This window comes from Triticum aestivum, chromosome 2B, assembly GCF_018294505.1.
Source record: "Triticum aestivum cultivar Chinese Spring chromosome 2B, IWGSC CS RefSeq v2.1, whole genome shotgun sequence".
Taxonomy (NCBI): Eukaryota; Viridiplantae; Streptophyta; class Magnoliopsida; order Poales; family Poaceae; genus Triticum; species Triticum aestivum.
The window spans coordinates 713,340,873-713,412,961 of NC_057798.1; the positions used below are offsets into that span (position 1 = coordinate 713,340,873).

At 46.5% G+C, this 72,089-nt stretch overlaps 1 long non-coding RNA gene and 1 pseudogene across 9 annotated transcripts; both read left to right on the top strand.

Moving 5' to 3' along the window:
• The first annotated feature begins 10,249 nt into the window (after window positions 1–10,249).
• Window positions 10,250–28,567, top strand: LOC123039468 (patatin-like protein 3; annotated as a pseudogene).
• A 1,717-nt stretch (window positions 28,568–30,284) lies between these two features.
• Window positions 30,285–53,743, top strand: LOC123046893 (uncharacterized). 9 transcript variants are annotated; one of them, XR_006422665.1, is made up of 8 exons: window positions 30,285–32,020; window positions 32,205–32,408; window positions 35,487–35,630; window positions 35,710–35,874; window positions 36,208–36,267; window positions 52,979–53,019; window positions 53,106–53,261; window positions 53,372–53,743. It is a non-coding gene; the product is annotated as an uncharacterized lncRNA (long non-coding RNA). The 9 variants fall into 9 exon arrangements; XR_006422668.1 differs by having other exon boundaries at window positions 35,487–35,625; XR_006422667.1 differs by having other exon boundaries at window positions 30,285–30,828; window positions 31,923–32,020; window positions 32,205–35,630.
• Window positions 53,744–72,089: the final 18,346 nt, after the last annotated feature.

The following is a 72,089-nucleotide window of genomic DNA, read 5'->3' on the forward strand; positions in this document are numbered from 1 at the left end:
TGAGCTCTGTTGGGGTAGCCAACTAATACAAAGCTCAGATTTTAGCTGGGTTTCTTCAATTCCTCTATTGGAAACGATGAAGTCCAGTAGTTTTCCGGCGGGAATGCCGGAAACACATTTTTCCGGATTGAGTTTAATGTCATATGTTCGGAGGTTATCGAATGTGAGCTTTAGATCGTCTATCAAAGATTCGACGTGTCTAGTTTTAATGACCATGTCGTCTACATATGCTTCAACTATTATGCCGATTTGTTTCTCCAGGCATGTTTGGATCATGCGTTGGTAGGTGGCACCAGCGTTTTCTAGCCCGAAAGGCATAGTGTTGAAGCAGAAAGGCCCATATGGGTAATGAATTCCGTTGCGGCTTGATCGGACTCCTTGATCTTGATTTGATGGTATTCGGAGTATGCGTCGAGGAAACACAATGAGTCGTGTCCTGTGGTAGCATCGATAATCTGATCAAAGCAGGGCAGAGGGAAGGGATCTTTAGGGCAAGCCTTGTTGAGGTCTTTGAAATCGACACGTGAGAGCCAGTGGATCCCAAAAGGCTGCGTGAGTTTTCCAGGCGCTTTCCATCACGTAGTACTTTTGTACTATGGCCGCCAAGTCAGCGAAGTGTGATACGTGACACCGATTTATGGTGTTAAGGATTCCTTTGTCCGTGCAATTTTTGCAAAATAATGAGATTGCATCTTTATCGTGACCGTCCTTGACCTTGTTCTTCACAAGAAGGAATCTAGCCCAAAAGTGGTGTACCGTCTCTTGGGGTTGTTGTCTGAGTGGGAAAGATTGCTTGTATTTGGGTGGGTGTGTGGATTTAAGTCCGAAACCTGACCCGATCTGGGACCCAGAGCTTCAGGAGCTTCCGAGCTTAATAGTTCGGGTTCCGGGATGTCAACCAATTTTTCTGGCCCATAGTCTGATTCTAAGTTCAGAGTTCAGGGCATGTCTTCCCGCGAGCGGGTATCCGGCTCAGTGAGCTCGGTAATCCGGACATAGTTCGTCCTTACTATAGGGGAAGAGTTGTTGCATTGCTCCTCCACCACCTCTATCTGATGGGTGATCGGCGGAGAGTTAATCTCTCTCTGATCGGGTTGAAGCCCAATCCGATCATAGTCCCTAGCGACTCCCAAGGAGGCGATACGATCCAGGAGCCCATTCGAGGACGATAATTCCGTCGAATCCATCTGCTCGGCATATTCCGAGCTGGTGTGGAGGCGATTCTCAATGACCAAAGAAGTCATCATCGGCCCGACGACCGAACGGGCGGTCATAATGAAGCCGCCCAGCCAGAGGGTTTGGTCTGAGGCCAGGGCTCCCCCGGAGGTGATGTTATCCTTGATAACAAGGCGAATCATCAACCCTATCTTCAATGTCATAGTGGAACTCTCAATGAAAGCACCAATGTTGGTGTCAAAACTGGCGGATCTCGGGTAGGGGGTACCGAACTGTGCGTCTAAGGCTAATGGTAACAGGAGGCGGGGGACATGATGTTTACCCAGGTTCGAGCCCTCTCTATGGAGGTAATACCCTACTTCATGCTTGATTGATCTTAATGATATGAGTATTACAAGAGTTGATCTATCACGAGATCGTAGATGCTAACCCTAGAAGATAGCCTATGATTATGATTGTTGTTCTTGTCCTACGGACTAAACCCTCCAGTTTATATAGACACCGGAGGGGGCTAGGGTTACATCAGGTCGGTTACAGAGAAGGGAATCTGCATATCCAAAGCACCAAGCTTGCCTTCCACGCAAACGAGAGTCCCACCCGGACATGGGACAAAGTCTCCTATCTTGTATCTTCATAGCCCAACAGTCCGGCCAATGTATATAGTCCAGCTGTCCGAGGAACCCTTAATCTAGGACTCCCTCAGCTGTAGCCGCCGCCGCAGCCGCCTTGTTGCGAGCCTTCTTGGCGTTGAGCCTGTTCCGCCGGTCGATAGTGACAACCTCCCGGCGATGAACCTCGGCCTTCCAGTCAGTGTTTGTCATGCCCGAGGGTTTGGACGGCGGCGTCCTCGGCTTCCTCTGCTTCGGCTGGGTGGTGTCAGCATCGGTAGCTCGGTGAGAGGCGATGTACTTCTTTGGCGGCATGGTGGACGGATGGAGGGGAGATGGAGGAGAATGGAGGGAGAAGGGGGAATGGAGGGGAATGGAGGGAAATGGAGGGGAAAAGAATGGGATCGGTGGGAAAAAGGGCCTTCTCTCGCTGACAGAGCGGTTCCACGTGCCTTTTTGCTTCGGCCGGTGCCCCCAGGCAATCCCTAGGGGATTGGGTTCGGATTGGGTTTGCCGGCTGTTATTTCGGCCCAAACTGGAGAAAAACTAGACCCCGGGGGCGCGGTTGGGCCATTTTTTGGGCGCCAGCACCGAAAAGTCGCCTTGGGGCCTGTTGGGGGCGCGGCTGGAGATGCTCTAAGCTATAACTCTTCATTTGTTTCCTTGGCGTGGCTTGATCTGCTGTATTTTAACATTTTTTGCAATATCCTCCGGGATGATGAAATACAAGCAGATTTGTAGCTTTATTACTTCTTTTCCCATGCATTACTCCTTCTACTGTGTATTCATATAGCAATTTTGTAGAGACAATATGCTATTGTCAAATATAAAGATCCATGATTGAAGTATTAATAGAGCTTCTCTTTAAGAGCATGTTTACATATGATGTTGTTAATTCTGGGATTATTACTTTGGGCATTTTCTACATGGTTATCTTTTATGAGGATCACTTGTTGGGACAGATTCTTGTGAATGGGAGGAAATATATATTTTCTTGGTAGTGTATTGTGCAGTTGACACAATTATAATATGGTAGTTCACTATAGAATGGCCAATAAATAACTCCAAACCATGTAGAAAACGGCTCTCCCTTATACAGTATTGTTATCTTCGATTTCTATTAATGTTGTTGTTGTGATGTTGCTATGTATCATTTTTATTATTTCTTCGAAATGTTGACTTCTAATTTTTTTAATAAAATGGAGCATATATAGTGAATAATACCTATGATTAAGATCACTAATATAATGTTGTGCATGCTTTCAGCAGTTGTATGGAGATGGAGTACAAACTGGGAAAGTTTCATTTCCTGGGTCATCCTTTTGCTGGTTCAAGAATGCCCCCAAAAAACTTACTCGTAGAAAAATATCCCTCTCTGCTTTTAACTGAGGTAAATGACTAGAAGATTGAAAGACTGTTACAAGGTTGACAAGAAATAGCTCCTTTTATACTTGCTGATGATTATTCATTTCCCAAGTTAACAATACAGTGTGCCAGAGGCGGCAACCACACATTTCTTGGGTTGGATTAGCACTGACATTTGATTGATATTTTTGGTGCGTTCTCTTGTGTGAGATTAGCACATCTACCAGTACTTTCTATTAACTCCAAATTTGGATCATACACTCGCAGTTCCGTTTGGGTTCATACAGTGTGTGTTCTCCAATTACTCTTGATGCTTGATGTGATTCAACATGGATATTTTGTTCCTATTGATTTACAGGTTATGCTAATGAAACTTTAGTCATCAAGGGTGTATCATATCTTGGCAGCTTAGTGTTGTAACTGAATGTTCTTCTGCATTCAAGCTAACAAATGTTCATCTGCATTTATTTATGTTAGTTCAGTGCGAACGAGCAAAGACCTTCATAATTGATATTCTTTAGTATCCACGTGACTTAATTTTGACCTTGGTTTGTATGCTGAAAGCTACTGAAATTTATCCATTATTGTCTATTGTTGTGTTGCGTGAGTCAATTCTTTGCTGTTGGCTGATTTTGATCTTGAGGCTTAGCTATTATTTCAGGGCAACTCCCTTCGGCATGTCATGAGAATGCCTTATGTTCAACCACCTAATGGAATGTATGCTTTTCCATGATGTTCCAGTCCTAAAAAATTGCATGAAGGTGGTGTCTGGTAAGTGATCTGTCCTCGACCATGGAGCCTTTCTTTCCTTGATGCCTTATCTATTATTTGGTCTATAAATTATAAGATAATGTCTGTTTAGCTTAGGAGTTGAGTCAGGTAAGGAGTTCACCTTGAGTGTATCAGAATATATATATATATATATATATATATATATATATAGAGAGAGAGAGAGAGAGAGAGAGTATCAGAATTGAATATATATAAACATATAAACACTATTTTGATCACGAGATCAGAATATTATTCTGATCACAACATGAACTTCCTGAGTTACACGCCTGAACTTCCATCTATAGGAACCCAACCTTCAGGATATCTTCGCAACTGTGTCTCCCCGCGCGAACTATTCTGGTTAGTCGTGTTCTATGTGATTTAAGAGTAATCTAGAAATGATTTTTAGCAACTAAATGCCCATTTTAAATAGGAATCTTGCTTGTTGGCGGATTTTGCTCTCGGGTCGTGATGAACTTGCATTTTTTTCCAATTTTACTGCCTGAGTTGTTCGACCTGAATTTCCCCCGGTGCTTGCTTGAACTTTCACCAATATTTCCCAAATGGGGCTTGCGATAAACCATTGGAAAGCTATGGACACGAGTATCATGACCCAAGTTAAGTTTTTTAGCAAAATATAAGCGGTTTAAGAGCAGTTTTGAAAACCGTTTTTTCTTCATACAAAATGTGAATTGTATTTTTGATCGCATTTCTAAACCGCTTATCAGAATGAGGAAAATAATACGACATTGAAAAACTGCTGCAAAACCGCTCCTTCCACATGTTGATAGTTTTCTCTAATTCCCTATGGTTAAAGATTAATTTGGAAAATCGTAAAGTTTCGCAAATCGAACAACCGTGTTCGTATTTTCAATGTCACTTCTAAATGGCTAATCCAATTAAGGCAAATGATATGGCGTTGGAAAGCTTACGAAAATGCGCTAATTTTTCATGTTGAAAGTGTTTTCTAATTTTGAATGGTTTAAAAGTAATCAAGAAAAAGGTACAAGTTCCACTAAGTTCGTCTTTTCAAGCTAAGTTTTTAACTGTAAGTCCGAATGCAGCAAATGATAAAGCGTTGGAAAGCCTGAACAAATGCAGAACTTTTTAGTATATATTTGTTCTCCCAATTCGGTTTTAAGTCAATTTAAAAAATGGCTACAAATGTATTTTCGCCGTAATTTCTACAAACTTTATCGGAATGGGGCAAATAATATACCATTGAAATGCTATGGAAAATGTTAAACTTTTTCATGTTAATGGTTTTCTCTGATTCCTAGCCGTTTTAAGTAATTTCAAAAATGGCAAGACCATTCATTCTTCCTTTATCGCGAAACAGATATTTCGAGAATGCATCCCATGAAGAACTTGAACTTCTCGGCATGTCTACTTGAACTTCACTCTGTTTTTCACGTGCTTTTTTTGCTCGTAGCTCTTCATCCACTGCTCGTATCTCTCCACCCACTCATCGGAACTGAGCAAGTGATATACCAATGGAAAGCTGTCGTAAACACACAACTTTCCCGTGTTGATCATTTTTTCATACTCGCGACGATTTTAAAAGTTTTTCATCTGAAATTCATTCAGCGTAGTAGTTGAACTTCCTGCTGTTTTCACGTTGAACTTCTGTGACGTATTTTCATTTGTAATTTTCTCATCCATTCGTCAGTGTTACACAAATGATATTCTTTTGTATAAACCTCTCTCACAATATATTTTTTAGCTTTTTCCGATCGAGGACTTCACCTTACACAAATGATATTCCTACCGTTTTTAAGTAAATTAGAAAATAGTGAGATCATGATTTTTGCGTTCATCACAAATGGAAATGCACTGTGTGAAGTAGTTGAACTTCTCGGGCATGTCTGTTTGAACTTCACTCTGTTTCTGACGTGTTGTTTTTTGCCCATAACTCCCAAACCACTTACAGGAATTGAGCAAATGATATACCAATGGAAAGCTGTTGAAAATTCGCAACTTTCCTGTGTTGATCAGTTTTTCGTGCTCGTGACGGTTCAAAAGAATTTTTTGAATATATAAAAATGTGTTTTAAACGGTATACATTAAAATTTTAAACCGCTCATCAGAATGAAGTATATAATATACGGTTGAAAAGCTTATGAACAACAACAAGTTTTCCATGTAGACAGACGTTACAAATTCGTTATCCTTCGAGAGCAGTTTTAAAATGGCAAAAACAACATTGTTTTTGCCTATTTTTTACATGTAATTGAAGGTCGGACGTCTCGCATTAGTGTTCCTGAACTTATCTGGGAGAAGCACGTGAACTTCTTGCGACAAACGTTTTAGGCTTTTAGTTTTACATTCTTTTATTCTCACCTGAAACGCATTTCGTGTAGTAGTTGAACTTCCCGTTGTTTTCCCCTTGAACTTATGTCACATATTTTTGTTCAACCTCCCTCACAAGAATTTTTGAACTTCATCGGGCCAGGCACTTGAACTTCTAGCTACAAAACTTTAGCCTTTGCTTTTACATTATTTTTTCCATACAAAATGCACTTAGTGTACGTGAACTTCTGGCTGTTATCAATCTGAACTTCTGGGATCATGCGTTATGCCTTCATCGGAAAAATAGAGTCTTCGAAAATGCAATTCGTGAAGAGGTTGAACTTTTGGAGCAGTTCTTTTTGAACTTCACTCTACTTTTCACGTGTTGTTTTTTACCCATAACTCCCCAACCACTTACCGAAATTGAGCAAAGGATATACTGATGGAAAGCTGTTGAAAACACACAACTTCTTGCAACAAACATTTTAGGCTTTTAATTTTGTATTATTTTATTCTCATCCGAAACGCATTCCGTATAGTAGTTGAACTGCTCGCTATTTTTGCGTTGAACTTCGGCCATGTATTTTTTTGTTTGGAATTCCACACCCATTCCTCGGAGTTCCACTAATGATAAACCATTAGAAACTTGTTGAAAAGATGCAACTTTTTTAATACGGTTAAACTTTTTTCGAACAACATACACCAATTTGTGTTTAACCGTTTATTTTTTTGGAATAAGAATATTATATGCCCTTGGAAATTTGTTGAATAGAAAGAACATTTTTCATGCAAAGCATTCTTGTTTCAAATTTGTAATGGATTGATAGGATTATTTTGAAGACACAAAAAAAAACATTTTTTGTCTGTGTTTCTGAACATGTAAATACACGGTGAACCTATCTCATAAGAATTTGAACTTCTCCCGGCAGGTCAGTTGAACTTCAAGCAACAAAAATCTGAGTTTTTTATAAACATTGAACCGCTCTAACTTGTTTATTTGAACTTCTTTGTGTTATTTTAGAAATGTGAAAATTGAAGTTTTCCTAGAAACATTGAACTTCTTCATTATTTTGACTAGAACTAATTGGTCTTATTCTATAGTAACCGAAAAAACTGAGTGTTTGAAAAAATATCAAACTGCTCCGCTTTTGGAAATTGAACTTCTTGGTTTTATTCTTCAGCAACGAGAAAAAAAGTCGTTTTTCTATATGCATTGAACTACTCTGATTTTTAAAATTGAACTTCTTGGTTTTAATCTTTAGTGTGAGGGGAAAATCTGAGATTTTTATAAACGTTAAAGAACTTCATTTTTTAATTAGGACTTCTTGGTGTTATTCATTACTAATGGGAAAAGTCCTAGTTATGTAATTAACATCGAACCGCTCATTTATTTAAATTTGAACTTCTAGATCTTTCTACAAAACAAGGGAAAATCCATGTCTACAAACTTTTTGAAGTGCTCCGCTTTTTTAAGTTGACCTTCTTGGTTGGAGTAAATAGTCTATGTTATTTAAATCTGAACTTCTCCAGTTGTTTAGTAAATGTAGAAACACCATTTTTTAAAAACTTTTTGAACTGCTCCTTATAAGTATCAGGAACAATATATGTGTCTTTTTTGTAAAAGCTGAACTTCTCGTTTTCTTATTTTTGAACTTCGTTCTTTAAAAAACAAGAAGTAGATGGGAACAAAATGCTCATCATCCAGAAACTACAGGGTGCATCACGTAGGAATAAAAAGTTATTCACTACAAAAATCCTCTTTGAACCCTTGTCCCCAATCTCTCTGGACTTTCTATATTTTTTGCCATGATTTTCTTTGGGCTTTTGGATCTGTTATATGCTGAAAAGACACTTTTTGAAAGAGGAAAAAATAGTGGTACATCTTGTGAAGACTTCAACCTACGTGGCAATAATGTTTTAACTTGACCCTCAAACTTGAACTTCTCGAACACAACTTCTTGACCTTCAGAAAATAAATAAAAAATAGAAAAACACATACTTGTACAATAGATGAATTTCTTTCTATTTTTTATATGAAATCTCATCCCCACATGATAAGTAGTGCCTCGACTTAGATTCTATTTTCAACAAATGATAAATTATGTCCTGTTTTTTTGTGAAATTTGAATAAACAAATGGTGGACGTCAAAGTATTCACACACACACGTCGTTTGAACTCTCTCAGAATCAATATATAGACTTCCATAATTTCTTTACTCTAAAACAACATCACGCATAGTTCAATCACAACTCAATTTTTATATTTTTGTACATTTGCAGTTTGTAGAAAAATACCATTTGTTTACAACATAGAAAAAGGACACCTAGTTGAAAAAACTAGTGGTCAATTCTTAATTGAAAACGTGGTGCTTTCTCCCCCACATGTTTCTATCCTATCCTCTCATCACTAATGTTGTGTGCTCTCATTCTCTATCTCTCTGACTTTGCTTTCCTCTTTCACTGTACTATGAAATCCATAGCAGAAAACAACAGCAGTTTGATCCGAATAAAAAGGTTCCAACGAGATTTCATGCTGCTGCTCGATCCTCTGTATATGAAGCATAAGAGCATCTCCAGCCGTTCGGCCCCTCAGGGCGCCGAAAAAGAGCGTCCTGGGGGTGAACCAGCGGTATACTTGGTGCTGGGGGCGGTTGCGCACCCAGCCGTCGCCCCCAGGCGCCGATTTAGGCCTAGTTTTCGGCCCAATTGTGTCCAAAATGGCCCGATATATGCGGAACCGGCCCATGTTCGGCGCGGTTCGGCGTGAATTTTTGCATACAAATAGAATCAATTAGTTCGTCACATAGTTCGGCATGGTTTGGCGTGTTTCATCACATAAATCAAATAGTTCAATATAAATTATATAGTTTAACAAATAAAAACTCAAATTTCATCACACGTCATTCCAGCGTCGCCCCGGCCTCGCCTTTCAGCCTCCATAGGTGCTCCACCAGATCATGTTGCAGTTCTTGATGCACCTATGGGTCTTGGATCTCCTGACGCATATTGAGGTAGTCAGTCTAGGTTGCCGGTAGCTGGTGATCAACTTGGGTAAGAGGACCCTGCCTGTAATATGGTTCAGTGTCAAACACTGGCTCTTCCTACTCTCTCTCAATGATCATGTTATGCAAGATGACACAACAAGTCATGATCTCCCACATTTGATCTTTCGACCAGGTCTAAGCAGGGAACCAGACAACAACAAATCAAGATTGGAGCATACCAAATGCCCACTCGACATCCTTCCTGCAAGCCTCCTGAACCTTCGCAAACCAGACATTCTGGCCTCCTGGCATAGGGTTTGAGATGGTCTTCACAAATGTCGACCATCACGGATAGATGCCATCAGCTAGATATTACCCCTTGTTGTACTGCCGCCCATTGACCTCAAAGTTCACCGGAGGAGAATGGCCTTCAAGAAGCTTGGCAAAGACAGGGGAGCACTGCAGGACGTTGATGTCATTGTGAGTTCCTGGCATCCCAAAGAAAGAGTGCCAAATCTAGAGGTCCTGTGTCGCCACTTCCTCAAGTACCACACTGCATCCACCTTTGGCGCCTTTGTACAACCCCTGCCAAGCAAATGGATAGTTCTTCCATTTCCAATGCATGCAGTCGATGCTTCCAAGCATCCTAGGAAATTATCTTGTTGCATTCTGTGCTAGGATCCGAGCAGTGTCTTCCGCATTAGGTGTTCGCAAGTATTGCGGTCCAAACACTGCCACCACTGCCCTGCAGAACTTGTAGAAACACTCAATGGTGGTGGACTCGTCCATGCGCCCATAGTCGTCGAGTGAATCACCGGGAGCTCCGTATGCAAGCATCCTCATAGCTGTCATGCACTTCGGATTGAGGTGAATCCAAGTATGCCGGTGCAATCCATCTTGCACTTGAAGTAGCTGTCGAACTCCCGGATGGAATTCACAATCCTGAGGAAAAGCTTTCGGCTCATCCGATAACGGCGCCGAAACTTTTTTCTCACCATGCAATGGAGCGTCGGTGAAGTAGTCCGAGTAGAGCATGCAGTAACCTTCCAGACAATGCCGATTCTTTGCTTTCACCCGCCCAGGTGCCGAGCCACCTTGCCACGGCTTTTCACTGCTCGTGAGCAGGCCGGAGAGGGCAGTGAGCACCATGAGATGCTCCTGGTCCTAGATGTCGGCTTTGGCTTCCTCCTCCAGCAATGCTGCGAGCGCCTCCTCATCATCGGAGTCCATCGCTGGGCTGGGCAAATCACCGAGGACCTTGCGGGCGAGGTGGGCGCAAACCTGCCGGTGTACAGGCCCTGCGCGGCCGGAACGCCAGAAAAGTTGTCCGGACGGCGGCGGAGGTGTTGCCTCAGTGAAATCTCTTCTTTTTTCCCGGCGGGAAATGATTTATCTAGCTGCGGTGGGCGGTGGACGGTGCTGGGATCGGTAGGCTGGTGCAGGGTGGCGGCCGAGCGCAGGGGGGTCGGAGGCGAATTTGAGTGGGTGTCTTGACTTTTCACCTGTCAATGTGGCCCCAAGAGCACTTTTCTCTTGCGCCGGAGCCCCCGAGTGCCCCCCCCCAGTGCGCCGGGTTCGGCCTGCGATCACCGGGCGCAAAAACAGCCTGATTCGGCGGAATTCGGCGTCCTGGTGCGCGACTAGGGCGTTTTTTTGGCACCGACGCAGGAAAATCGCCTGGGGAGGGCCTATTGAGGGCGAGACTGGAGATGCTCTAAGAAGTAGCATGCTAGTGGGGGAGGCCATTCACTATCCTCAAGCAGTAGCACAATTTGACAGCAACAAAGCCAGCAGCAACTCGGTGCCATAGCCTCACACACGGGGAAGGTGCCAGGAAAACACCACACACGGCAGCAGGGATAGCTGCCAGGAAACCGCGGAGCGCTGTGTGCGACAACAACGAGAAACGCCAGGGAAGGTCGACGCCATGCATTATGGAAGGTCGGTGAGAGATGCCAGAGCAGGTCACACGTGAGGGATGTGAACATATGTCAGAGGAAATGTCAGAGAAGCTGCACTGCATCCTAGTCATCAATCACTCATCAGTCCAGATCAAAATTTCCATGCAATTCAAATAAATAATGTTACTGCTTCTGAAGATGAACAAGAATAGGGGTCGACTACTACCGCTTGAAGAACAAGAACGAAGGCTGCAAGGGCTATTGGGAGTGGCCGAGATGGTCGGGAAGCAGGCAAGCGGCCTTGCCGTGGGGAGGTGCTGGCATCGACCTTCTCTGCCCTCCAGCGTGACCTGCCCACCCTTCCTATGTGACCTGCCATGTGTCACGCGTTGTGCTCCGACGCGCTTAGGTTTGCGTGCAAGCTCTCCTCCAACAACCGCAGCCAGGGCCTCGAATCACCGGATCCCGCTGCCATATCGTGCCTACAGCGCAGCCGCACCGGGTCTCTACCGTTGATTCACCATTCATCCTCCTCCATGCTTCTTACCCCGCCACCATAGCGGCCACGACTTCCCTGGCCACGGTGGACAGAGGGCGGCGGTGGAGATGGTCGGGTCATAGGGCAGTGACGGAGGTGTTCGGGGTGGAGGGCGGTGAGGGACGGCGGCAGCGCGATCCGCGATGAGGGATGGTGACGGTCGTGCGATCTTCCGTGAGTGCGGCGGTAGCGGCGCAATCTGTGACGAGGGATGGTGACTGACGGTGTCCTGGACTAGGAGGTACTCACCATGTCGTCTCCCAATCAGCTAGATTGGGCCGAGAACCCCCATGGCCGTATACTCATGGGACAGTTCAGACAACCCCTGCCGCATACAAGGAAGACTCCACAAGACTTGGTGCCCAAGATAAGGACTCTCCTAAACCCTAGGCCTCCGGTGTCTTATATAAACCGAGGCCAAGCTAGTCAATAGACAATCACATATTCATTACTACAATCTCGTGGTAGATACGTGTACTCTATGCTACACCCATATGAATACAATCAAAAGCAGCATGTAGGGTATTATCTCATCAAGAGAGCCCGAAGCTCGGTAAAACCTTGTGTCCATGTTACCATCGCTCCAAGACGCCTACCTTAGGACCCCTACTACGAGATACACCGGATATTGAATCGACATTGGTGCTTTTATTGAGAGCCTGCTGGGTGTTCGTCGTGGATCGATGGGATGATCAGGTGATGTATTTTCAGTAAGATTGGTTTCATCTAGATGATGTTTTTTGCAAAATCATTGCAGCCGTGCCGTACTACTTTGCCTGCAGTTAGATCCAGATCAAAAAATTAGCGGCGGCCATGTCCGCGTCTGGCATTACGGATCCGAGTTCGGCGCCGTGGCCGCGGAGATCACGGGCGCCTATGCCTGATACACCAAGGCCGACAGGAACACACCTATGCGGCAACCACAGGGAGATTGATCCTTCCCTTTTTCCTTTATATTTTATTAAGTGTGGAGGTCAGCTACACATCTAACCTTTGGTGTCTCCCGATGCATCTTTTTCATGGAGGATTGATTTGATCCCTGTGAAAAGTAGTACTATAGTAGCACTTGAAGCCGTACTACTACTTTACTAATACTTTCTTATGAAGACCAAGCTACGCACACGCCAAAATAAAAATAGTCGCAGTCCGGCCAACGTGATGGTCCAACCTATTTTTTGTTCGCGGTCTGATGAACACCGTGTTTGGAATCTGCACTGCTATACGAGTCGGGACTTCATCGTGCCTTCATTATCCCGCGCCGATGGTCCGCGTTGAACCAACCTCGGCGGCGCCACTTTACCGCCTTGCCAAGCGCCAACGCCAAGTTTTATTTTTCCTAACTATTCGGTTAGCTCCCAAAATTATTGCACACAAAATTTTTCTGTTGTTTTGCAATGCATTATTTTTGCAGGGGTATTTTGTCGACACTTGTGCACGATGTCGGTCTAGCCATCGTCTGGCCGTCACTGAGGTTGGCTGACCTGTGTCGACATCGCCGCGCCACAACACCGTCACGCCATCGAGCCGACCCCGGCGTTCAGGCCATATTTCTTTAAATTATCTACTTTACTTAAGTTAATTAAGTAGAGGATATTTTTTATAAAGAAAACATATATATTGTCATCCCTGGACTCGCACTATTTTGTCTATGCATGCAATTAACTTACACCGTGCATTACCTAGCGCAACAACGCCCATTGGGTCCGAAGAGAGTTCGGCTCAGCGCAACCATAGGGAGATTTGACCTCCTTTTTTCCTTTCTCCCTTTATATTATTTAATTAAGCAGGTAATGGATTTCGACTGCATCACGTGGTCTCTTCGGCAAGACGACACCGTCATTCCAATCGGCATAAATCAGCTCGCATGATCAACTTGTTGGTCGCGTTGCCATACCGACGTGTTCGGTTGCCTCGGGGACTTCAACATCGCCGAGAAAGCTCTACCTCATCGAGTGTTCGGCGCACAGGCCATATTTCTTTTATTACTCACTTTGCATAAATCATTTATTCTGCAACAATTTTTTTAAAATTTATTATTACTATTATCTCCGATTTGCACTATTTTCTATGCACAGGAAAGCGATCCGGGTCGGGCAGTGTTGCCACCTCGGCGTACTGACATACTACGTCATCTCGGCTGCACGGGGGGCATCATCAACACTTCGTTACCCCACGCCGGGGACTTAGGCGTCACTCTGTCGGCCTGCATTGGCCGTACTATGTCACCACTTCGGATTGTCGAGCTCTTTGCTCCGCCACCTCGGGACCGGCTTGGGGGCTGGGACCTTGCCCCACCGTAAGCTCGGACCGCGTCATCAATGCCGAACACATTAACCAGCTAAGTCGCTTTCGTACTCAAAGTTTTAAAATTTTAAATTTTGTTCGGTCCGACCAAGTGTTATACTTTTTTTTAGCAAAAGTGGTTTGTGAACGACTTCCTTGTCCAAACTTTGTTTGTGACACACAAATTCAAATACCCCGTTTACTCGGGGGCTTCCTTTATAAAGCATTTCCTCTTGCATATGATTATACTTGTACGGCTTCGTTCCTTGTTCGTGTATTACGCCACAATATGCAACATATTGACTTAAGTTGTTCCACAAGCTGGGTTGCCTGGCTCCTGTGCTTACCCCTACGTTCCCGATTGTTCGGCTAGGGAGTAAAGGGAGCACCTCTGCGATTGTCATGACCGGTTCTTCCGAGCTCTGACCTCAGACTGGGTGAAGCCAAAAGCTAGCGCTCTTATTGTTTTCAATCATGGTCAGCACACAACGGAACTCATGAGTACAAAAAATCTATTGCACAAGTCTCATAATGACAGTGAGCACCGAAGAAAGGTATCGGTGGGGGTACTATTTTCTTCGAAGATGCTTCTTACAATTTGTTAGTAATATAGCATAAGTTCCCTGAGCGCGCTTTGTCTGTTACAGCCTTATGGCATGATTGCCTAGTTATCGGAAACACTGTCGATATTCTCGATAGGTGGAGTTCATAACACTTTTCGGTCCTCGACCGAAGAGGGAGAAGCCGACGGTCGGTTAAGACGCGTATAAAGTTCGGGTGAACACAGATGTGATACAAGTACTTCGGTACATACAATCATTTTACATAAAATTCTTTTACCCAAGTCACTCGGGGCTCTTAAATTTATGTGAGCTGTTTTATAATAAGTGTTCTTCTTCTTAGTCGTTGCAAAATCTTTTTTCTATCACTCCTTTTTTCGACATGACTGTGCGGTCAATAGCCGGGGAGCCTAATTTCTCTCTCAAAGCCGCTAAAGTTTGCTAAACTGGCCTAACGAGAAGTACTCCGCCTTCGGGATAGGAGATTGAATCCGTAGGCTGACCCGCTTGAAGTCTTGAGATAGGACGTGTCATGTTAAAGCACGACAGAAGCACAATTTTTTTTTCTAAGACCAATTTTCTGATTGGCACCGAACAATTCATCTAGTTCGGATGTCGAGTTTTTACTGACGTTTTTTTGGTTTTCCAATCCTATGGCACTTTTCAACTATTTGTGTGTTTTCCGCATAAGTCTCGTAGTGCAACGCCGGACACCTTTAGAGATTCGGCAAAAATTCTCAGATATTGCTATATATGCATCAGTTTCGAATTGTGTCTTCGGTAAATAGTTGGGTTGCCTGGCTCCTGTGTTTGCCTCCTATGTTCCGCTTTGTTCGGCTAGGTGTGCAAAGGGAGAACCACTGCGATTGTGCTTCCAGCTCGCATGGTTAAGCACCGTAGTGGAGAAAGCCGAAAACTGACTATCACAATAAGCATAAACTGGTCAGCAGTCTGATGATTGTATTAAATGATGGGCCGTTCATAACATTGGCCGAAGTGTTTACGGCTTGACCTTGGCTGTCGTCGAACACTAAGCGGTGGGCTACTTGCTGGCCTCCCAACTTTAAGATCCTATGACTAAGTGAAAGTTATAAAGCCTGCATATCTGATTGCCTCCTTTCCGCCAACACAACCGCCTTCGGGCACCGAGACATCAGCTAATGGTTGTTTTGTTATTTTGGAAACACCCTGTGTAGCATCTACAAGGGGGTAGAAGCCGACGATGGGCCACTTTCAGATTATAAACGGTCGCAACGGAAGTGAAAATTTGGGTTCATCTAGACCACTGAGTTCGGAAGCTTTTCCCGAACTAAATCCTCAGTATTTTCCTCCCACATTGATCGGAGCTGAGGTTTCATGATCATGCTTAGCATGACAACCAAAGAAAGGAACCGATAGTGGGATTATTTTCTTTGAACGATGTTTCTTATAAAACAATAATATAACATGTCTCTCCGCGTACCTTTGTTTATAAAACCATATGGCGGGATTGCCTTGTTTGCCATAAATCTTTGCCTTCATAAAGGCTTTATAAAGCGGGATAAACACTCCCCGGCTACAGGCCGAGGATGTTGAAACCGATGGCCGGTCAACAAAGTTTTGTACAATGCGGATCTGAGCATTGATGATGTAAAGTGCTTAGATACATAGAATCATTGCACATAATTTGTGATTTTACTTTGGATATCGATCCTTAATTCGGCCACCCGTGCCCACATTAAGGCTCGGGGGCTACTGGGCTTCGTGCTTATTATTTACAAAGATTAAAGGGGTACATCGATCCCCTGATCTGGTGTCGCCACCCGACCAGTGTCTCGGGGGCTACTGCATTGCCTATCCAATGCAGAAAATTTAAAGTGCAATATAGTTTTCGAGGATATTATTATCCTCAGGTTGGTTGGCCGCACCCAACCTGAGTCTCGAGGACTTTGCACACCACGTTTCTATTCCTATGTATGCTGCCGAGCTAGGAGTTGATCCTCAGGCCGATTTCGCGCATCGACCTGAGTCTCAGGGGCAACTAGGATCAACGGTTTCATGTTTTCCTTCAGGTGCATCTTGGGTTTTAGACCTACGCGCACACCTTGAGGGTTACTGGCTATATATTTTGGCAGAGAATAAATTGCACCAATCAAAAAATCAGCCCGCAGTCAGGGGTGGTGCACCACCTCGGAAGCAGTCCGGCATTAAGCTCGGGCGCCAGTGGCTGGCTCCATAGAGGGCATTTCCGGCATTAAGCTCGGCTAAACTCCTTCAACTTTTTGAACCCAGATGATCTATGACATCTCGGATATAGTCCGACGTTGGAGCTCGGATATAGTACGGCGTTGGAGCTCGGATATAGTCCGGCGTTGGAGCTCGGATACAGTCCGGTGTTAGAGCTTGGATACATTCCGACGTTGGAGCTCGGAAGCAGTCTGGCGTTGGTGCTTGGCTGCAAAAGATACCTCGAATGCAATCCAGCATTGGAGCTCGGATGCAAGAGGACACTGCCGCCCGGGAATAACTTCAAACCTGAGGTGTGGCATAATAATAACAAGGCATTGATAAAGGCCGGAAACTTAAAGGGGCTCCTCGGATACCCGACATATAAACTCTTCGGATTTACTTCGCGATCCTCAAGGTCGAAGATGAGAAGATTTGTTGAACCATTTTTCAAGACCGACGACCGAAGATGAAGAACAGTTCGGAAGAATCAGGAGTGTCCCCAACTTGAAGACCGGTTCAGGGGGCTACTGACGGTGTCCTGGACTAGAGGGTACTCACCACGTCGTCTCCCAATCAGCTAGATTGGGCCGAGGACCCCCATGGCCGTATACTCATGGGCCAGTTGGGACAACCCCTGCCGCATACAAGGAAGGCTCCACAAGACTTGGCGCCCAAGACAAGGACTCTCCTAAACCCTAGGCCTCCAATGTCTTATATAAACCGAGGTCAGGCTAGTCAATAGACAATCTCATATTCATTACTACAATCTCGTGGTAGGTACGTGTACTCTGTACTACACCCATATGAATACAACCAAAAGCAACATGTAGGGTATTATCTCATCAAGAGAGCCCAAAGCTGGGTAAAACCCCGTGTCCATGTTACCATCGCTCCAAGATGCCTAGCTTAGGACCCCTACTACGAGATACGCCGGATATTGAACCGACAGTGACGGCTGCGGTTGGGAGCGGTGGCGCGTTCTGGGCGGTGAGCCGGTGACAGTGGCGCTAGTTGGGGATGAGGGCGATGGGGGGTCGTGGGGATCGGGTAGGTTAGGGAAGTTTGATGGGTGGGTCGTGGGGATGGTACAAGTCGTGGGCTTTTTTTTGATTCAGTACCAGTTCTGGAGGACCTCATCGCAGCTCTATATAGGGAGCACTGTGATCAGTATAACTATTCTAATCCCAGGATCAGAATAGTGCTACCCTATATCAAGTGAGTAAATTGAAACTAGATTGTGATCTATATCAGGTGAGTAAATCATGCTCGGTAATATAGTTATGTTGTAAACTAGAGAAAGATGGTGATGTTTTAATTATTGAGGTTGTACACCTGTATAGCTGTCAGGACCCCGACTCAATGCCACATCGATCTAGCATGTAACACCTCATATCACTTTGCGGCCTCACGCACGGTATTCCCACGGGTGTCGCCTTACCTTTGCCCGGGACCGTTTGCGCCTTCTGGGACACGTATATGATAGTGTCGCTAGCATCCATTTGATAAGGAGCCCGGGCTGACATGGCTAGTCATACACCCAAAGTGGCACAGACTTATAGGGACAGGCATCCATGACCCAGCATCGAACGTGTCGGTCATCAGCGAGTGAATCCAGGCTGTAGCACTGGGCTAGTAGGACTCCGGTGAACCGGGCTGTAGCAGGCTAACAGGACTCCGGTATTCATCGCGTGACATTTCCCCGAAGGGACAGACACATGAACGAAGAAGGACACATGCCGGCCAGCCTAAGTGCTCCGGAGCAGTAGCAAGCTACCATGGCTCGGTGGAAACACTAGGAGACATTTCCCGGTAAGAGAGGCTACTAAAGATAAACAACTAGATAGTCAGATCCCACACATACCAAGCATTTCAATAACATACACACAATATGCTCGATATGTGCAAACACAACATGGCATCACAACATGACTCTACGACTCAAGTATTTATCCAATAGGCTCCGAGGAGCGAGATATTACAAACATGGGTCTGATGACCCAACAATCAGAGCATACAATTCAAAGCACATGCGGAAGCTTAACATGTGTGAGTACAGACAACTATAAATGAAAAAGGCTGAAAAGCCTGACTATCTACCAGATCCTGCCGAGGGCACAAGATCGTAGCTGAGGTAACAAGCTAAACGTCGAAGTCCACGTGGAACTACTAGCGAGACCGAAGTCTCTTTGCAAAAACATAAATTAAGCAACGTGAGTACAAATGTACCCAGCAAGACTTACATCAGAACTAACTACATATGCATCATTATCAACAAAGGGGTGGTGGAGTTTAACTGCAGCAAGCCAGCTTTGACTCGGTGGCTATCCTGAACTACGACTGCAAGCGACTCTTTGAGGTGGCGCACACGAGTCCACATATTCACCATATCAATACACCACTATGGATCCGCTCCCGTCTCCCTACGAGAACGCCATCCATAGCACTCACGCTTATCTTGCGTATTTTAGAGTATCCACTTTCACTTGTCTATGAACTGATATAAGCAACCCAGAAGTCCTTTACCGCGGACACGGCTATTCGAATAGATGATATTAACCCCGCAGGGGCGTACTTCTTCACACACGCTCTCACCACTTACCGCCGTTTACACGACATGTACTCGGCAACCTTCAAGCGGAAGCCCAACGTGGGTGTCGGCCACGGCCTGCCTAAACACTCAAGTCTCTAGTCCAGGTTTATCGCCTATTCGGGTTCCATCCATGAGGAGATCCGGCCGGAGTTTCGCTCACAGCCCCAAACGATGTGAACAGGGTTCCGTGACACCAAACGGGCGCCCGGTTTACTCGGCCACGTGCCTACCGCATCACAGCCCACCCCTACGGTCAGCGCTGCGCACGGCCTCCAGCATACTACAAACACCAGAAACTACTTGCAACTCCTGGACAGAGGACAAGGGTGATTAAGAAGCCGAGAGGGTCCATTGGTTTCGGGCCCAATGCGTGGTAGTAGCTGAATCATGGATCACAAACATAGAACTCAGTTCCTGAGGATGGCTGCAATGAGACAGCCCACCATGTACTCCTACATGGCCTCTCACCGCTACCTTTACCAAATCGTGTTCACACACTTAGCTCACACACAGTAGGACATGTTCACACGCCTCTGATTCATCCCCGATGAATCAGACCTGACTCAACTCCAAGCAGTAGCAGGCATGACAAACAAGCAAGAATGAGTAGGCACAACAGGGCTCAAACAACTCCTACTCATGCTAGTGGGTTTCATCTATTTACTGTGGCAATGACAGGTCATGCAAAGGATAAAGGGGTTCAGCTACCGCAGCAAGTAACAGATGAATCGGTGTTGTCCTAATGCAGTAAAAGAGAGCAGGAGCGAGAGAGTGGGATTTTATCGGAATGAACAAGGGGTTTTTGCTTGCCTGGCACTTCTGAAGATAACATTGAGTCTTCATCAGTGTCAACGATCACATCATCGGTATCACGTCTATCGAGAGGGGACAAATACCGGCAACACAGAAGGGAACACAATCAATGCAATGCACAATATGATGCATGATCATGACATGGCAAAATGAATGTGTTTTGGGCTAATGCAACTAGCAACAGATTAAATGAAGTTGGTTTGAATACAAGATTCAAATTCAAACTCCATATGTGATTATTCAAATGCCATTTAATTGATTTGTGTTAAACAGCAGCTATAAGTTGTTCTAACATGCATGAAAATGGTACAGATGGATTCCTTGAATTTTTCTGATAATTTTTCATATATAAATTATTTAATTTGGAGTTACGGTTAATTTTCTATGATTTATTGAAGTTTAGGGCATTTTCTGAAATTTCCTGAATAATAATAAATCCAGAAATGAATTATGGCGTCAGCACCACGTCACTGTGACGTCAGCAGGGTCAACTGGGCTGGCTCGGGTCAAACCTGACGTGTGGGGGCCACACGTCAGTGACACAGGACCTAATCCCGGTCAAACCCAGCGCTGACTGGGGTTTGACCAGGGGTGGGGCCCACAGTCAGTGGCCTAGGGGGTTGGTTAGTGCGTCATTAGTGGCTAATGACAGCGCCACGTCACTGGCCACCGGAGTTCGGCCGGCGGCGACCCGAAACGCGGCGGAAGTTCACCGGGGTTGCGCTACGGGCGGCGGCTGGACGCGCGAAGGCCACCAGAAGGTAGCCCGTACACGGCCGCACCTAGCTGGCTGCACGAGGGGCCGCGGGGTGGCCGGAGACGACAGCGGCGAGCACTTCCGCGGTGGCCGAAGTTCGGGCGCGAACGGTGGCGAAGCTACGGTGCACTAGAGGAGAAAACGAGGAGGGCTACGTGCTCCTGGGGGTTCACCGAGCACGGTGACGTGCTCAGGCGCAGGCTGCGGTGGCCCTGGCCACGGTGGCGCCATGGCCGGCGGCGATGGGGTTTCGGTCTTGGTGGATAACCTAGCTACGGCGCGCGAACGACAAAACAGAGAGGTGGAAACGGATGGAGAGCTCACGTAGACCCTGTAGAGGTGGACGGCGAGCTTGAGGGAGGCCGGACGGGGACGAATTTGACGGCGGCGATCCGCGGTGGCCGAGGAGGGGAACGGCGAAGCTGGCCCCATCCAGGGCTTCCTGCGCCTTCCGTCTTGGTGAGGAGGAAGAGGGAGGACCGGCGGAGCTTTGGGAGGCGTCGGGGAGACGAGGCGGTGGTTGTGGCCGCGGCGAACGGCGTCGGTGGCGACGGGGCTCCGCTCGGTGGAAGAGAGAGGGAGCCAGAGAAGGGGGGAGAAGGCACGGGGAGAGTGCGAGGCCTAGGAGGGTGCGTGGCGTCGCGGACGGGGTCCAGGGCGTCGAGAGGAAGCAGGAGGTGGCCAGGGGAAGCAGGAGGTGGCCGAGGCCTCTCGGGCGCGCGCCACACCTCGCCTCTGCCTACTGGCAGAGGAAGACGACAGGGGGGGGGAAGTGGAGATGGGCTGGGCCGTGCTGCTGGGCGAGGTGGGCTACCAGGTGAGCGCCAGGTAGTCCTTCTCTCTCTTTCTATTTCTGTTTTTATTTATCTATTTTGTTATGTGTTGTTTTAGTTTAGTAAAATACTAAACCATTTTATAAAATCCTGAAAATAGTTATGTGGCTAGAGTTAAAATATACCAAACCACATAAAATGTTCCAGTAATTATTGGACATATATTATTTATATATCAAATATATATCCAATGCAAATAGCTATTTATTTAATTCAAAGGCCTAAAATAATTAACTCTGAGATACCAAAAATATTGTTTTGAGTTTTACCTCTTTGCAATATTTTCAGAGACTAAGAGGAACATTTTCTTGGACTTCTTTGAGGAGATTTTAATGTTGATCATTTTAGAAGGTTTCTGAGGCTTTGAGAATTCCTCAATTCAAATTTCATTTGAATTAAAACATGATGCTCACATGAGGTCTAGCCTAGTGCATAAAAGGACCAGGGATGTGACAATAGCTAATGATGGTGTTATCTTTCCCTAATAATAAAGCGATTATCGTTTCTGCCAGCCCGCTCACAGTCGTCGCGCTTTTTACTAAAACCTCCCTCTGTTTTTCAGTCATCCAACCCGCAGTCCTTTTTTAACTGAGAAAACGTTTCATTCAGGAAAGAGATGAAGAAAAGAGAAGGAGAAGGGGGAACAAGTTGAGGGAGGCAGTCCCGGCGGTGGCGGTGGCTCGGACCGGCTCAGCAAGGAGATCTTCTCCATCCTCAAGTCCAACTTCCAGATTGACGCGCGGGCGCTGGAGCCGGCAGGGGCGTGTTCGGCGGGGCATGTGCTCTCCATCGACTGAGGCGCGTGCTCTCCATCGACTGGGGTGCGGACGGCGGCGTGCTCGGCGTGGCCGCGCTGGTCAAGCTCGTACGCCAGCTGCAGGAGCTGTCCGGGAAGCCCAAGGCCCGCATCTTGGACTACTTCGACATGGTGGCAGGGTCCGACGCCGACGGCTTCATAGCGGGTGTGTTGTTCGCGCGCCGGCGCCGGATGCCGGTGGATGTAGCATGAAACGTCGTGGCCAAGAACCGCAAGGTATTGAGATATGTATTTAGCACATGTATTCTTGTACTCCAAGTCTCCTCCTTGTGTATAGTTGAGGATATGACTTGCCCTTTGTACTATATATACTTGTGCATATGCACCCATCAATACATTGAGAGTTGCATCCTATTCCTCTACATTGTATCAGCCTAACCATCGATCCCAGCCCTAGTCGTGCCGTCGTCGCCTCTCCTGGCCGTTGCAGCTCCCGCTGGTCCGCCCCACCGCCTCCCCAGCCGCCGCGCCGCCTGCCCCCCCCTCCACCCCTCCCACCCCGCCGCGCCTCCTCCCTCCTAACCTTCCCTGCTGCGCACCACTGCTCCACCCTGAGCCGTCCCCTTCCCAAAACCCTAAAACCCTAACCGAACCCATCCCGCGCCGCCATTTCCCTTGCTGCCATGTCGGCCCTCGGGACCTCCTCCTCCTCCTCCTCCGGCGCTCCCCCTAGCAACCCGTTTGATTCTTCCTACGGGTCCGAACCCGATGAGCCCCAAGCCACCGACATCCGCAACATCCACCTCACCGATCACGTCCCCATCATCCTCTCCCACACCTCCGCAAACTACTATGCCTGGAAAACCTACTTCAATCTCCTCTTCTGTGAGTATAACCTTCGTGATCATGTGGACGGTCTCGCCAACTTCTTCGCCGGCAACCACGGCGCCAACTGGCTCGCCATCGATGCCACCCTCATCCGGTGGTTCTTCCTCACTGTCTCTCCGGACATCTTCCACACCGTCGTTCGCGATGGGGGTGATGCCTACACGAGTGTGGACCAAGATCAATGGCCTCTTCACCAACTACAAGCTTCAACGGGTTGTTTTCTTGCAGCAGGAATTTTTTGGGTGTCATCAAAACGACTCCATCATCGACGCCTACTGTCTTCGGCTCAAGACCCTCTCCGATGAGCTCAACGACGTCGGGTTCAAGGTGGGCGATGAGCTTCTCCTCTCGATGCTCACCGCCAGCCTCAATGAGGACGTCGACAACGTCGCCTCCAACCTCACCCTCATGGCCAACCCTACTTACAAGTGGGCGGTGGCCTATCTTCGTCTTGAGGAGCGGAGGATGAAGCACCTCCGCACCCGTGCCATCCACACCGCTCTTGCTGTCGGCCTCTCCAACGGCGCCTCTACACCACCCTCGGCGCCTCGCCCTTCTGCCGTCCCGCAGCCCACGCCGGTGCCTCAGCCGCCCCAACCACCGCGCAACGGTGGGAACGGCGGCAACCGTCGCTGCGGTCGCAATGGTCAACGCCAAGGAGGCAGGAAAGGTGGCAGCGGTGGCCAACCTCCCCAGCAGCAGCCCCCGCCACCCTGGGTCGGCGGCTACAATCCCTGGACGGGGGTCATGCACGCATACAACATGCCGGTGCCGCGGCCCCCTGCCCCGGGTATCCTCGCCCCCCGCCCGAGCACGCACCAGGCGCTCTTGCCCGCGCCTCTCGGCGCCTACGGCGGCGCTCCTGCCCCTCCTGTCGCGCCTTCCTACGGCGCGTATGGCGCCCCCGGCGTGTACGACGCCTCCTACTACGACCCGACCCTCCTAGCGATGCTGCAGCAGCCGCCACCCTACTCTGGTGGTGGCGGCGATTGGATTATGGACTCCGGTGCCACCGCTCATATGTCCGCTCATCCGGGTAATCTCTCCTCCGTCCATCCCAGTTCCACTCCCTCCTGCATCATCATCGGCAACGGTGTTGGTCTTCCCATCTCTCATGTCGGTTCTGCACCTTTTCCCTCTAACTCTAGACCTCTCTCTCTCTTAATAATGTCATTGTTTCTCCTCATCTTATTCAGAACTTAGTTTCCGTTCGTAATCTTTCTCGTGATAACTCTACAACTATGGAATTTGACGAAGTTGGCTTTTCTGTTAAGTACACTCGCACCAGGATGATTCTTCACCGCTGTGACAGTCCCGGCGACCTCTACCCAGTTCAGTCGGCGTCATCTCCGGGTGGTCCTCAAGCTCTTTCCGCCAGCGTCGATGTTTGGCATGCTCGTCTTGGGCATCCTAGCACTTCTTCACTTCGTCAAAAAATGAGAGGATTTTCTTTTTCATGTAATAAAACGGCCGCTCACTCCTGTGAAGCCTGCCGGTTAGGCAAACATGTTCGCCTTCCTTTTACTTCCTCTTCCACAGTTGCTTCCTTTCCGTTTGAGTTAATTCACAGTGATGTATGGACATCTCCAGTACCCAGTAATTCTGGTTATCTTTACTATCTTGTTATACTGGATGATTACTCTCACTTTGTGTGGACATTTCCTCTTTGTAGGAAATCCGATGCTGCCGCCACCCTCATTGCATTTTATGCTTATGTCTCCACACAGTTCGGGCGACTCATACTCGCACTTCAGACCGACAACGGGAAAGAATTCGACAACCTCACCATTCGCCACCTTCTTTCCTCCCACGACACCGTGTTTCATCTCACGTGTCCATACACCTCCCAGCAGAATGGCCGTGCCGAGCGCATCCTTCGCACCCTTAATGAGTGTGTGCATACCCTTCTTTTCCATGCTTACATGCCCTCTCGGTTTTGGCCAGACGCCCTCGCCACCTCCACCCTACTCCTTAACCTCCGACCATGACGTCCGCACTGGAACTATGTGCCTCACCATCTCTTATATGGCACTCGTCCCTCCAACGATGGTCTCCGTATTTTTGGTTGCCGTTGTTACCCCAACACCACCGCCGCCACACCTCATAAACTCGCTCCTTGTTCCGTTCCATGTGTCTTCCTTGGTTACCCGGCCAACACTAAGGGTTATTGCTGCTATGACCCCGTGTCTCACCATGTCATCACCTCTCGGCACGTGTACTTTGATGAGTTTGTGTTTCCCTTTGCACAGGAACATGTGGCGCCATCTTCCCCTCTTGCGGCGGGTTCTCCTCCGCGCCGCCGCCCGCTGCCGGCCTTGGGTGCCCCGGCGCCCGCAGTGCCCTCCTCCGGATCAGGGACGTCCGCGGTTCCCTCCTTCGGCTCGACGCCCTTGTTGCCTGGAGCCGCGTCGATGTCTCGGACCCCCGCCATGCATTCTAGGCCGCATGCTGGGTTGGCCTCGCCTGGCGCTGCCCCGACCCTGCCTCGGTCGCCTGCCTCAACCTCGCCTCGGTCGCCCATTGGCGCGACCGCTGCTCCCGACGCTGCAGCCTTGCCTCCAGCTCGGTCCGCCTCTCCCGTGGACGTTGTGGATGCCACGGCGGCTTCTGGCGGTGCACCTACAGCCTCGCTGCCACCCGCGGCAGCTCCGATGGCCGGGCCTGTCACACGCTCGCGCACCGGTGTCTTCCGCCCGAGCTCGCGCTATCCTACGGATGACTACATCTGCACCACCTCGACGTCCGCTCCTTCTCCGCTGCCGTCCTCGGTTCAGGTCGCTCTTCGCGATCCTCTATGGATGGCCGCGATGCAGGAGGAGTTCGACGCTTTGCAGTGGAACCGGACTTGGCAGCTTGTTCCCCATCCCCGGCACGCCAACGTGATCACCGGGAAGTGGGTCTTCAAACACAAGCTTCGTCCCGATGGCACCCTTGACTGCTATAAGGCGCATTGGGTCGTTCGTGGTTTCCGTCAACACGCCAGTGTGGACTTCACCGACACCTTCGCTCTGGTTGTTAAGCCCGGGACGATCCACACTGTTTTACAGTTGGCAATTTCTCGTGCCTGGCCGGTTCATCAGATGGACGTCTCCAACGCTTGACATCTTGAGGAGCAGGTCTTCTGTAAGCAGCCCACGGGGTTTGTTGACCCGGCGTGTACTGATCATGTGTGCCTGCTCTCACGCTCATTACATGGGCTCAAGCAGGCTCCTCGTGCCTGGTACCAGCGCATCGCAGCGTTTTTTCATCAACTCGGCTTCCGCTCTACATGCTCCAATGCTTCGTTGTTTGTTTATCACCAGGGCACCGACACGGCGTATTTGCTTCTCTATGTTGACGACTTCATCCTGACAGCATGCACTTCTGGGCTTCTTCACCGGCTTATTGATCGTCTCCGTGCTGAGTTTGCCATCAAGGAATTGGGTCCGTTGCACTACTTCCTCGGTGTTGAGGTGGTGCACCGTCCTGATGGTTTCTTCCTTCATCAAGGAAGTACGCTCATGAGCTCCTCGACCGTGCTGGGATGCTTAATTGCAAACCGGCCGCCACTCCTGTCGACACGAAGGCCAAGCTCTCCGCTACTGATGGTACTCCCGCCTCCGATGTTGCCTTCTACCGGTCCATTGTTGGTTCTCTCCAGTACCTCACTCTGACTCGGCCGGAGCTTCAGTACGCGGTTCAGCAGGTCTGCCTCCATATGCATGCTCCTCAAGACGTTCACTGGACTGCCGTTAAGCAGATTCTCCGCTACATCCGCGGTGCTATGGATCTTGGACTTACTCTACGTGCCTCCACTGCCACTGATCTGGTTGCCTACTCCCGCCGACTGGACTGGCTGCCCGGACACCCGTCGCTCTACTTCGGATTACTGCATCTTCCTTGGACCATCCCTGGTGTCGTGGTCGTCCAAGCGGCAGCCCACCGTCTCGCGGCCTAGCGCCGAGGCTGAGTACCGCGCTGTGGCTAACATTGTTGCTGAGTGCTCCTAGCTTCGTCAGCTTCTTCACGAGCTCTCGTGTCCTGTTGATAAGGCCACAGTAGTCTACTGCGGCAACGTCTCCGCCGTTTACCTCTCCGCCAACCCGGTTCATCATCGTCGCACCAAGCACATTGAGCTTGATATCCATTTTGTTCGCGATCAGGTGGCTCTTGGCCTTGTTCGTATTCTACATGTTCCCACCTCCCAACAATTTGTCGATATCATGATCAAAGGCTTGCCTAGGAAGTCCTTCGAGGAGTTCCGGTCCAGTCTCTGCATCAGCAACGGTGTTGCTTTGACTGCGGGGGATGTTAAGATATGTATTTAGCACATGTATTCTTGTACTCCAACTCTCTTCCTTGTGTATAGTTAAGGATATGACTTGCCCTTTGTAGTATATATACTTGTGCATATGCATCCATCAATACATTGAGAGTTGCATCCTATTCCTCTACACAAGGTGTTCTTCGGGCGCCACGGTCGCGGCGGCCTCTTCTCCCGGCCCGAGGCTGTGTTCAGGAAGGTGTTCGGCGACCTCACCATGCGCGACGCTGCCAAGACGCTGCTGGTACCCTAATACGATATGGCCATGGCCGCGCCGTTCGTCTTCTCCCGCGCAGACGCCGTCGAGGCCGATGCGTTCGACTTCCCGCTCTGGCAGGTCTGCGCGGCCGCGTGCGGGGTGGGGCCGGCCAAGGTAGCGTCCCTTGACGCGACGGGCGCTGGCGTGGCCAACCCGACGCCGTGGCCGTCACCCAAGTGCTCCACAACAAGCGTGAGTTCACCCGAGGCTGGGTGTCGTTCTGCAGTGCAGATTGTCTAATTGGGTTTCTGAAAGCGTCGTCCACATCTGCTACTTCATGGGTCCATACACTGGGAACTCACGCGCGAGAACTTCCTGCTCGCCAGATTCGACTTCGGTTTCTCTGCCTTCATCGAAGAAGGTCCGCACATTGCCTCAAACGGTTTCTTGATTACACTCATGACATGATTAACAGTACAGTAGTCTCATGCGTTGAACTCAGAACACTACAATACGAACATATATTTTCCAAGCATAAATTAATGCAGAAGTTGTTGCAACGGGAGGGGGTAATTGTAATTCATATACACATTTCAGCTCAACAACCATATAATGCATCTTTTCTGAACAAATACACGAAAATTGTACAAGTACATTGGCAGAAGTGCATACCATGCATGCAGCTCAATAATGACCGATGACATTCTGAAGCCTATTTTTTGCAGATGTGGTGGAGCCTGAGCTTGATAGTTTCGAGTATCTCCATGTCTTTCGGGTCAAAGTTAGGTTAGCTCTATATACGAGCGGGCATTTTATTCTTTGGGAGCAAGCAAGAATCAATATATTCTCTCGCAATATTATCCCCTTCTTTCGCATGTCTTCCTATAATCCCCCTGCAGATGGCATGACTAGCTAGATTCAGAACAGTTGCCCATGTCTTCCTAATCCTCTGTAGATGGCATGACTAGCTAGGTTCAGAACAGTTGTTGTACCTGTCCGTCCGGTCATGAATCAACAATTACAATTGTTTTGACTTCTATATCAGTTCAGTCGCCTATGGTGTACTGCCGCTGCCATTTAAAGGTTTAAGCTGTCACGTGGATATAGGCTCCATTAGATTTTCTTTCATAGTAATGAAAATTTATTTGCCAAGCTGGCTGGCTGCACTTTGTGATGCTTTATGTATATACTTCCAGTTCAAGTCTGATGTATGCTTTATTCCTTATTTGATACTGCATTTGTTGTAAGCACCTTGCTGTTCTGAGTAATGGTTGATATCTTACATTTAGCCGAGAAGCTGAAAACCTATGAGTTGGAAAACCTTCTAGATATACCTAAAAAAACCTTGAAGATATCCTCTATTATACTGGACCGGCTGATTGACTGGAGATGGAGATGCAACAGTGACCGCAATTCTTTCTTCTGTGGATGGTTCATTTTGAAATCTCTTTTATATCTGACAAGACACAAGAAACAACATATTTATCCTATCATCTACAGTGAGTGCTAAATTGCCTAGAAATTTTACTTGACTTCTGTTCAGAGTGATCTGAAAAATAGATAGCAAAAAAGACTACTGGGTATTACATTTAGATTAGTTTCATTTGGACAAATAAATGAGTAGAAGTCAATTATTTGTTTGCTTGATGTTTCACTTCTTTGATCTATTCATCATTCTCATTTTGTTTCATTGCTTACCATGTGTTTGGAATTTTTTTTCTAGCAGCAGCAAGCATGGTTAGGGCGAGCAACGAGGGTTCCTATAATGAGCATAACCATGCGTTCAAGTCGCCCAAGTTCTAAAGAGAGATCAGAAGTGCCAGCTACTGAAGCACCTTGGATCCACCAAGAGCTTGTTTGGTTTCCCCTAGATGTGCCAAATGATTATATTGACAATTGTTTATGGTGCAGTGTAATAATCTCAAAAATATCGGTTACACATAAATAATATTCGGCCTCGCGTTGCAAAGCACGGACATATATATACGAGGATAAGGGCATGTACAATGGTTGATAAGGTAGTCTTATCTTAAGTCTTGCATGTAATTTAGATATGACAAAAAAAAGAGTCTACAATGGGTCATCTCTTAGCCTTATCTTCAATAACTAGTCATTCCTAAAAATGTGGTGAGACATATTGTGCTAAGAGATCATCTCTTGTCTTCTCTTAAATAAGAGAAGACAAGCCTTTTCTTATGAGTTCTCTCTCCTCCACATCATCATTTATCCTACGTGGCACTCTTAAGATAGCACCATTGTACATGCCCTAATTATCGCTTCTGCACGCCCGCTCACCGTCGCGACACTTTTGCTAAAACCCCCTGTATTTCTCAGTAATACAACCCGCAGTCTTTTTTAAAGTGGATATAATCTGAGAAAACGTTTCGTTCTTACATAAAGGACCCTGCATTTTTTAGTACTCAACCCGCAGTCCTTTTAAACGCATTGGCTCCTTCCCTTCGGTGCGTGCTCTGCTCGATCTGTCCGGCCATGGTGCCCCCGTCCTTGCATGAGAGCGCCGCCAGAAAGCGAGGGGGACAAGCGGCCGAGGTGGCCATGCGGGATGTGCGAGCTCGTCTGCGGCTGCGCTGGTGCACTTCGCTAGAAACCCAAGGCCAGAGGCGTGCCCCGCGCGGTCAACGACGTGCACATCCTCTGGGAAGAGCCCGTGGTGGAGCGGAGGCCGTGACGGCGAGGCGGCCCCACCTCCCTCCGGCGGCGCTCCTCCTGGACTAGGCCCAACCCCCGCACCAACAGCTCCACCTCCTATCTCCTTCCCAACGGTCGACGCCCGGCACAGCCCGCCATACTCTCCGATTTGACGCCCGGCGAAGCCAGCCTCTCCCCGACCTCTGGACGGCGCTCCACGACGTACACGGCTCCTGGGCCCTCCCCTATGACATTGGAACTTCCAGTTGCGATGTCCATCTCCTTCTCAGGATCCAGCTGCCACCTGCACGGCTGCACGTCAACTGTTCGACAATTGACCCAACAGACAGGAGGTAACTTTCTGTTTTGTTTTTTTGTTCCTTTGGAGTTCCATCTAGCACTAATTTCATGTGAAAGTCTTCATTGATAGACTGCTCAAGTTTTGTACATTCCGATTGATTGTATTAGCCTAGAGAATAGAGAGAAAGGGGAGGAGATGTTGTTGTTGGCGCGATGCTGAACCATTGAAGCAACAGGACGATGAGCGTATCATGCAAGAGGAGATTCTCGTCACTGTCCTGTGGCTCAGCGCCCAGTACGGCCACGTCCTTGCATGCCTCTGCCTGGCTGATCCGGCGCAAGAGGGGACGCGGTGGAGCCCGCGGTGTACGCCGGTGCACGCATGGAGAAGGCGGTGATGCCAGGTAGCCGGAGCGAGATGTGAAGGCGGGCGCCGCGAAGGGGTCGACAGCGCCAATAGGAAGGTAGGGGCGGAGGTGTTGGATTCATGGGCACCGATGGCGATGGTGGACACACGGAGCAGATATAATGAATTAGTGTAACTGAAGCTGCTGTAGGAGGCGGCGGCTGCCACTTTAGAGCGCGATGGCAGTACACGGTGCAGTGGCGCACACATGGAGTTCCTCCGGTTCTTGCGCCAGTTAGACAAGATCAAGGTGTTTGCGTGCAGGCTGCCCCTCACTGCCGGCGCCGTGACCGTGCTCGCTGAAAACAGATGTGGAAAGTCCCTGGACACTCTCGTGTGATGCCTCTGCACTGCCTTTGAGGAGCACGGTGACTGCCCGAAGGACAACCCGTTCAGGGTGACCATGCGGGAGACCTCGATGGTGTAGTCCCTGCTGTTGGGGAGGACAGCCGAGGCACACCAGGTCAGGTCCACGATGCCAATGTACGCGGTGCAAGTGTGTGGTGTGCAGACAAACTGTGTGTGGTATGTTTACTGAACTTGTGATGACAGCTCTTTGGTTAGTACCTTCGTCCCTAGATTTTCACTCTAATCATCATTATATTTTGGACAGAGGATGTGTTTGCGAAATTGTTGTTGTTTTATTTTTTAAGTTATTCCATTAATTTTGCATCACATATATTAATTTATATGGCTCCAGCATATATGTTTATCACCAGACTGAAATTTGGTTCCATCTAGAAAAGAAAGCAGGGACAAGATGTACTTGGTGCAAGTGTGTGGTGCGCGGACAGACTGTGTGTGGCATGTTTACTGAACTTGTGATGACAGTTCTTCAGGTAGTACCTTCGTCCCTAGATTTTCACTCTAAACATCATTATATTTTGGACAAAAGATGTGTTTACGGCATTGTTGTTGTTTTATTTTTTGAAGCTATGCCATTAATATTGCATCATAGATATTAATTTGTAGGGCTCTAGCATATATGTTTATCACCAGGCTGAAATTTGTGGTTCAATCTAGAAAAGAAAACAGGGACAAGTATTGAACAGAGAGTAGAGAGGAGAACAACTAAGTCCAGGTACAGAAAAAGGAATGCAGCTGCAACGACTAATTTGATCCAAGCTGGCTCCTTCCCATGGCAAAGCTGTGATGTGGGATGGCGCCATGGCAGTAGTGACCCAGCCCTAAGCCACGATACAACTAGGGCACTCAATATGACCTCAGGTTTAATCTTCTTCCTCAATTCCACAGGTTACCACTGGTTAGTATTTGCTGGTTAACATATGGATTTTTTAAAAAAAAATGGATTCATACCTTAGATGGTTGGAATTTGAATGTGCTTAGCTAGATTGATCATCTATGTCGTACTAGATTGGTCAGACCGCACACAGGCATGTTTATAGTCCTGAAGCATGTTGCTTTCTTCAAGTGATTGCGTTCAGAATAGTGAAATAATAATGTGTACTGCTGAATAAATGAATATGAGTATAGTCCTATTTGATATTTTATCTCTCCAAGCTATCGCAAGAGCTGCCACCTCTCTTAAGTTGATTGATGTAACCAGGTTAACATTATTAGCACACAAGCAGAAAACATCTCTAATATGCACATTCATTGTAAAAAAAGCCGTCAATATGCCAACTTATAATAAATGTTTGATCTGCTGGTATGGTAGTTGAGCTCATGTATAGGAGCAGAGGTCATGGGACTGAATAGAAGCGGAACTTATTAAAATTTACTAGCAAACTGCATGTCAGTTATCTGTCAGCAACATGTATTGGCCAATTAGTTAGTCAAGCATACTAGCAGGTAGCAGGGAAAGTGAAGGCTTAATGCAGGTGACTAACAAAATTTGGAAGTACTCACATACAGTCCAGTTGTCCAATTTTGGTAGAAGCCAATGCACACTGGGTTTATAAATTTAAAATTTCCTCAGTGAATTAATAATGTGTACAAATGAATGTTGTCCAGTTTGACATTTCATATAGGTGGTGAAGGTATTTTGGAGGTAATTGACATAGTCCCAGTGAAGGGTGGGGGGCATCACGGTGATGATGGACAGTGGAATTGAGGCAGATCCTTGGCAAGATCGTAGGCAATGGTGCGATGTCATGTTGTTGTGAATGATGTAGGGCAAGGATGCAACATAACAAGATTTTGACCAGTGTTCATGTCTCATAACAAGATTTTTTCTTCTTATGTATAAGTATATCATGCATGCACATGGGATAACTCCTAATGCAACATAACAGTTAATTATGCAATTTCATAGAGCTTTCCCATGACAAAATTGCCGCAAACATGCAAACCGTAAACGTATATGCTCTGGATGAGAAAATTAACTAACCTTTGAATATGTTTTCTTTTTTCAAAAATAAAATTAGGTGCAAACATTCAAACATGTATACTCTACATGAAAAAAATACACACTTAAGTGTTTTTTTCTTTTTGCCACCAACATAGTCATATTTTGTGTACAGTGACCAAGGAAGATCATGTAAAAAACCAGACTGTTTTAGAAGATTAAATAAACTCACAATGACAAAAAAATGAATAAGGGATGACCTAAAATAATTCTTAGCCCCAGATTTCATCAATTTAAAATTGTAGCAGTTGGATAGGGTTTCAAGCTACATAAATTTTGGTCAAATGTCATTAAATGAAATTTTAATTATAAATCTGACTCTTATTTTGTACAACTATGGCTAGAAAACCGTTCAAAAAAATATATGTTAGAAAATCTACATTACCGGTAGAATTTTGGAATTAATTTTCATGGAGGATTAACACATAATATACATATTGTATAAGCTATCAATCAGTGTACAAAACACCGTGTGGCTTTTGTGACTAATATTGCTGCTATTAACTATTAGTAATTTAGATTGTAGGCTCCCGAGCATGCAAGTTAAGTTGTGAAATTAAGCTTTAGTAATATTGTATCTATTTATAATATTAGTACTTTCTATGCTGTCAAATTAGTGAATGTGTACCCGTTGCAACGCACGGGCATGTTTGCTAGTATTAGCTAAACCTGCTTCTGTTGTGTAGTTCGTCTAACCAAATTTGTAGGGACATAAAAACATAGATCGATATGCTATATTGTACTGACTACAAAAACAACATCAGCATGTCAGACTGTCATGATGATTCAATCCTCTCCCCATTTCTTTTGATTCAATCCCCAGAATCCTATTGTTGTTTGTGCATATTATCTATGCCCGTCGCCCATATTTTTTATTTTCATGTTCATTGATATGCAATATTGTACTGATTACAAAAACAGCATGAGCATGTCAGTGGAGTAGTATCATCATGAAACCTCGCCTTTTTCCTATTCTGTTCGATTACTTGCCCTGTTTCTGTGACAAAGGCCTGTGATAGATATGATTAGGCACATATTGAGCGTCCAGTTTCATAAATATTGAGCATACGGTTTCAATTTCAACTTAAACATACAATCTGCTCTTTCTTCTTAAGATATAGAGGAGGGTAATCATATATTGTCTGTTTGGTATTTGCCTGTAGTTATAATTTCATAAAGGCTTGTGTTTGACCTTCTATTATATCAGGACATCTTGGTTCTAGATTTCATTCCAGAGATGTGCTAATATTTTATTTAGATGGGTTGTTTTAGGAAATGAGAAAAATGCATTCTCTGTTCTCCTTGTTTTTGTCATCTTCATTATTTATTGTTTGTTCATACGTGTAAAAAATTGTACCTCATACCTCAAGAATCACCGTGAGTTGCTTCCCTTTTTCTGTTTCCAAGTCATCTTTGCAACTTTAGGTGGTGCATGGGCACACGTTTTTTGGACAAGTGCATGAGAGAAAAGTTACATGTAGATAAGTTACAAATCTGCCATGAATTCTGTTGTCCTTGCAGACCTACATCAGGAAACTTTTGGTTACGTATATGCTTATTGTTTGTTCAGTTTCCATACTTCAGTTGCATTGGTTAGGTCAGTCCATGTGTGTAGGTCTGGATAGCATGAGCTTCTGTTGAGGGTACTTTGATCAGGTGGCACTGCAAATCTCAAATCACCACAAGTTTGTTCTTCACCTGTAGTCACAGTCACCTGGCCAGAACTTGAAAATTAAACCAGAGAGTAGTACTTTCTTAGGGAGCTAGCAAAATTATGTATAAAAGGAGATTTCTGAGATTTTAGTCCTAAACAATTTAAAGGTATTTTGTCTTTTAGGTTTCTCTATATCTGCTGCAAGGCTTGGATTGCCATATAAGCCGAATTCGGCAAGTAAGAAAGAAGAGTTATTCATTGATAGTGTCACGGTTTGATCCAGCTGGCTGGCAAGCTCCTCTGCCCTCCCTGAGCCCGGTGATGATTTCCACAGTCAGCCCTCCCCACACGATGGTGGGCGAAGAAGGTGCACGTCTCCGACGAGTTTGCCGTGCCTCCCTCTAGTTCGGTGCTGGTCGATGGTGAGGTGCCCACCAGTGAGCTTTTTTCTTTGGTTGTCTTTCTGTTACTGTGATTCAGTTTGTGATGTTCTGCTGCTCATCTAGGTTGATGATGGAGTCGTGATCTAAAGTTGGAGTGTGCCCTTTTGTCGGTGTCGTCATTCTCTCCTTGACAACCGTCGTTGTCAGGAGCCCAAGTAGCTTGGTTGGGTATCGAAGGCGCTGGTGGACCTAATAGGTCCTTCTCTTTCTCTCATAAAAAAGCCCGAGGTATCTATATTTTGTCTCTATTCCAGTAGTTCTATACTTTTTCTGCTAATTTCCGAATCCTGATGGGCATAAATAGGATTGTGTGTTTTTGGGTGATACACCTATACTCCTATAGTAATCAGGGACCGGTACTAACGGAAGATGAATAAAACCACTGTACGGAGAACAAAATAAGAAAGAGGTGGCCATTGAGTTGTCATGATATATCAAAATCATGATAAGTTATTTAGTTGTTCCTCCAATATAGCATCACATGTAAATGAATCTTAGTATATTGAAGTTCTGTTTTGACAAAGTTTGTACTGAAGTGGCACATATTTTCACTTAGTGCAGATCAGTCAAAACGACTACCTCAAACTGAAAGCACGACGGAGATTTTCCAAAAACCCAATGGTAAGTTATTTATTCTACCTAGAATTACCTTTGAGGATCAAGTGGAATCTTCTAATTTTAGATAAAATGTTAAACAGAAGCATGAATTTTACCTTTTTGAACAAAGGTTCACCAATCACCTGAAATCAAATATGTACATCTATTGTAGTGAAGTTAAATAAGTTTATGTAACTTAGATTTTTGTGCGGGTATGTAACTTAGTTTAAATATTGATTAACTAATACACACTACTTACGGTGGTCTTATTATTGAACGAGACATTTACAGAAATCTGTTAGGACCATGGGATCGACTAGGCTAGGGTTTCAGAGTAGATCGAACTATCTGCAGTCTGTCTATGATCTGTTTGTGTGTATACCTTAGCGTTCCGGCCATCGCTGGTTCGTCGATGAAGGTCTGCGCACGGGCCGCGACGGTCGGTGTATGGGTCAACGGTGAAGTGCGGCAGGGCGTTGTGGAGCTTCCCATCGCTGGCAGGCTTTCCTCGATCGATGAGGTTAGGGAGGTGGGTGACGGTTCTGTTTTGGCGTACCTGCCCTAGTGGCCCCCACCTCCCTCTTATAGCCGGCGCGACATGGGCCCACAACCCAGTTGGGTTGGGCTCCCCCAATCAGGGAGCGAGTCAAGGGTCTAATGGGCCTTTGGGCCCATTGGTGGAGAGATCAATACTAACATTCTCCCGCTTGATCTCATCTTTCAAATTTATAACTTTGTACTTTGAAATAACTCTTTTCAAAGTACTCATTTCATCACAGATTAATGCGTATGAGCTGCCCTATCGTCACGGTCAATCGCCGATGGACTTGACAGCTACAACACACCTCTCTGTTTTAAAATATATACATTAACTTTTGGGCCCTTTATTGTCCGGAAAACATAGACTATACCATAAACCCATGTCAACTGTGTGTCCTTTGAACGCACTGGGCGGTAAGCCTTTATTAAGCAGATCTGCAAATACTTGTCTGTTGCTTTCATGCTCCAAGCATTTCAACATAATTCTGGACTTTCTCCTTAACAACGTATAACTTTGTGTCAACGTGTTTGGCACCACACTTGACTCGTTGTCATAGGAGTGAATTACTTAATGGTTATTGCTGCTGTCAACCATTATCAACTCCGGGTACATGTTTCTTTGACCTTTTTTTTGCCTGTCCCTTAGCCTCATATCATGTTGTACATTATCTTTACATCATATTAATGATAATTGATTCATTCTTTAGAGTTTTTCCACACAAAAACTCCAAGTGTGACAGTTAGCGACAATTGTGGATTTCGCTGTATATTTCACAAGTTCTATCTCTGTATTCACAACCTTTTGAGAGCACTTGCTCCTTTTAGCATGAGGCTGATATTTTTGACTCCATTCTAGTGATCTATATCTGGACTGGACATTGCCAAAAGAACCTGGTTACGCGAACCGTGTCAGGGTAATGTTATACTTTTGCACTCATTAAGCTTCTAGCAGCTGAAACATATGGTACCATATTCATTTGGTCTATTTCGTATTGACTTTTGGAACGCTAAAGTTCCCAAAATCATTACCCTTTACTATAAGAACAGGCATAGGTTTTCTCTCATGCATACTTTAGAAACTTTTCTTAGCATGCCCATGCGACACTCCTAATGCCCCTTTTATTCTTTTCTCGGTGAATCTCGATCCTTATAACGAGACACATTCTACCAAGAACATTCGTTTGAACTTTGAGGACAAGAACTTCTTTTCCTCCTGTAGTAGATTAACATCTCTACTAACAAGTAGAATGTTATCCGCATGTACAGGATTAGCAAATGAAATTCCCATTCTATAACTTTATACAAACACAATTGTCCTCTCATTTTCTTTAATCCAAAACAACATTTGATTGCTTTAGTCCATAAAAGACTTCTTCAGGCAGTATCCCTTGTCTTCTTTACTTCCATCTAATGTAACTCGGATCATAATATCTTTCATCTGATGTAACTCAGATCATGATGTGCTACCAACACTCATTGTAATCTAAGTGTAAAACGCGCAAAAACCTTTCGATTTAAGTCGTGCTTTACACCTTTACATATTTTCTTTGGAGTCACATTGTCCTTGTAGACTCTTTACAGCCTACTTATTTGGCTCCATTGGAAATTACTCATGTGTCCCAAACATCATAGGGATTCACCAATTCATTTCATCTCACATAGTCTCTTATCATTTAGATAAGCAGACACTTCTCAAAGCTCGATTGAGCTTTAAATGAGGTGGGATCACCCTCTAATTTTAATTTCTCCAACATAGACTTTATAGTCATCAGACATATCTAATTTTCTCACTCAGATACTGGTACTTCTTTCATATGGGGCTGTTGTTGCTCTGTTATTGCCAAGCGGCAATTAATTCTATAGTCTTTCATTGCCAAGAGGCAATAGCTTTTACAGGGTCCTATATCATAAGATCCATATTTGCTCATTCATCCTTTTATAGAGCCAACAACAGATGTTGTATAGGTCATACAACATGCTCCCCAGATACAATCTATACAAGCCTTATGGTATACTCTATAGTCTTTTACTTTATCTAGGTAGCCAACAAAATAGCTCCCCCAGATTTCTTATTTTGGGTTTGCTCTGTCAAAACTTTCCTCATAAGAACCCTCTTCTACTTTTGAATCTCGTTCAGTATGAATATGCTATCTTCGAATCGGAAACTGTAAGATTCAAGGAATATATCTATCTCTTTACTTTAGGGGTATCGTTATTGTGTATCATTATTGTGACCATCGTACTCCCCCGACGATCACATTCATCATTTATAGATCAATTTAGATGAACCATGTGCACATTATGCAGGGGAGTTTCATCATTCACATTACTTTCTCCCCCTCGAAATGTGGCAAGAACTTTTTTGCCACAATTTCGAAAACCATTTAGAACTCTTGTGAATTGAGGAAACTTTGATTGTCTACTTCATGCGGAATAAAGTTATCCGTTAACTCGTATGGGAGTACTTTCCTCATTCCATTAAAAAAACTCAACTGAGTTCTTTATCAATAGTACATTTGCAAGTCAAACATGCATATCATTCTTATCTTTTGGTTCGTCTATAACTTTTATTCTCTTTAGACTCATTGATTGCTTAATGACTATGACACTTAAAAGTGCACAGTCGATACTAGGATAGCATAAGGGCTACTCCATACTTTTCTTTCAAATTGGGATTCATTAAAAACATATGAGTCATCACATCTTTTTCCTGTCATACAGGATAATTCCTTTGCCAAAATTTATCCCACCATACGGGATTATTCCGACATAAATATTATGCCAACTTTACCCCGCCATGCGGGTATTATCATACTCATCTTTTCTCACTATGCGGGTAATTCTCTGGAAGGGATATGAATGCCAGAATTGGCTTCTTTGATTGCCTATTTAATCATCAAATTCAGAAATAAATCCGAATATTCTTTAATACACATGCATGCTTAATCCGACGTTGGTCAAATTAATCATGCATATCAATTATTGCATCTCATAGAAGATGAGAATTCTTTTCCATGGAGAGTACATGAAGACATTCGTCGAGCAAGACTCTCAATGATATATCTCTTTCTTGGATTAATATCCAGATTTGGCTTCTCTGAAGCCATTCTTTAGAGAGAATATACTCCATCACGTTATGACCTTTCTTGGTCATCTTTCGGGACACAAGTACCCAGCCTTTTGCTTTCATAAATGAAAGCATGGAAAACTTTCACTCTGAGAAAATTAACCAATAATCAACAATAATGAGCATAAAAATAACCCTACGCTGGTCTGGTTAAAGATATGCACACCTTTCTTTTATACTCTAAATCATTGTTAGGCAGAAATAGAATAAAACATCACCTTTTTACATTAATTCCACATCACCATTGGGCAGAAATGGAAATAACGCATATAACTCATAAATAATGTGATGATAAAATTTCTATTAAGCAACTTTGCTAAGAAAATAATCATCATTATCAATTTTATTGCAGCGGAAAACTAGCAATATACATTTCTTAATCTTTATCAAATTCTCTGAAAATTGGTCACTTTGATACAAAATTTATCAAAGATTTGAACTTTTAACTATAAGACTCATTGAATTATAATATTATCATCATCAATGTTGGTCAGAAAATAACAATATCATAATTAAACTTTAATCAAATATCTTTGTATTGTCATAGCAGAAGCTATCTGAATCTGATTTCACCCACAAGTGAAAAAACTTCTCCCAAAAACTGTTCTTCCAACTAAAATTTTCCCGTTGGTTCCAATTTAATTGAAGGATAAAACTTTTACTTTGCAGCGAAACTTTACAATATTCCATTCATAAGAATTTTCTTTTTCTTTTAAAAGAGCACTTTTATTTATTTTGAAGTGGAAAACATGAATAAAAAATTCATGGACTTTATTCTTTTCAGAAACAAATTCTTTTACTTTTCTGTTTTTGAGACAAATTTTTATTGGACAATTTGAATAGAAAAACTGTATAAAATTTTCTCGAAAGACTGGGCAAAAGAAACAGATAAAATGAAAAACTACTGGCCGCGCCGTCCACGGCCCAGCACGCTCGCGGCAGTGCCTCCCGGCCCACAGGGCCCAGAGGCGGGCGCTCCATAGCTGCGGCCTTGGTCCGACAGCCTTTCAGCCCAAAGGCCCAGAGGCGGGCGAGAGATGGCAGCCTGGTCACATGGCCAAGTGCCCCACTTTCTTTCGGCCCACTGGCCCGGGTCGGATCTAGGTTTTTGATCGTGGCCGTCCATCTAGATCGGACGGACCACCACACTTTCCGTCTGAAGAAAACCGAGACAGCTATCCCCTGACCCGAAGACCTAGTTCATTCTTTACCATCTTCCAGTGCTCTATGCCTGGATTCTCTTGATATCTACCGAGTACCCCGGTGATAAAGGCTAAGTGAGGGCGAGTGCACACTTGTGCATACTGTAAGCTGCCAATCGCTGAAGCATATGGTACTACTTTCATTTGATCGATCTCGTACTGGTTCTTGGGACATTGAAATTTCTCAAAACTATCGCCCTTAACTATAGGAGCAGGTGTGGCTTTACTCGCATGCATATTATATACTTTTTAAGAACCTTTTCTAAATATGCTTTCTACGATATTCCTAAGACTCCATTGTTTCTATCTCGGTGAATTTGTATGCCCAAGACATATGATGTTTCACCAAGATCTGTTATGTCAAAATTTGAGGATAAGAACTTCTTTGTTTCTTGTAGTAGACTAACATCACTGCTAGCAAGCAGAATATCATCCACATACTACAAGATTAGGAAAATATATTTCCCATTTCTAAACTTTGCATAAATGCAGTTATGCTCAATATTTTCTTTCAATCCAAAACTTTTAATCGTTTGATTAAACTTTAATACCACTGTCTAGAGGCTTGACTTAATCCATAAATGGATTTCTTCAGGTGGCATCCCATATTTTCCTTGCCTTCCATGATAAAACCCTTGGGTTGTTTCATGTAGACATTTTCTTTTAAATCACCATTCATAAATGTCGTTTTAACATCCATTTGATGTAACTCTAAATCAAAATGTGCAACTAATGCCATTATGATTCTGAAGGAATCCTTACATGAGACTGGGGAAAAAGTCTCATTGTAGTCTATCCGTTCTCTTTGAGTAAATCCTTTTGCCACGAGTCGTGCTTTATACTTTTCTACATTCCCTTTAGAGTCATACTTAATTTTGTAGACCCATTTACAACCTACTGTTTTGGCTCCTTTAGGAATTTCCTTTAAGTCCCAAACATCTTTGGAACTCATCAATTTCATCTTGTCTTCCATTGCCTTCATCCACTTTGATGAATGAGGGCTTCTCATGGCTTCTTCATTTGAGGTGGGGTCTTTTTCCATATGAACCATTTATGTGTTATAAACTTTAAAGTCAATAGAAATAGCTGACTTTCTTGGTCTTGTAGACCTTCTAAGGGCCTCAGTTTCTGGCACATTGTGTGCCTCAACTTCTGGCACTTCTTCTAAAATGTGCTGCTGCATCTTCCTTTCATGCTCAACAACGGGTCCAGTCGGCTCCTGACGGACAGGTTTCGGGTCTATTCCCATAGTTATCAAGGGTGGAGTTGCAACTGGTAGTGAGAAAAATGGCTCCTGAATCATCGGATTAGGTGCATGCACCCTCTTCTCCTCAAGATCAATTTTTCGAGCTACCAAGCTCCCCCTCATCATTTCATCCTCTAAAGAGACTGCATGTCTCGTTTCTACAAATTTTGTATATATGTCTGGGTAGTAGAAACGAAAACCCTTTGTGCGGTTGCGCCTTTCAACTACTCCATTTTGTTGAGCCTCGCCGGACATTGAATACTGGCTACTTTGCCAGTCTCCTGCAAGAACATCGCAAAAGGTCCACGGACTTGGCCATATGGAGTGTGCCGACCGTAGTACGCTCCCCCATGGTCGGACCTTACAATCTTTATTCTTTTATCATGCTGATTTTCAACTTCAACTTTGAATATTTTAAATTTATCCAATGCTTCCGATCTTTCTTTGATTGGATAAATATAACCATAGCGAGAGTAATCATCTGTGAATGTTATGAATGAGTCATATCCATCCACACTTTTCACCGGAAATGGTCCACAAATGTCAGTGTGGATGATTCCTAGTGTGCATATGCTATGGATTGCATCTTTTTTGATTTGTTTTATATACTTCCCTTTAATGCAATCTATGCATTGTTCTAAGTTTGTGAATTCTAGCGGAGGAAGAAATTCACTTTTGACTAATCTGGCTATTCTCCCCTTGGAAATATGGCCCAAGCGACAATGCCATAATTTCGATGAGTCGAATGTTCTCCTTCTTTTCTTTTGTTCTTTATTCGATGCGGAAACATGTTCATTCACATTGCATACAAAATGCACTTTTTCACGAAGTGATGACAAATAAAGCTCATCGTGTAGTAAAGCATCACCCACATAAGCATTATTATACCATATGGCACACTTGCCATGTCCAAAATAACATTCATAATTATCTTTGCCCAAACATGAAACGCTAATTAAGTTTCTATTACATGAAGGAACATAAAGAACATCTCTAAGTAAAAGCTTGAACCCATAAGCTAACTCCAAGGAGATGTCGCCGACAGCTTCAACTTCCGCTTGAATTCCATTTGCTACTTCAATGCCTCTTTCTCTTCTTAGCGTAGTCCGGGTCGAATGGAATTCCTGTAAACAAATTGCAACATGAATAGTTGCTCCTGAGTCAATCCACCAAGTAGATTTCGAAAACTGTGTGTACAAGGATTCATTAACTAAGGAAACAATGTTGTTACCTTGCTTTGCCATTAAGGACTTCAGCCAATCAGGGCAGTCTTTCTTGTAATGCCCAGTCTTCTTACAATGGAGACAAGTGTCTTTGTCCACTCGGTAAGACTTCTACTGATGCTGATCCTGATAGGGAGCTTTTCCATGCTTTGAAGGAGAACTTTTGTTGTTTTGATTGTAATTCCTTTTCTTTTGATCCTTCACATAGTTGAGTGAACCACCTTGTGAGGCTTTGAGTCTGTCCTCTTCTTGGACAGACATTGCTATTGTCTTTTCAATGTCCCATGTTCCAGGTGACATATTGTAGTTTACAACAAAAGTTTCAAACTCCTTTGGTAGTGAAGCCATGACCAGGTGGACCAAGAGCTTTGGTTTGATCTCCAGATCCTCATCCATGGGCTTTAGCTTTGCTGCCATATTGCTCATCCTGAGGATGTGCTCTCTTATTCCATAACTACCACCTGTGTAGTGTTCTGTCACCAGTTGTTTTAACACTTGGATGGCATATATCTTTGAAGAGCCAGTGAACTGGCTCTTTATCTTTGTAAGCAACTCCCCTGTGGAAGTGCATTATGCAATGGAGCACACAATGGTGCTCTCAATTTTATTCTTTATAAATGACATGCACTTTTTGTTTGCATTGACCCACTTTTGGTTTTCTATGATGTATGACATCTTCAAAGGAGCATAATCCCCCCTCTTTTTAGCCCACGCAACATCATCATTAGTGGCCTCTCTTACTGGATATGTAGGTCTGACCGGCTGTGGTTCATCCACAACCCAGTCCAGATCAGCACAAACAAATGCCAGTTCTACTTTCCTCCCCCACTCAGTGTGATTGTCACCTCTGAGTGTTGGAATATCTTTTAGGCAACTCATCAAGTGAAAGCCTTCTGAAATCACAATTTAAGTGACATCAGTATAACAATCATATGCATTAATCTAACGTTGGTCAAATTAAACGTACAATTGTCTATGCAATTAAATATATATTACCGTTGGGTAAAATATTAGAAATAAATGCACCTTTAAATTTCAATAATAAAACATGATCATGTTATTAACAACGTTGGTCATAAAAAATAACATAATCATATTCATTTTAATAATCACTTTAACATGCTCTTAAAAACATAATTCTATCTAAACTTCTATTTTCTTTGTAAAAGAGCACTATTAATTATTTACGCAACGTAAAAACATGAATAAAAATTCATGAACGTTTTAATCTTTATAGAAACTTTTCTTTCACCGAATAAAAAAATCATAAACTTTATTATTTTCTTTATAAAAATTCATGAACATTTCCTTTTGGAAAAAATTTCTATTCTCTGAAAAAACAGAATTAGCTGCAGCAGAGCCCAGCGCGCGAGGCCCACATTGGAAAAAGCCGGCCAACGGCCTGGCCCGCGCTCCGCTAGCGGCTGTGGCCTCGGCCAGCGCCTGTGCCAGCGCCAATGCTGCCGGCCTCTTCATGGTTTGGCCTAAAAAGCCTGGCTGAGCTAGGTTTTAGATCGCAGCGTCCACTGTGATCGGACGAACCACCGCGGGTTTCGCTGGATCAAAACCAGCCCCGACCGATCCTTCCTAACCCTAGCCCCACTCTCATTCTCTCTTCCTCGTCTCTCATTGCGGTCTCGCTGACGGTGGAGAAAAAAGGGCTTCGCCACGGCTACCCGGCCCGGCTGACGGGGGCGGCGGCGGAAGCCACTGCACCGCGCGCGCCTCCTCTCCCTTCCCCTTTTTTTCTTTCCTATTGCAGAGGGGCTGGCCGGTCCTTCGATCTATCTCCGCGGCCGGGGCCCGAGGCCACCGGTGAGCTAGGTCTGGCCGCCGATGACGGCGACCTAAAGCCACCGCGCTGCGTGCGCGACCCTCTGTTTCACTTTCCCCTTTACTTTTCTTCATCCATCTCCACTGCAACAGACAGAGAGAGAGACACAGGAGAGCCTCCTCTTCTCCTCTGCGCCTGATGGACGACGACGATCCGTGGCGCCGTTGCCTCCCCTTTGCCGGTGACGCGTTTCCCTTAGCGGAAGCGCGCTGCCGTCGAACAGCGTGGCTGCGGTGCCGCCTTTGCCCTTTGCAGGGTAGGTTCTTTGTCCGACGCCTCGGCTTGCCGATGCACGTCCGGATCGAGAGGAACGGCGTGGCCATGATGGTGTCGCTCTTTGCCGGCGTGCCTAAAGCCCTCTCCGGTGAACTTTTTGTTGTTCTTTTTGTTTGCTTTTCTCTGCCCTGCTAGGGTTCTTTCGGGAGGGGAAAAACTTTTCTTTGATTGCTTTCTACCGAAAATCTGAGCCAAAACCTGTCTGATACCATTGATAGACCTTGGGATCGGTTAGGCCAGATCAATCCGTTAAACCTACCTTCTGCCTGTCCAGACGAGCTCGATCCAGTATCGGCCGTGGTGATGTGGTGACGGCGGTGATGTGGATAGAGAGATGGTGAGGAGGTGGTGCTTCCCGTGAGCACCATGCTAACCCTAGATCGGTAGGGCGTGTAGGTGGGGTTTGTGGCGGTGATGAACTTTGTTAGTCGTGCCCCGGCTCCCATCTCTGTTAAGATAACGTGGGTCAAAGGGGCCCACCAACCATAATGGGTTGGGCGCCCCCAGCCCGGGCGCATTGACCAAGTGCCTGGCAGGCCGTTGGGCCTGCACAGAGGAGATCAACCTAACAAAAGAAAAGAAAGAGAGCATTCGACTCATCGAAATTATGGCACAATCGCTTGGGCCATATTTCCAAGGGGAGAATAGAAAGATTAGTCAAAAGTGAAATTCCTACATCGCCATCTCTCTATGCACATCGCCCCCGTCACCACATCACCATTGCCGGCGCTGGATCGGGCTCGTCTGGACAAGAAGAAGGTAGGTTTACCGGATTGATCTGGCCTAACCGATCCCAAGGTCTATCAATGGTATCTGATAGGTTTTGGCTCAGATTTTCGGTAGAAAGCAATCAAAGGAAAATTTTTCCCCTCCCCAAAGAACCCTAGCAGGGCAGAGAAAAGCAAACAAAAAGAACAACAAAAAGTTCACCAGAGAGGGCTTTGGGCCCGCCGGGAAAGAGCGCCGCCGTCATGGCTGCGCCTGTTCCTCTTGATTCGGACGCGCATTGGCAAGCCGAGGCATCGGACGAAGAACCTACCCTCCAAAGGACAAAGGGGCACCGCGGCCATGCAGTTCGACGGCGGCGCGCTTCCGCTAAGGTAAACGCGTCACCGACGAAAGGGGAGGCAACGGCGCCACGGATCATCGTCGTCCATCAGGCGTAGAGGAGAAGAGGAGGCTCTCATGTCTCTCTCTGTCTATTGCAGTGGAGATGGATGAAGCAAAGTAAAGGAGAAAGTGAAACAAAGGGTCCCGCGCGCGGCGCGGTGGCTTCAGGTCGCCGTTGCCGGTGGCCAGGCCTAGCTCTCCGGTGGCCTCGGGCCCCGGCCGCGGAGACAGATCGGAGGACCGGCCAGCCCCTCTGCAACAGGAAAGAAAAAAGGAGGAAGGGAGAGGAGGCGCACGCGGCGTGGTGGCTTCCGCCGCCTCCGGCGGCCGGGCCCGGTAGCCCAGGCGAAGCCCTTTTTCTCCGCCGTCAGCGAGACCGTGACGAGAGACGAGGAGGAGAGAACGAGAATGGGGCTAGGGTTAGGGAGGATCGGTCGGGTCTGGTTTTGATCCAGCGAAACCCGCGGTGATTCGTCTGATCACAGTGGACGGCTGCAATCTAAAACCTAGCTCAACCCAGGCTTTTTGGGCCGAACCAGGAAGAGGCCGGCGCTGGCACAGGCGCTGGGCCGAGGACACAGCCGCTGGCGGCGCGCAGGCTAGGCCGTGGGCCTACTTTTTTCGCTGCGGGCCGCGCGCGTTGGGCTTTGCTATAGCTAATTCTGTTTTTTAGAGAATAGAATTTTTTTTCCAAAAAGAAATGTTCATGAATTTTTATAAAGAAAATAATAAAGTTCATGATTTTTTATTCGGTCAAAGAAAAGTTTCTGTAAATATTAAAAAGTTCATGAATTTTTATTCATGTTTTTACGCTGCGTAAATAATTAATAGTGCTCTTTTACAAAGAAAATAAAAGTTTAGATAGAATTATGTTTTTAAGAGCATGTTGAAGTGATTATTAAAATGAATATGATTATGTTATTTTTTATGACTAACCTTGTTAATAACATGATCATGTTTTATTATTGAAATTTAAAGGTGCATTTATTTCTAATATTTTAACCAACGATAATATAGATTTAATTGCATAGACAATTGTATGTTTAGTTTGACCAATGTTACATTAATGCATATGATTGTTATACTGATGTCACTTAAATTATGATTTCATGAGGCTTTCACTTGATGAGTTGCCTAAAAGATGTTCCAACATTCAGAGGTGACAATCACACTGAATGGAGGAAGAAATTAGAACTGGCATTTGTTTGTGCTGATCTAGACTGGATTGTGGATGAACCACAGCCGGTCAGACCTACAGAGCCAGTAAGAGAGGCCACTGATGATGATGCTGCGTGGGCTAAGAAGAGGGGGGATTATGCTCCTTTGGAGATGTCATACATCATAGAAAACCAAAAGTGGGTCAATGCAAACAAAAAAAATGCATGACATTTATAAAGAATACAATTGAGAGCACCATTGTGGGCTCCATTGCAGAGTGCACTTGCGTAGGGGAGTTTCTTACAAAGATAAAGAGCCAGTTAACTGGCTCTTCAAAGATATATGCCACTCAGGTGTTAAAATAACTGGTGACAGAACACTACACAGGTGGTAGTCATGGAATAAGAGAGCACATCCTCAGGATGAGCAATATGGCAGCAAAACTAAAGCCCATGGATGAGGATCTGGAGATCACAACCAAAGCTCCTGGTCCACCTGGTCATGGCTTCACTGCCAAAGGAGTTTGAAACTTTTGTTGCAAACTACAGTATGTCACCTGGAACATGGGACATTGAAAAGACAATAACAATGTGTGTCCAAGAAGAGGACAGACTCAAAGCCTCACATGGTGGTTCACTCAACTATGTGAAGGATCAAAAGAAAAGGAATTACAATCAAAACAACAAAAGTTCTCCTTCAAAGCATGGAAAAACTCCCTATCAGCATCAGCATTAACAGAAGTCTTTCCCAGTGGACAAAGACACTTGTCTCCATTGTAAGAAGACTGGGCATTACAAGAAAGACTGTCCTGATTGGCTGAAGTCCTTAATGGCAAAGCAAGGTAACAACTTGTTTCCTTAGTTAATGAATCCTTGTACACACAATTTTCGAAATCTACTTGGTGGATTGACTCAGGAGCAATTGTTCATGTTGCAAATTGTTTATAGGGATTCCATTCGACCCGGACTACGCTAAGAAGAGAAAGAGGCATTGAAGTAGCAAATGGAATTCAAGCGGAAGTTGAAGCTGTCGGCGACATTTCCTTGGAGTTAGCTGATGGATTCAAGCTTTTACTTAGAGATGTTCTTTATGTTCCTTCATGTAATAGAAACTTAATTAGCATTTCATGTTTGGACAAATATAATTATGAATGTTATTTTGGACATGGCAAGTGTGCCATATGGTATAATAATGCTTATGTGGGTGATGCTTTACTACACGATGAGCTTTATTTGTCATCACTTCCTGAAAAAGTGCATTCTGTATGCAACGTGAATGAACATGTTTCCGCGTCGAATAAAGTATAAAAGAAAAGAAAAAGAACATTCGACTCATCGAAATTATGGCACTATTGCTTGGGCCATATTTCCAAGGGGAGAATAGAAAGATTAGTCAAAAGTGAAACTCTTCCTTCGCTAGAATTCTCAGACTTAGAACAATGCATAGATTGCATTAAAGGAAAGTATATAAAACAAATCAAAAAAGGTGCAATCCATAGCACAAGCACACTAGCTAGGAATCATCCACACTGACATTTGTGGACCATTTTCAGTGAAAAGTGTGGATGGATATGACTCGTTCATAACATTCACAGATGATTACTCTCCTATGGTTATATTTATCCAATCAAAGAAAGATCGAAAGCGTTGGATAAATTTAAAATATTGAAAGCTGAAGTTGAAAATTAGCATGATAAAAGAATAAAGGTAGTAAGGTCCGGCCGTGGGGGAGAGTACTACGGTCGGCACACTCCATATGGCCAAGTCCCTGGACCTTTTGCGAATTTCTTGCAGGAGACTGGCATAGTAGCCCAGTATTCAATCCCGGGCGAGCCTCAGCAAAATGGAGTAGCTGAAAGGCGCAACCATACACTTATGGATATGGTGCGCAACATGATGAGTTATACCAACTTGCCATTAGGATTATGGATGGAGGCGCTTAAAACCGCCATTTACATTCTCAATAGAGTACCATGCAAGTCGGTGCCCAAAACACTGTACAAGCTATGGACAGGAAGGGTGCCCTCCCTACAACATTTCAGGGTGTGGGGGGTGCCCTGCTGAGGCCAAAATGTTTAATCCAAACATTGAAAAGTAGATCCCAAAATAGTGAGTCGCCACTTCATTGGCTATCCAGACAGATCAAAGGGTTTTCGTTTCTACTGCCCAGACAGATACTCAAAGTTTGTAGAAACGAGACATGCAGTCCTCTTAGTGGACGAAATGATGAGGGGGAGCTTGGTAGCTCGGAAAATTGATCTTGAGGAGAAGAGGGTTCATGCACCTAATCCGATGATCCAGAAGCCATTTTTCTCACTACCAGTTGCAACTCCACCCATGACAACTATGGGAGTAGACCCGGAACCTGTCCGTCAGGAGCCGGCTGAACCCGTTGTTGAGAATGAAAGGGAGGTGCAGCAGCAAATTTTAGAAGAAGTGCCAAAAGTTGAGGCACAGAATGTGCCAGAAACTAAGGTCCTTAGAAGGTCTTCAAGACCAAGAGAGTCAGCTATTTCTACTAACTTTAAAGTTTATAACACAGAAATGATTCATATGGAAAAAGATCCCACCTCATATGAAGAAGCCATGAGAAGCCCTCATTCATCAAAGTGGATGAAGGCAATGGAAGACGAGATGAAATCGATGAGTTCCAAAGATGTTTGGGACTTAGAGGAAATTCCTAAAGGAGCCAAAACAGTAGGCTGTAAATGGGTCTACAAAATTAAGTATGACTCTAAAGGGAATGTAGAAAAGTATAAAGCACGATTCGTGGCAAAAGGATTTACTCAAAGAGAAGGGATAGACTACAATGATACTTTTTCCCCAGTCTCATGTAAGGATTCCTTCAGAATCATAATGGCATTAGTTGCACATTTGATTTAGAGTTACATCAAATGGATGTTAAGACGGCATTTCTGAATGGCGGTTTAAAAGAAAAGGTCTACATGAAACAACCCAATGGTTTTATCATGGAAGGCAAGGAAAATATGGGATGCCGCCTGAAGAAATCCATTTATGGATTAAGACAAGCCTCTAGACAGTGGTATCTAAAGTTTAGTCAAACGATTAAAAGTTTTGGATTTAAAGTAAATATTGAGGATAACTGCATTTATGCAAAGTTTAAAAATGGGAAATATATTTTCCTAATCTTGTATGTGGATGATATTCTGCTTGCTAGCAGTGATGTTAGTCTACTACAAGAAACAAAGAAGTTCTTATCCTCGAATTTTGACATAACAGATCTTGGTGAAGCATCATATGTTTTGGGCATAGAAATTCACCGAGATAGAAACAATGGAGTCTTAGGACAATCGCAGAAAGCATATTTAGAAAATGTTCTTAAAAAGTGTAATATGCATGCGAGTAAAGCCACACCTGCTCCTATAGTTAAGGGCGATAGTTTTGGAAAATTCCAATGTCCCAAGAACCAGTACGGAATCGATCAAATGAAAGAAGTACCATATGCTTCGGCAGTTGGTAGCTAACAGTATGCACAAGTGTGCACTCGCCCTGACTTAGCCTTTATCACCGAGGTACTTGGCAGATATCAAGAGAATCCAGGCATAGAGCACTGGAAGATGGTAAAGAAATCATTGCGTTATGCACAAGGCATGAAGGAATACATGTTAATATACAAGAGAAGTGATTCCCTAGAGATAAAAGGGTATTCAGACGCAGATTTTGCAGGAGACAAAGATGATAGAAAATCCACGCCAGGATATGTATTCACCCTCGTTGGGGGAGCTATTTCATGGAAAAGCTCCAAACAGTCGATAGTTGCATCATCCACGATGTATGAAGAATTCATAGCATGCTTCGAAGCCACGGGGCAGGCGATATGGCTAAAGAAATTTGTACCCGACTTGAATGTGGTAGATTGTATTCACAAACCACTAAAGATGTACTGTGACAACCAGCCCGTAGTATTCTATGCTCACAACAACAAGTCGAGTAATGGTGCCAAAACAATAGAGATAAGGTATTATGTTGTGAAAGATAAATCCAGGATCAAACTATAAGTCTCGAGCATATAAGGACAAAAGATATGCTTGCGGATCCGCTAACGAAAGGCTTACCACCCAATGTGTTCAAGGAACAATTAGCCGTCATGGGTTTAAGGGAAAGCCTTATGATTCCTGGATAGGCCCAAAAGGAACAGAATTTGTTTTTGAACAAAACGTATGTTATAGCTGAATGATTCTATCAGCAATTGAGCTGTGACGATGAAACATGCTCTCTGTACCAATATGTGATGAAACAAATAAACTAGAAAGTATAAGGTTAAAAATGTTGAGAACAAGGGGGAGAATGTTAGGTTGATCTCCTTTGTGCAGGCCCAACGACCTGCCAGGCCCTTGGTCAATGCACCCTAATCGGGGACGCCCAACCCATTATGGTTGGTGGGCCCCTATGACCCGCGCTATATTAACAGAGGTGGGGGTCGGGGCACGACTAAAGAAGTTCATCGCCGCCACAAACCCCACCTACACGCCCTACTGATATAGGGTTAGCGCGGTGCTCATGGGAAGCACCAACTCCTCGCCATCTCTCTGTCCACGTCCCCGCCGTCACCGCATCACCATGGCCGGCGCTGGATCGAGCTCGTTTGGACATGCAGAAGGTAGGTTTACCGGATTGATCTAGCCTAACCGATCCCAAGGTCTTTCATCATTCACAATAAAATCCGCTTAGACAAGCTTCGGGGTACTTGGCATCAAAGAGTTTCCTGTTTCTACTACCAGTTGCTACTTTGTGTTAGATGCTCATTAGCCATATAATGCTACTAGATCTGGTGTCTGACGGTGCTTTGTATTGCTTCGGTTTTAATTAAGTAAACTGGAGCATGGTATATGCCCTGTTCAAATAATAATGAAAAATGTTGTCATCTGTTCAAGTGATAATAGCCTCCCTTAGCTTTTATTTGTTTTGCTTGAAATTTCAACAACAAAGAGATTATGTTAGATCTTCTTTTTGGTGAGCGGGTGAGCTAATTTGGCAATTTTCCTCTTGATCTATGTAGAAATTGGATGCTTCAAAGGATTTGAGTGGAGTTTATTATAGGTGAGTGTGATAATCTGCAGTCTCACATGCATCATTAGCTTCCCTTATCCCGCAACAGGTATTCTTCATGTTTTGTATCTTGCCAGGTTCGATTATTTCTTGGCTTAGAGCAGCGGCGCAAGTAGAGAGAGATGCCAAGGTTACTCATGTGTCATGATAGATAGCTGTGCAGGAGCAGCTCGGGGACGAACCCAAGGTCTAAAATGCTGAATCTCCCAATAAAGTGACACTGTATATCTTAGGTTCACTCAACATCTTATACCTCAACCAGAATTCAGCTACTAGACACATCCAGTTAGTCCGAGAATAATTCTGAACCTTTACTATTTCTCTCTGCCGTGTGAACTGATAGATGCAGGATGACAAAGTTGTGAACTAAGCAGCAAAAGGACGGCAAGAGCCCGATGGCATCGTAGCTATCGCCCCCTTCAGCGTCCAGGAACCATGCAAAACGCCACTGTCAATGTGAGCGGCGAGGAGCGAATGGGCGGCTACATCATGCACCATGGCATGACGATCAGATCGGCGATGTGATCGTTGCACTGGTTAATGCCAACGATCAGTTCATTTTTGTCGATTGTCATGTGGGATTCTATGTCCATCTTTTTCTGGAATTCTGTTTTTTTGATTCAAAATATTTAAGAACTTGTGAAATTTGGTATCTTTTGTAAGCAAATGTCAGTGTCAAAACGTCTTTTGTATATTTCAATTAATTATCAGCAGGTTGCCAACAAACTTATATTATGGTGTTGTTCTAAACCTAGAAACTTTTGATGCTTTATGTTACATATCATATGAAATGCATCAATGGAATGTACTGAATTATCACTATTTTGTTACTGGGTTGGATATGATCCACCTGGCCGGCCAGCCCTAGGGAAAGGAAAAGGGGAGGGCAAGTCCCTTCTTCCTTCCCCTCCTCAAGGGAGAAAGGAAAGGGGGGGGGGGGGGGGGGGGGGGGGCACCTTCCCCTTCCTTCCCCTGACGCCTATACAAGGAGGGGGGGGGGGGGGCGAACCAGGGCAGGAGCCCAAGTGGGATTCGGCCCCACTTGGGGTGCCCCTTGGCCTCTCCCCTCTCCCTCCCACCTATATATTTGAGGAGGGGGGCTCCTAGCACACACCAGATCAATTGTTAGCCGTGTGCGGTGCCCCCCTCCACCGTTTACACCCTCGGTCATTTTTTCGTAGTGCTTAGGCGAAGCCCTGCGAGGATCACTTCACCATCACCGTCACCATGCCGTCGTGCTTAAGGAACTCATCTACTACCTCGACGTCTTGCTGAATCAAGAAGGCGAGGGACGTCACCGAGCTGAACGTGTGTAGAACTCAGAGGTGTCGAATATTCGGTACTCGATCGGTGGATCGCGAAGAAAGTTTGACTACATCAATCGCATTGTGAAATGCTTCCGCTTACGTTCTATGAGGGTACGTAGACACACTCTCCCCCTTGTTGCTATGCATCTCCTAGATAGATCTTGTGTGAGTGTAGGAAAATATTTTTGAAATTGCATGCTACGTTGCCCAACAGTTTTTCCTCTAAACTGTTGTCTGAGCTGGGTTTTTTGACTGACCACATATTTGGGTCACTCGATTTCCTACTGGGCTGAAGCCCAGCCCATCTCTCTTTACGTTCTTTTTCTTTTGTTTTTCAGTTTCTGTGTGTTCTGCTATTGTTATTTGTGTTTCTTTATTAGTTGGTTTTAAATTTCATGAGGTATTTTTGGGATTTGGGTGAGTATAAATGTATACACAAAATACTGTGTAACAAGTGCAAAAATTACACTATTATTCGATTATTTTTGCATACTACAAAAGTGCAATTTCGGTGCAAAGTTGTGTGCAAGTTTTTTTTCATTTTCTATTATATTTATTCTTGAAGAGTAATACAAATGGCACTAATTCATTGTAAATTATAAAACTCATTATTTTGATTTTTCATTTAGTTATTATTTCATTTTCTTTCTTCTTTAAGGGTTATATCAATACCACGAATTAATCCCTTCTCACTAATTTTTTTGCAATAATAATTTCACTGTTATATATATGCTTATTCTTGCATATTTATGAGAACATAATTTTTGTGTATAACATGTGCAAATTTTGCAATACTTTTTTTTTTACATTTCTCTTGTTTTCTTTCTTCTTAAAGGGTAATAATAATGCCACCAATTCATTCTTCCTTAGAAAACTCATTATTTTGATAATGTTTTAATTTTATTTCATATCCTTTCTTCTTAAAGGGTAATACCAATGCCACTAATTCCTTTTCCATATAAAACTTCATTATTTTGCTTTATTATTATTTTGTTTTCTTTCTTTTTAAGGGTAATATCAATGCCACTAATTCACTCCTTATGAAATTCCTTTTTGTGAAAATTCCACTATCGTATGCTTATTGTTGCATATTATAAAAAACATGATTTTGTGGATATTATGTTCAAACTTCGTCATTGTTTGATCTTTATAATTTAGTTCTTAATGGGTAATACCAATGCCACTAATTCATTCTTCTTTAGAGAAGTTCATTATTTTGATTTGTATTTAGTTTTTATTTCATTTTCTTTCTTCTTAAAGGGTAATAATAATACCATTACTTCATTCTTTCTTAGACAACTTCATTATTTTTATTATTTGGATTCTATTTCATTTTCTTTCTTTTTAATAGTAATACATCTTTTTGTCATTTTTTATTTTAGTTTTTATTTTATTTATTCTTAAAGGGTAATAGCAATGCCACTAATTCATTCTTCCATAGAAAACTTCAGATTATTGTTTTTATTTTAGTTTCTTTTTGTATTAGTACATGATGAAGAATAAGGGTAGAGAAAGAAGAAGGTGGCTCGACCTTTGGATCTTAATCGAGCAGTGGAGGTGATTTAACTAAACGCCCTAAAAAATTATGCACCTATCAAATAATAGTCCACATACAAGGGATATATACTCACTAATTTTTATGCAATATGTGTGTGATTCATAGCACTTTCTAAAAAGTCTTATTATGAAACAATTCAATTTCTATGCCAATTGTGTGCAATTTTGTGCCGTTTTTGTTTTACGTGTCTTTACATTATCTTTATTCTTTTAGGTAATACAAATGCCCTTTATTCATTCTTTCTTAGAACAAATTATGTTTTGTTTTTAATTTTGTATAAGCTTTGGTTTTAATTTTTGTTTAGTGAGTGTTGCATGCATGTGGTCCTATTTATTTATCCAGCAAAGTTTAGCTGTGAATGTCATGTATGTGTAACCCATCGATGTATGACATGCCCAGGAAATAGCAAGCATGTGATGCCAAAATGGTACTCCCTCCTTCCATATATATCGGGCCTAATACATTTTTTGAGGTTGCCTTTGACTATTTGATAAGATTAATAATATGTGAAATGTATAATGTGAAAATTATATCATCAGAAACTCCTTCCACTTACAAATTTGATGATGTGCTTTGTGTAACTTGCATGTTATATATTATTGCTCTAACATGTGGTCAAAGTTAGCCTCAAAAAACATATCAGACCCTATATACATGGAAGGAGGGAGTAGGTTCTTTCATCCTCCTAAATTTATGAATTGTGCATGGTGAAGAGAAGAAAACAACCATGCATGCATCTTTTGACCACGCAATGCACTCCGTATTTTGTATTCGTATTTATTCTCTTCTTTAGTTTATGTTGCACTGATGTAACACTAGTAATTTACTAAATCTTGTGTTGCGTCGAGCTGTTGGGGCAGCGGCGGTGTCTAGATGGTGTCCTTCACACGAGGAGTGGGTTGGTGGCGCCAAGGCATACGCGTCCACATCTTGTCAAAGAGCTTGGCATAGCAGCTGAGAAAATTACACATTCACTTCATGAGTCTGGCCAAAAGAAAAATAGCATATGAAACATACACTTCACGGCCATCGATATTTGAAGTGGCATATACAGCCGCAAACAAATGGCTTGTTCGGCAACTACAAATTAGGTAATCTGCGAGTCTGTATTGGTGCTGAACTGCTTGCAGGCAGGGACGTGGTTGAGCTTGTCGTGATGTGGTCTATGGAATCTGAAGTTCCATCTAAAAACTACTTCCTCTGTCCTATAATGTAAGACGTTTTTGCAAGCTAAAATAGCAAGGGCCCTTTCGCTCGAACTGACTCATTGCTTTTTCGTTGATACTAGCGTGCGTCAAGAGTACCCACAGGTACGTGATGAGTTCGCCGCCGATTGCCAGCTTCTGGACGTAGCACGGCAGACAGCAATATCCCCACCCGCATCTTGGCAAGACCCTTCTACCGTAATCCATCCAGCATCTTGTCACACCCCGATCTAAATCGGAGGCCGATCCAGAGTAGGTGGAGTAGCAGAGAGGGGATGAGTTGCGTGGAGAAGGGGATGAGCAGAGGAACAGGTTAGGTGAGGATTTCAGGATTCAGTTACAGCCTGTCCAATACACTCGCCCACCCTGGGCTTAAGTACACGACGCACTCACGCGGCCCTTGGCCAGCTGGCCTTACAAGTGGATCCAACGCACTCGCTACACTTGGACCTGGTCCTTGTAGTCACACGGCGGTGGCACACCTCGCCGTTGTGACATTCTCCCCTTCTTGAGACCGAGCCTCTTCTTCTGCGGCGTCATCTTCCCAGATTGCTGCCTGTGGATAGCGCTGCCGGAGCACCTCATAATCTTCCCATGTAGTTGCTGGTGGTGTTGTGTCCCAAGCCACTTGTATCTGAATCACTGGTGCATCGCCGCGCTTCGACATCTTTCTGTTCAGAATCTTCACTGGCATAGTGTCGACTGTCGTCAGATCGGTGATAGCAGGTAATTCAGAGAAGACTGGAGTGTAATTGGGTGTAAACGGCTTCAGCTGTGACACATGAAAGACCGAGTGGATGCGGCTGTCAGCTGGTAGATCCAACTTGTAGGCGGCAGGGCCAATCTTGGCGAGGACCGGGAAGGCCCCGAAGAACTTGAATGCCAACTTGGGGCATGGGCGATTGGCCACGGATTTCTGCATGTAGGGTTGCAGTTTCAGAAGAACTTGATCCCCCACCTGGAAACTGCGCTCAGTTCGCTGCAAGTCTGCAAATTTCTTGTACTTTGTTTGAGCCCGTGTCAGTTGAGCTCGTAGGTTGTCCTTGTGTATTGCCCAGTCCCATTGCTCACCGTCCGGCATGGTGGGAGGAGCTGCTTGCCAGGTTACCATGTTTCCCTCATTTGCTCCAACACCATACAGAGCCTTAAATGGAGAACAACCCAGCGAGGAATGGAAAGAGGAATTGTACCAGAACTCGGCTGCAGGCAGCCAGCGACGCCATTGCTGTGGAGTGTCATGGACCACACAGCGCATGTACATTTCCATGCACTGGTTGACACACTTGCTTTGTCCGTTCGTCTACGGGTGGTAGGCCGTGGAGTAGAGTAGCTTGGTGCCCGCGCCGGCCAGAAGCTCGAGCCAGAGCACGCTGGTGAACACCTTGTAGCGATCGGAAACGATGGAGGAGGGTATGCCGTGGAGCTTGACAATGTTGTCCCAGAACGCCTTGGCCACCCGCGCGGCTGTGAACGGATGCCGCAAGGGAACAAAGTGCGCGAACTTGGTGAATCGATCGACCACCACCATGATCGTATCGTGACCTTCAGATTTGGGTAGTCCTTCGATGAAATCCATCGTCAGATCTTGCCATGGTGCCGTGGGGATGGGCAGGGGTGCTAACTTGCCCGCGGGCTTGCGCAGCTTGTGCTTGGTCTGCTGGCAGACTTGGCACTCCCGCTTCAGCCCTTTCCACTCGAAGAGCTTCTTGATGCGGTGATAGGTGGCCGTTGCGCCAGAATGGCCACCGATTGCGTTGTCGTGCATGGCGCTGATCAACTTGGTACGGAGCACCGTGTTGGCGCCGACCACAGCCGCCCGTTGCGCCGGATCACCCCGCGGTACAGTTCGTACCCGTCGTCGTCGGGGCTGTGCAAGGCAAGCTGCTGCAGGTGTTCCTAGGCGTCAGGATCCGTCGCGTAGGAGTTGGCCACCTCCTGGATCCATGCTGGCTGGCAGAGGGACATGGCATTGGCGCTGAAATGGCTGCCCATGCGGGACAGGGCATCCGCAGCGCCATTGTCTATGCCGCGCTTGTACTAGAACTTGAACTGCAACCCGACGAGCTTGGACATGGCTCGACGCTGGACATCGGTCGCGAGCTGTTGATCCCCGAGCGTGCACAAGCTCTTGTGGTCCGTGACGATGGTAAATGGTCCGCGTTGAAGATATGAGCGCCATTTGTCCACCGCCATCATCACGGCCAAGAATTCCTTCTCGTAGGTCGATAGCTTCTGATTCTTCACGCCCAACGCCTTGCTGTAGTAAGCAATGGGGTGGCCTTCTTGGACGAGCACGGCCCCGATGCCCGTGTCGCAAGCATCCGTCTCAATGGAGAATGGCTTGTCGAAATCGGGCAGTGCCAGCACCGGCGTGGTCACCATCGCATTCTTGAGCGTGTCGAACGCGAGCTGTGCGGACTCAGGCCACTCAAAGCCCTTCTTGGCGAGCTGCTGCGTGAGGGGCTTAGCGATGATCCCATAATGCGGCACAAACTTGCGGTAGTAGCCTGTAAGCCCCAAGAAGCCGTGGAGCTCGGTGGCGCTGGTTGGTGTGGGCCACTATGCCATGGCCTCCGTCTTCTCCGGATCAGTAGCCACACCCTGCTTGGAGATGACGTGACCCAGGTAGTCGATGTGGTTTTGGGCGAACGAGCACTTGGACAACTTTGCATAAAGCTGGTGCTCGCGGAGCAGGTTGAGGACGAGTCGGAGATGCTCGATGTGTTCTTCCAGGGTCTCGCTGAAAACAAGGATGTCGTCAAGGAATATGATGACAAACTTACGCGTATACTTGGCGAAGATGGCATTCATCAAGCACTGGAATGTTGCCGGGGCATTGGTTAACCCGAACGGCATGACGCAAAACTGAAAATGGCCATGGTGCGTCTTGAACGCTGTCTTGTGTTCGTCCTCATCACGCATGCGAATTTGATGGTAGCTTGCTCGTGAGTCCAGTTTGGAGAAATAGGCGGCGCCGGCCAGTTCATCCAGGAGTTCATCGACAACCGGCAAGGGAAACTTGTTTTTCACCGCGTCATTGAGGCGTCTGTAGTCGACGCAGAACCGCCAGGTGCCATCCTTCTTCTTCACGAGCAGCACCGGCGCGGCGTACGGGCTGAACGAATGCGTGATCACGCCGGCGTCGAGCATCTCTTTAACTTGCCGCTCGATTTCGTCCTTTTGGAGAGGTGAGTAACGGTACGGACGAGCGTTCGTTGGCTGCGCCCCGTCCTCCAGGGTGACCGCGTGGTCATACTGTCGATGCGGAGGGAGGCCTTTGGGCGCGGCGAAGACGTCGGTGAACTCTTCCAGAAGGTCGTTGGTTGGTGTCAGGGAGGGCTTGCGAGACTTGCACTTGAGTCCCAAACATCGTTGCCGGCGATGAGCTTACATAGCTCGGCTGGTTGCACTACGGCCAGGGTGGTCGGCGTCTTGGGTCGAACACCCTTTAGAGTCACCATTTCACCGTCGTGGATGAGGAGATGAACTTGTCCTGCCAGTGGCACGTCATAGGGCTGTGCTTGGCAAGCCAGTCCATGCCGAGAATGCCGTCATACGCACCGGTGTCGAGCTCGTACATGGGCGTCGAGAACGTGTGCCCTTGCATCCACCATTTGAGCTCTGGAACTTGACGTGAATAGCTGAGGCGTTCCCCGTTGGCCACATGCACGTCGAGCGGCGCGATCTCCTGGGTGGCTGCGCCAACCCTGTCCATGAATGATTTGCTGACGAAGCTATGGATGCTGCCGGAGTCGAGCAGCAGCAACATGACCCGGTTGCCAACCAGGGCCCGAAGACGGATGGTACTGGGCGCCTCGGAGCCGTCCAATGCGTGCGCGGTGATGGTACATCACTCTGGTGACGGAACTGGTTGCTCCGGGACGTCGAGCAGGTCGAGCGCGTGGACGGTGTCGTCAGAGAGCACTTCTCCGTAGGCTCCCACTTGGATCATGAGCAGCTGCGCTTGTTGGTTGCAGCGATGCTCGCGGCTGTACCGATCGCCACACTTGAAGTAGAGCCCGTTGGCGCGACGAAATTCCTTCAGTTGCCGTTCATGATTGTAATCGTCAGGTTGTTGTCAAGGTGCCGCTCCAGGACGCGCCGGGGGTGCTGGCGGAGGGCGACCTTGAGGTTGTGGCCGTGGGCGCGCTCGTGGTGTGTTCAACTCCTCCTCTTGAATCCGCGCAAGGATCGACGCCTGCGTGATGCTTGCTGGTGCCTGGAGTCGAACTGCTGCTCGCAGCTCGTCCTTGAGTCCCAAAAGGAACTGGGTGACGAAGAACTTGGTGGAGAGCGACGGTTCGAGCGCGAGCAGATGATACATGTGGGTGTCGAACACCTGGCGGTATTCGCCCACGGTGCCGCTCTGTCGCAGGTGCAGCAGCTTGTGCATCTCAAGCTCGAACTTATCGACGCTGAACTCCTCGGTGATCGCGGCACAGAACGCCTCCCACGCCAGGCCGCTATGTGTTTGTCGAAATGCTTGCAGCCAATGTGCCGCCTGCCCCTCGATGTACAACGTCGCCGTGGTCACCCAGGTGGAGGGTGGGACGCGGTAGAGGTTGAAGTAGGCGCGGTAACGATCCAACCACAAGTAGGGGGCGCTACCGTCGAACCGAGTGAAGTCGTGCTTGGGGGGGCTTGATGTAGCCGTCGGTATGTTGGTGGTGATGCACCTCCGCCGGTTGGTGATGCGGCGTATGCAGCAGGGGGGGTCACTGGTCTTCGAGGCGAGGCGATGGCGGTGGCCCGTGTGGATGATGTTGTGGTATGGAAGTGGGACGCAGGGGTGGTGGTGGTGGTGGTGGCGGAAAGGGGTTGATGACGGTAGCGGATCCCAATCCGCGCGGCGACGGCGGCCGCTCGAGCGCCTTGCGCATGTCGTCGACATCGGCTTGGGTGAGATCCACCTGCTTGGAGAGGGCCCGCAGATCTTGCAAGACCTGCGCGTTGAAGGCGGCCTGTGCTTCAAGCCGCTTGTCGATGTTGACCTTCTGCTCGTCGAGGCAGGAGATGATGCTCTCCATGAGGGACTTGAGGGTGCTTGTGTTGTCCTCCATGGCGGACAGCAACTGTCGCGTCTTGACCGAGGGCTTGGAAGGCGTCGTTGCTCTCTCCGAACCGATCAAACCCCATCGGGGATTTTGGGCGAGTCGCCGGAGCAATTCGCACCCGCGGTGGTGGGTGTTACAGATCGAGGCCAGGAGGATCGCTGAGGAGCGGAGAAAAATTTTGGGGCAGGTTTCGGTGGCTCTGATTACCAATTGTCACACCCCGATCTAAATCGGAGGCCGATCCAGAGTAGGTGGAGTAGCAGAGAGGGGATGAGTTGCATGGAGAAGGGGATGAGCAGAGGAACATGTTAGGTGAGGATTTTAGGATTCAGGTACAACATGTCCAATAAACTTGCCCACCCTGGGCTTAAGTACACGGCGCACTAATGCGCCACTTGGCCAGCTGTCCTTACAAGTGGACCCAACGCACTCGCTACCGTAATCCATCCAGCATCTTCTGCAGTATCTGAATCTCTAGCCTTCTCTCATCGGCAAGGATGTCGGCGTAGCAGATGGGTTCCCGTCAGGGGCGGCCGTGGAGGAGGGAGGAGCGTACATACAACTGAAATCCACTAAGGCTTTGTTCGGTTAATCCTCTCCCCAAGAGGATTGGAGGGGATTGGCAGGGATTGGTTCATATTTTGACTTAGAAGAGGTTTAAATCCCCCTCAAACCCCTTCAATCCACTCGGATTCACCCGCAACCGAACAAGGCCTAATGGGATGAGGTCGCGGAGCCGGCCGGATAGCTATAGGTCCCTTCTGACCGTCGTCCCCATCTAGTCCCGAGGATGGGAGATGAGTCGAACTCGTGTTCACTCGTGCTAATAGAGGAGGTGCAGAGGGCGTCAGAACATATGTGCGGGGTAAAGGAGGAGGCCGATATCGATCTTGGAGCAGAGTCTCGTGTGTAGCAAAAGGACAAGGGGAGGTTGTCTGAGTGCATAGGCGGCGTACGTGGTGGACAGGCTCCAAGACACGAACCCAAATGGATGTCCGTTTATTTCGTTTTTCATCTGTTTGTGATGGCAAAGCGATCGTGTCCGCACAGATTTGTGGATACGAATGCACGACCGCATTTCGGCCGCATCTCATCCGATGTGCATGCAAACAAAATTGACGTAGCTAAATAGTGGCGGTCATAGTTTACGCCGCCAAGCCGGTAACAGAGCGAGCGGCCTACAGAATGGTCACCCCAAGTTTGGCACGAGCACATCAGCCAGCCTTCAAAATGAACAAGTTTTGGCGCCGACGACAAAGCCAACAGCCGACACACCAGACAACGTAGGAAATTGAGGGAAAGTGGCCGCATGTGCCACCGACGGGCAGGCCAGGGGAGGATAAGGGCGCGCGTCCCGCCCGTGGGCATGCTGTCTGTTCGGCCGCAAACTTGGCTCAAAGCTCAAACTTGGGCCGGAAATGCGTTGAAAGCGGACAGAAAACGGATGGGGGGCCGTTTGCTCCCGCACGTTGGAGGGTCTACTTTGTCCATTTACCCCCAAACGTACACGGACGGACAGGATGGGGTCGTGCATTGGAGTTGCCTAACGTTAACTTCAATGCATCGACACAAGAGGACGCATTGGTTGCAGGCGGTGCCGGTGCGGGTGCTGGGGGTGCCGGTGGTGATGGTGGTAGCAGTGGTTAGACGTTGTCGCCGACCACAGACAACCGGAGCGCCTCCTCGAGGCCAGACCAGTAGGCGTCTTCCTCATGCTTCGATTCGTCGATGGCGCGCTGAAAGGCCTCCTTCGGTGCCGCCTAGTAGGCAGCCTCAGCCTCCGTGTCCTCCTGCCTCACCACCAGCGGCGACGTGGAGGGAGGGCGTCGATCTAGACCGCGGTGCACGTCAGACATCCCAATGCAGGGAGTGATACGTCTCCAACGTATCTATAATTTATGAAGCATTCATGTTATTATATTTTCTGTTTCGAATGATTATGGGCTTTATTATACACTTTTATATTATTTTTGGGACTAACCTATTAACCGGAGGCCCAGCCCATATTGTTGTTTTCTTGCCTATTTCAGTGTTTCGAAAAAAAGGAATATCAAACGGTGTCCAAATGGAATGAAACCTTCGAGAAAGTTATTTTTGGAACGGAAGCAATCCAGGGGACTTGGAGTGCACATCAGAGAAGCTTCGAGGAAGCCACGAGGTTGGGGGGCGCCCCCCTACTGGGCGCGCCCCTTGTCTCTGTAGCCACCAAAAACCAATCGGGACCCTGTTCCGGCACCCTGCCGGAGGGAGAACCCATCACCGGTGGCCATCTTCATCATCCCGGCGCTCTACATGACGAGGAGGGAGTAGTTCAGCCTCGGGGCTGAGGGTATGTACCAGTAGCTATGTGTTTGATATCTCTCTCGTGTTCTCTCTATGGCACGATCTTGATGTATCGCGAGCTTTGCTATTATAGTTGGATCTTATGATGTTTTCCCCCTCTAATATCTTGTAATGGATTGAGTTTTCCCTTTGAAGTTATCTTATCGGATTGAGTCTTTAAGGATTTGAGAACACTTGATGTATGTCTTGCCGTGCTTATCTGTGGTGACAATGGGATATTCACGTGATCCACTTGATGTATGTTTTGGTGATCAACTTGCGGGTTCCGCCCATGAACCTATGCATAGGGGTTGGCACACATTTTCGTCTTGACTCTCCGGTAGAAACTTTGGGGCACTCTTTGAAGTACTTTGTGTTGGTTGAATAGATGAATCTGAGATTGTGAGATGCATATCGTATAATCATGCCCAGACTACAGGAATCTGCTACTTTGCCATCTGCCAAGGCGGACGGCAAAGACATGGATGGCGGACGGCAAAGACCTTTGTCGTCAGCCGCGGACGGCAAAAGGTGACGGCAAAGTAGGGGACGGCAAAGAGCTGCGTTGCCGTCTGCTTCGGGCAGCTGACGACAAAGGGGCCTTTGCCATCAGCAGCAGACGGCAAAGAAGACGGACGGTAATAAATGCGATGTTACTCCGTTAGGTGGTTAACGGCAGGCCTTTGCCGTCCGCTGCGGATGGCAAAGCCTTTGCCGTCAGCTGCTGATGGCAAACTGACCAAATTGGTCAGCCTCCCAGGAAGCACAGTTGCCTGCCACGTGGCCTCTTTGCCGTCCGCTACTGATGGCAAAGAACCCTTTGCCGTCGGTGGCAGACGGCAAAGAGCCTGCATATTGTCTCTTTTTTTTCTGTTTTTTTTAATCCAACAATTTTCACAGCAAATATATATGACATATATAGATATATTTCCATATCACATATCCAGCACATAAGTTTCATATCACATATCACATCAGTTTCATCCATACACATTGTTCATACATAAGCAAGTTCCATCCATACACATTGTTCATACATAAGCAAGTTCCATCCATATACATATTACAATGCAAAGTTTCGTCAAGATAGCAAGTTCTATCATAGCAAGCTAGATACAATGCAAAGTTTCATCAAAGGAAAAGCAAGCACTCCATCATAGCAAGCTAGCTTCCATGAAGTGAATGAAATCTGCAAAATGGTAAATAAGAAAGTTAGAAATAGGTGACTAGAACAAGAAGAAGACTAGAACAAGAAGTATATGTCATTTATGAGCTAACTTAGGTGAAATGGATCATATATGAGCTAACAAAGTTGAAATGGGTTGTTTATGAGCTAACTTAGTTGAAATGGATCATTTATGAGCTAACTTAGTTGAAATGGGTCGTTTATGAGCTAACTTAGGTGAAATGGATCGTTTATGAGCTAACTTAGGTGAAATGGATCGTTTTTGAGCTAACTTAGGTGAAATGAATCATTTATGAGCTTTTATGAGCTAACTTAGTTGAAATGGGTCGTTTATGACCTAACTTAGGTGAAATGGATCATTTAAGAGCTAATTTAGGTGAAATGGATCGTTTTTAGCTAACTTAGGTGAAATTGATCGTTTAGGAGCAAATCTAGGTGAAATGGGTCATTTTGGAGCTAACCTACGTGAAATGGGTCATTTTGGAGCTAACCTAGGTGAAATGAGTCATTTTGGAGCTAACCTAGGTGAAATGGGTCATTTTAAAGCTAACGTAGGTAAAATGGATCATTTACGAGCTAATCTACTAAAATGGGTCATTTTAGAGCTAACTTGGATAAATTGGATCACTTGTAAGCTAACTAAGGTAAAATGAGTCATATTAGAGCTAACTTAGGTAAAATGGATCGTTTATGAGCTAACTAAGTTAATTATGCAATTTTTGACATAAGTAAGCTTATTAAGTCATTTTGAAGGAAAAGAAGCTAACTCTAGGTCATTATGGTAAGCATATTGGAGGAAATAAAGCTAAGTCTAAGTCTAGAGAAACTTACCGTGATCAGGGAGGTGGAGGAGCGGGCTGGCTCGTGCCGGTAGCTGGAGAAGGATCGTGCGATGCGTTTCTGGAGTTAAGCTGCACCAAAGATCATTTCCAATGTCTCGTTAGCATTATGACACTCAAATGTTAAGACTAGCAAGTAATGTCCATTCAAATTAAACTCACCGTGCTCCCAGGAGCAATCACTGGCATCGGCGGAGCGGTCTGACCGGACTTCTCGCACACAGACTGCACATTTGGTTTTCACAACAGAGTCATACTAGTTAGTAATGAGACTCAAATGTTAAGACTAGCAAGTAATCTGCAGAAGAAACTTACCACAAGGAGCTCATACATGGCCCTTGCCTGCATGTCATTCCGTGCCCTCTCCTCCTCCAACATCTTTGTCGTCCTCTCCTCCAACTCCCGCTGCCTCTCCGCCGCCTCCGCCAGAAGTTTCTCCGTTCTATCTCTCTCACTCTGTATAGCAGCCTGCAACACCACTCACATGACCATTTGTAATCATTGATGGAAGCGCACACAATGTAATGGAGAAAGATAGCTGAGTACGTATAACTAACCTTGATGGCGAGTTGGACTGGCCGTTCACGAGGCCTTATCTCAGGAGCGGAGCTCGACTGGCGCGCCTTGATCTCCGGGAGAGTGCTAGGACAACGGATAAGTCCATCTCCCATGGCTATGGAGCCATGGGACCTCCCGCCACCAGATATCATCAGCAACTCTGTATCAATGGGACCCTGGCTCGGGTTAAAGTCCTCCCCTTTCCTCGCCTTCCCCTGATCTCTATATTGCACGAGCTTGTCGTGGGCGGAGATGTTGGTGAAGTTCTTTGGATCATCGAGGTCAGACGCAGAGAATGCCTTGACTTTCTTGTAAGAGCCAGTGTGGGCCATGGCATACAGGTCGTACACCTCTGGCACCTTATCCGCCTTATTGTAGCGTGCCTGAAAGAGAGAAACAAAGTAAATTAGTAATTAAAGGGCTAAAGCTAGCATGATGAATGAATTGCATGAATCATGAAGCAAACCACATACCCAGTTCCGCCCGTACTGAAATAAGTTGGAGCTGCCTTGGTGGTGTGGCACACCTTCCATTTGGGCACGTTTGTCCTTGGCCTCGTTGTGGGTGGCCCGCCATTCTTTTGAGCACCACCCATCGACCAACACCTCCCAACAATCCATCCGATCCGCACACCATCTCTGAGGGGCCTAAGTTAGCAAATAGAAACTTCAGCGCTACGGCTATGAATTACTAAATGAAGGAATTAAGTACAAGGCCTTAAGAATTACCTTCATGTACTGCTCCTTACTCAAGAACTTATCGCGGCACTCCTGCTTGGACTTCTTGATACCACGGTCGGCGTAGTAGTCTCGAACAGACTGCACCCGAGCCTCATGCCGTAAGTTCTGAAGTAGGCGCTTGCACTCCTTCTGGATAACATCTGCCGCCTCCTCCTCGTATCCCTCCTCACACCTGTAGAATGTCTGCAATCAAATGAGACAATATTGATTAGTACAATTAATAACTAGCTAGTTGAAGATTTTTAATTGTGTAAAGGAGAAATTAGCCAGAACTTTTTGATCACCATGTCTGCCCTCGTCTTGCACAAGACACCGTCGATAATCTCACCCGGCGGGGCCGGGGCGGCCAAGTAGTGCTCCCAACTCAATCCAACCTCTGGAAGCCGACCCTCACCAGGCAACGTGACAAACCCCGGAAAGTTTTGCCGAATCAGAACTCCAAGGACGGAGTTGGGCCGGCGGACACTTTCATGGTGGTCCCAACCCCTGCAGCATGACAAGGCCAACGCATTAGTTATTTGAAGAAACGTGAATGCATAAGGTACAAAAAGATTAAATGCACTTACCTCTCCCCATCAGGGAAAATCAACCACCTCTGCTCGTGGGTCGCCGGCACGGACGGGAGCCATGTAGCACCACGCTGGTAGACGTTGCCCCCCTCCTCCCCCTCCTCCTCAAAATCAGTCGGCTCCCCGCCATCATCAGCATGGCCATTCGGCTCCCCGCCATCATCAGCATGGCCACTCGGCTCCCCGCCATCCTCAGGCTGACCCGACCAAGTACCCCATCCAGACGTGTGCTCCTCCGGGTCTCGTGGGCCCAACTATCATGGGCCGAAGGACCGTCGACCCGAGGCTCGTGGGCCGAAGACCCGTGGACCGGAGGCTCGTGGACCGGAGTCCGTGTAGCCTCCTCCTCAGACGAGTCCACCCTAGCAGTCACGTGCTCGGGTGAAACAGCTGGGGGCGGCAGCGAGGAAGGCGCCGTAAGAGTCACCCTACCTCCTCTCCCGCGACCACGTGCTCCACCTCGGCCCTTCTTCTTACCTCGTCCCCTGCTGGGCACCGCGGTCGACGAAGAAGGGCCCGGCGGTGTCGCCATACTATCCAGCAACACTCGACGGAGAGGTGCGTGTGGAATGGAAGACCTCACACTACGCGCCGACGAAGAAGGGGCCTCGACGCGCTCCCGACCAGCGCCCACCATCTTTCAACACCTGCCATGACAAAGAATAAACGAAATTAGTACAACATGAAAAAAAGTACCGACATGAAGAATAATATGTATATCACTTAAGTGTATCATCATCAAGTACAACATAAGCAACTGCACATTTAAAACTACCCGATCAACACAATTATATATGATGTTTTTCATAACAAAATCAAAAAATATATGACCTAACTAATAATTCACAAATATATGACCCCGTCGGCCTCTGGAAGGCCAAAGAACACCTTTTCAGGAGGTGTCGGGGGTCGGGGTGTCGTGTCGGTGTCGGGGTGCCGTGTCGGGGTCGGGGTCGGGGTCTCGGGGTCGGGGTGTCGGGTCGGGGTGCCGGGTCGGGGTCGGTGTGCCGTGTCGGTGTCGGGGTTGGGGTGTCGAGTCAGGCTCGGGGTCGGGGTGTTGGGTCAGGCTCGGGGTCGGGGTGTCGGTGTCGGGGTCGGGGTCGGGGTCTCGGGGTCGGGGATGTCGGGTCGGGGTCAGGGTGTCGTGTCGGTGTCGGGGTCGGGGTGCCGGGTCGGGGTCGGGGTGCCATGCCGGTGTCGGGGTCGGGGTGTCAGGTCAGGCTCGGGGTCGGGGTGTCGGTGTCGGTGTCGGCGTCGGGGTCGGGATGTCGGGGTCGGGGTCGGGGTGTCGGGTTGGGGTGACGGGTCGGGGTCGGGGTGTCGTGTCGGTGTCGGGGTCGGGGTGTCGGTGTCGGGGTCGGGGTGCCGGGTCGGGGTCGGGGTGCCGGGTCGGGGTCAGGGTGCCATGTCGGTGTCGGGGTCGGGGTGTCGGGTCAGGCTCGGGGTCGGGGTCGGGGTCGGGGTCGGGGTGTCGGGGTCCGGGTCGGGGTCGGGGTCTCAGGGTCGGGGTGTCGGGTCGGGGACGGGGTGTCGGTGTCGGGGTCGGGGTCGGGGTGTCGTGTCGGGGTGCCGGGTCGGGCTCGGGGTGTCGGTGTCGGGGTCGGGGTCGGGGTGTCGTGTCGGGGTGCCGGGTCGGGGTCGGGGTGCCGTGTCGGGTCAGGGTTTTTTCCTTTTTTTTCCTTTTCTTCTTCTTCCTCTTCTTCCTTTTCTTCCTTTTCCTTCTTCTTCTTCTTCTTCTTCTTCTTCTTCTTCTTCTTCTTCTTCTTCTTCTTCTTCTTCTTCTTCTTCTTCTTCTTCTTCTTCTTCTTCTTCTTCCTCCTTTCTTTTTTCCTCTTCTTCTTCTCCTCCTCTCCTCTTTTTTCTTCGTCTTCTTCCTCTTCTTCTTTTTTCTTCTCCTCCTCCTCCTCTTCTTCTTCCTTTCCTTTTTCCTCTTCTTCTTCTGCTCCTCTCCTCTATTTTCTTCTTCTTCTTCCTCTTCTTCTTTCTTCTCCTCCTCCTCCTCCTCTTCTTCTTCCTTTCCTTTTTCCTCTTCTTCTTCTCCTCCTCTCCTGTTTTCTTCTTCTTCTTCTTTTTCTTTCCTAAAACTGAACTAAACATAAAACTAAACCCAAATCTAAACCTAAATCTAAAACTAAAACTAAATCTAAACTAAACATACACCTAAAACTAAAAAAAAGAAAAAACAGAGGAGGTAGAGCTCACCTAGGCTGGTGGAGGAGGTGGCCGGTGGAGGAGGGGGGCGGGGCGGCCTGGGGCGGCGGCGCCGGGCACGGGGCGGTGGGGCGCGGGGGGGGGGGGGGGCGGGGCGCGGCGGCGCCGAGACGGCAGGGCGGCGGGGGCGATGGGGCGGGGGTCGGTGGGGCGACGGCGCCGGGCGGCAGTGGCAACGAGGCGGGGGGCCGGTGGAGGAAGGGGGCGGGGCGGCCTGGGGCGGCGGCGCCGGGCCCGGGGCGGTGGGGCGCGGGAGGGCTGGGGCACGGGGGGGCCGGGGCGCGGCGGCACCGAGACGGCAGGGCAGCGGGGGCGACGGGGTGGGGGGCCGGTGGGGCGACGGGGCGGGGGCCGGTGGGGCGGCGGGGCGGTGGGGCGACCGGGCGGCGGCGAGTGCTGGGGGCGGCGGCGCACGTGTGGGAGCAGGAGAGAAACAAAGAGAGAGGGCAGGGTGGGGCGCGCCGTTAGATATGTTGAATGTTTGCCATTCGTCCTCTTTGCTGTCCGCTTTTTTGCTCTTTGCCGTCTGCTAGCAGACGGCAAAGAGGGGGGACGTTCAGTATTTTTTAAACAGCTCCTCAGTGGGGCCCCCTCCCTCTTTGCCGTATGCTAGCGGACGGCAAAGATTCTTTGCCGTCAGCTAGCGGACGGCAAAGAACAGGCTGATGGCAAAGGCTTTCTTTGCCATCAGCCAGTTCTTTGCCGTCAGCTTTCGGGTAGCTTATGGCAAAGAGCTTCTTTGCCGTCTGCTAGCTGACGGCAAAGAGCTGGCAGATGGCAAAGTAGCTGATTCCAGTAGTGCCACGGATACTTGAGGTGACAATGGAGTATCTTGGTGACATTAGGGTTTTGGTTGATTTGTGTCTTAAGGTGTTATTCTAGTATGAACTCTATGATAGATTGAATGGAAAGAATAGATTCGTGTTATTTTACTACGGACTCTTGAATAGATAGAATAGAAAGGATAACTTTGAGGTGGTTTCGTACCCTACCATAATCTCTTCGTTTGTTCTCCGCTATTAGTGTCTTTGGAGTGACTCTTTGTTGCATGTTGAGGGATAGTTATATGATCCAATTATGTTATTATTGTTGAGAGAACTTGCACTAGTGAAAGTATGAACCTTAGGCCTTGTTTCCTACCATTGCAATACCGTTTATGCTCACTTTTATCATTAGTTACCTTGCTGTTTTTACAATTTCAAATTACAAATACCTTTATCTACCACCCATATTGCACTTGTATCACCATCTCTTCGCCGAACTAGTGCACCTATACAATTTACCATTGTATTGGGTGTGTTCGGGACACAAGAGACTCTTTGTTATTTGGTTGCAGGGTTGTTTGAGAGAGACCATCTTCATCCTATGCCTCCCACGGATTGATAAACCTTAGGTCATCCACTTGAGGGAAATTTGCTACTGTCCTATAAACCTCTGCACTTGGAGGCCCAACAACGTCTACAAGAAGAAGGTTGTGTAGTAGACATCAAGCTCTTTTCTGGCGCCGTTGCC